The following is a 72089-nucleotide window of genomic DNA, read 5'->3' as shown; positions in this document are numbered from 1 at the left end:
AGTGATGTTGATACTTGCGGTCCATTGATCAGACATATTCTGAGTAGTTCCAGTTCAGGCCAAGATGCTGAACTAGCCTGACTGCTGCATCCTCACCCCCACTGCTCCGTCCCCATCAACCCCACAAAAAGAGAAAAGAGGAGAACAATGTGAGAATCTTCTGAGTTTACTGGGGCTATTTTGGACCGGTGTTTGTGGAGTGGCAGGTTTTGTCCTGCAACCAAGCCCAGCAAGGTTGTGGGATGATGAAATAGAAGAATTGGTGGAATTCTGCTCCTGGTTCTTCCAACCCTCCCCTCAACAGCTTACGGCAAATGGTGCCTGAGCATCTCCTGCTAAGATAGAACTCTGGCACTTATGGCCTCAGAAGCAGCAGAAAAACCAAGGGAAAGCAAATGAGCCTCAGAAGTTATTTCTATATCCCTTCTCCTGCAACCAGCCAGGGCTGGAGAATTAAATCTAGTTTGGTGACGGGTCTCAAACTTGGCTGCACATTGAAATCATCTGAGGAGCTTTAAAAGCACTGCCACTTGGAGTTCACCCTGCGGTTCAGTGGGTTAAGAATCCGACTACAGCAGCTTGGGTCACTGCAGTGGTGAGAGTTTGATCCCCAGACCGATGCAGTGGGTTACAGCTGTGGCTTGGATTCAGTCCCTGGCCCAGGAATTTCCGTGTGCTTCAGTTGAGGCCATAAAGAGAAAATAAAAATAGCAAATAAAAAAATAAATGCACTGGTACTTGGAGTCTACCTCCATGGATTCCAATGAAATTGGTCCAGAGCATGGCCTGGGCAGCAGGACTTTGAAAAACCTCAAGGTACAGCCAAGACCCAGCACCACAGAATTCTGAGTATCTTGTGAATATACTTCTCTAGGGGACAAAAGATGAAGACCTGCCCAAAAGTGTGGTTTTGGGGGTAAGGAGCAATTGGATGTAGTTTTCTGAAGTCAGAGCTCTAGTCCCTGAAGCTCATCTATCCCTAGTCCCCTGAATTCACTGGGGTTGACTGGGTCTGCCTTTCCCCATATGCACTACCTGACTGAGTAGCCAGTGTCCTAGAAAAAAAAACAAGCACACAAAATAAGAAGATATTTGAAGGATCCAGTCCTGTCAAGTGAGAATAATCTCCTAGATTACAGATTCCAACAGAAGCAGATATATTAAAACATATGAGTCAAGCATATTTAATCAGCCTGATATAGCCTATATTGTGTGTCCTGTAAAAGATATGAGAAAGAATAATAATAAGCAAGAACATATAAAAAGAATTAAACAGAAATATTAGTAAGAAAACTATAATAACAGAAATAAAAATAATTGGTGAATTGGGAGACCAGAAAGGAGAAGAAAAGAAAAAAGAAATAGACAATACAAAAGAAAAGCTAAAAGATGAGGAAGATAACCAGAGGTACTAACATGTATATAATATTAAATCCACTGGAAAGGAAAAAATATTTGAAGACATAATGGAGATCACTTTTTCTTCCACATTAAAAATTTTATATATACATATATAAGTACATATATGTGCATGTGTGTGTATTCCAGAAAATGTGTAAAACACACACACGCATAATAAAATTTAAGAATCTTTATAAAGTTATAAAAGTGTATCATTGAAAGAGTAGATCACATACAAAAGAACAAGAATCAAATTGACATCAGCAATATTAAATGCAAAAAAAAAAAGATGGAGTAATGCTTTCACAGAACTGAAGGAAATAGCAGAATCTAATATTTCTATTCAACCAAACCTAATATTTATATTCAAATATTATAGCCAAATTAAAAATATTCCCAAGCAAATGAAATATGCTGCAGAAAAATGTGCATTATAAACAGTTTTGGTTGAAGTACTATGGGAGAGAAAAATCTAGGAGATTCTACAAGATATTTGCAGAACAAGGATGTACAAATAACTGGATAAAATTTCTTATTGCTTAAAAAGGAGAAAGCAAGCTAAGGTCAAAGAAAAAGGGAAATTACTTCTATAACAGTCTAGAATTAAAGCCTAGGTTATATCAACATGACAGGAGAAGGTGGAGGAAAGGAAAAGGAATCCTGACTTTTCGCCTTAGGCAGAATCAGGGAGATACAGATACATCGTTAGAAATCAAAGTAAGGAAGAGAAATAGAAAGTATTATAAAAATGACACAAGCTGAGAAATTAGGATGATAAAAGTAGGTCCACGTGTGTCACTTATTTTAACAAATGTAGATGGACTGAGCTCACCAGTCAAAGATAAGGGCTGACAGATTGGATTTATTTATTTTTTTAAATTCTGATAAGTGCTATTTGCAAGAGACATACTTCAAACATCAGGATATCCAAAGTGAAAGCAAAAGAATGGAAAAAGACACATTAGGCAAATATGAACCAAAAGGAAGCTGACTTAGCTGTATTAATTCCAGAAAAGATAGTCTTTCAGGAAAGAGTGTATTAGGAATAGAGAGAGTTTCCTAGATCGCAGCCATTCCTCTCCCATGTATACATCCAGGAGAAAACTGTAACCAGTGATGCACACAGACTCTAAGGTGGCTCCCATTATCCCAGCTTCCTGGTACTTCTTCCTCTGGGCAACGTCCTCCCCTTGAGTGCGGGCAGGACCCACATGTGCTCTAAACCAAGAGAATACAGCAAAGATGATGGGATGTCATTTCTGTGATTATGTTACTTAGGATTGTAGCATTCGTCACTTTGGCAGACATTCTCCCTTGCTGGCTTTGATGAAGCAACGCTGCTGGGGGGAACTAGGGTGACCTCTGGGTGACAATGAGCAAGACACTGAGGGCCCTCAGTCCGACAACCTTCAAGGATCTGAATCCTGCCAGCAACCCCGTGAGCTTAAAAGTGAAGCCTTCCTGACTCAAGCCCTGAGATTAGTCCTCAGCCCTGACAGCTCTTTGACTGCAGATGGGTGAGAACTGGAAGCAGAAGACCCAGCTAAGCCACACCTGGGCTCTCAACTCACAGAAACTATGAGATAACTGTGTGTTATTTTAAGCCACTCGCTTGCTGGTGATACCGTCACACAGCAATAGATAACTACTACAACAAGAGACATAAACAAGAATGTCAGCAGTAAAGCAAAACAATTTTTAAAAATCTGGATACAGCCAAATCCCCATCTGTAGGAGAAAGGATGAATAAACTGTGTCATATTAACCTGCTAGAATATTACCCTCACAGCCAGATGTCACAATATGGAAAAAGCGTAACAATATGAAACTAAGTGGGAAAAAAAATCCCCCAAAGATTACCTCAGCATGATACCCTTTTATATAATTACGAACAATTAAATTGATTTATTTCGAGTTAATTGTTTAAATCAAAAACATATTTATACAATTAAACATATAACTGATTTTAGAGTTCGTGTAAAGTTATGCATAAACTTACCACACGATCCAACAATACCACTGCTAGGTATTTATTCAAAAGAAATGAAAACATATAACCCACAAAAACCTATATGTGGATGTTTATAGCAATTTTATCCATAATTGTAGAAACAACCCTAATGTCCACTAAAATGGCAGTACACGTACACACTCAGCAGCACATCATGGCACACAACAACGTGGGTGAATCGTGAATGCATTACACTTGGCGAAAGAAGCCAGCGTCAAGAGACGACATACTATCTGTGATTCCACATATACGATTTTCTGGAAGAGGCAGAACTATGGAGATAAGGAATGGATCCCTGGTTGCCAAGGACTGGTGGCAGAGAGAAGGAATTGACCACAAAGAAGCACAGAGAATTTTTGGAGTCAGGGAGTTGTTGTACATGTTGATTTGGGTGGTGGTTATAAAACGGTATTCATTTGTCAGAACTCATAAAATGATACACCAAAAAGGGTGACTGAACCAGGTCCTTCATTCTATGTCCTCCAGCCCTTCCTTCCTACCTCCTATAAGAGCAAAATGAGAAATTGTGTTTTTGGAACTATTACTGTTAAAATTATTATAGAGAATGACTTTGAAAGGGGACAAGGGGAAGAGGAGAGAGCCTCGGCAATCAAAGTGACGTACCTATAAGGAGGCAGGAGAATAAAGGAGTAAACACGGCTTTCTTTGCCTGTGGATAGGGGATGCTTCTGCCTTTTTTTTTTTTTTTTTTTACAACAGTAAACCTTCGTTTGCTCAAGGCAGGGAGTTACTGTGTCTTTGTTCAACTACCAACAATACGGGGGCTGCCTCCCCAAAATGGCAGCCCTATTTGGTCCGTATCCGCTTGGCCTTGGAATGCTCCAATAAATGGCCCATTAGCAGCCCACAAAGAGATTAAGAAACAATTCCATTTACGTGAATACTCATTTAACAAAATGATCCTTGAATGCGAATGTTCTGCTTGTGCTATCTTTTATGAACCAAAGGAGCAGGGGTTTTGAGGTCACAGTCAGCCTGACCATATTTTGTTCTTATCTCTCTATTTTCTACTCTGTAATGAAATTTAAATAGCTCGCTATCACTAAGTAAATAACTGGCGCGGTAACAGCCTTCTGGAAGCTTTTAATTGTGTCAAACCAGCTCTTCAATTCTAAACATTCCTTACGACCAAATGATATTTAGAGCTTTGGGTATCTTCTTAGCAGATGGAGATAGGAACACAAAATGGAATAAGAAAGCTGAAACTCCCCATTAATCAGGGTAGTGCGCCTTTATTCAAAGATCATAAAATGCCTGAAGCAAAGTCTTTTATTTGGTGGGGGGGGAAAGGGGAGGGTCTGACTGAGAAGCAGAAAGTCTGGACTTTGGACCCTTTTGGGCTCCTGGCCAGCTGCATGATGTGGGACAGGCACTCAATAATCTCCGTGGACCTCATTTTCCTCCTGTGTACACCTGAATCTGCAGTCAGGGTGTCCCCTGCCCCACTGTCCCTGGTCTGGTGCTCTGATGGGTAATAGGCTAACCCTAAAGTTCCAGAATGGGAACTCTCCATTCACCGCTACAGCTATATGTCTGGAGGTCCCCTTTGGTCCTCATGGGGTTTTAGGATGCTGTAGAGAAGCGCTCCCACAGGGTGGCCAAGTTATGTGGCATGCAAGACAGACTCCGGACTACTGCTGCCAGCCCACTGTAACCCAAGATAAAGGGTTACCCTAGACAAATATTTCCTTGGGCAGGGACAAATGGAAACACCAGGTGAAACAAATCAAACGGATTTCCTCACTGCAGGACTTTGCAGCACCTTTGTTTGGGCATGGGCTTTGAGACTTTCCTAAAGGGGTTATGGAAGGGTTTGGCCAAAGCATCCCTTTTTCAAACACCACCACTCAGGACCAGAATGCCAGGTCCAAATTTAGGATACTGTCCATTGATTTTGTACCCCTTATCTTCTTCTGCAAAATACTCAACCCTGGATGCAAAATAGTGGTGGTGGTAGGGGAATCATTCTTAGAGACTGACCTTTAATTGATCTGAGGGGCGGGGCCTGAGTAGAGACAAGTGTTAATTTCGGCTCCCCTAGTGATTCTAACTGCTGCTCACTCTGGGAACCCGGGGAAGGTGTCACCTTTCTCATGCCTATCGTGGAGCATTAAAGAGGGAGCCCATCCTCACCTCTAGGTCAGCACTGGAGATCAAAGCCAAAGAAGGGTTCATCTCTCCCCCTAGAATCTAAACCTGCTGGGAGAATCTCCTTGGGAAATTATGAATGAGTAATGCACCCTCTCTTAGCAGTCACTTACTCATTTGGGATTCTAGCCCTAATCATCTCTTTTAAAACCCTGTGGATTTTTCCTTTTAAAATGGAAATAACTTTACTGATTTTTCTGGATATGCTGCATATTGGCCAGAGAAGGGGGGCACATAACAGTGTAAAGCAAAAAATAAACAATTGTTCTTTTTCTTTTTTTATGACTGCACCTGTAGCACATGGAAGTTTCTCGGCTAGGAGTCGAATTGGAGCTGCAGCAGGTGGCCTATACCACAGCTACAAAACACCAGATACAAGCTGCATCTGTGACCTACACTGCGGCTCAGGAGAATGCCAGATCTTTAACTCACTAAGCAAGGCCAGAGATCAAACCCACATTCTCATGGACACTGTCAGGTTTTAACCTGCTGAGCCATAATGGGAACTCCAAAAAATAAAGAATTGTTCTTACACGTCCCCCTAGACTGAGCATTCTAGACGTTTGTAAGTTTTTAACATTGTTTTGTAATCTGATATTTTACTTATCAATATTTCAATATGTCTTTCCATCCCAATATATGGATTGAATATGTATTTATTCACTCTCTCTCTCTCTCCTTTTTTTTTGGCTTTTTTGTCTCTTTAGGACTGAACCCTCGGCATATGGAGGTTCCCAGGCTAGGGATCCAATTAGAACTGTAGCCGCTGGCCACAGCCACAGCAATGGCAGATCCGAGCTGCATCTGCGACCTACACCGCAGCTCATGGCAACACTGGATCCTTAACCCACTGAGTGAGGCCAGGGATCAAGCCCGAATCCTCATGGATGCTGGTTAGGTTCACTAACCCCTGAGCTACCATGGGAACTCCTAGTTCACTCTCTCTTGAGTATCTTTTCCCCCCAATAGAAATAAAACTGCACCATCATTTTTAATGGCCCTATCATATTCTGGGTATACGATAAATTATTTACTCAATCCCTGTATTTATCTACTCCAGTCTTTGCCATAAATGAAGGGATAGATGTCTTTGCATGAGCATCTCACTGGTTCCTGAGAATAAATTCTTCGTAGGGGAATCGCTCCATCCAAATCCCCAGTGAGTGGGAGCCACTCCGCCAGACCTCCAGGTCCATTTACTCATCCGGGAAAGCTGCCCTCCTCTCATTTCCCCATCCCTACCCCCTCCAGCCTTCTCCACTCTCTGGCCTTGTTCAGAAAGTATTTTCTGGCTGCTTTTGGTCCAAGTTGGCAACATCTGGATTTGTTCTGTTTGTCTTTTTAGGCCACATCTGCAGCATAGGGAAGTTCCCAGACTAGGGACTGAATTGGAGCTGTAGCTGCTGGCCTATGCCGCAGCCACAACAATTCGAGATCCGAGCCACATCTGTGACCTACACCACAGCTCAAGGCAGCGTGGGATCCTTAACCCACTGAACAAGGCCAGGGATCTAACCCTCATAGATACTCCTTAAACTAGGAATTTAGGTTAATACAGAGCAAGAGCCTTTAAAGCTCTAAGTAAGTACAAAGTACTTACCTCCTGACAACCTAAGGAGTGCAGGACTCATCCTGCATCAACTGAATGCAAATCAAACACTTTAATTAAGCTAAATCCTCACTAGATTGGTGGGATTGCACACCCACGAAACTTTTAGTTAACAGCTAAACACCCTAATCAACTGGCTTCAATCTAGTCTACTAGTCAGCTTCGTTTCTGCTGAGCCAAGGTGGGAAAGCCAAGCTTTCTTTCTTAAGGCCAATATTTTACTTTAAAAAGCCTTCTCGGTTCTGTGCAAACCTCCCCTGTCCTTGGACCAGCCTGGCTCAGCTCAGGCTGACCGTCTCATCCCCCAGCAGAGGTCACCAAATCCTCTTATAAGGAACCAGCAAGGAGGCAATAAGCAGAGGTGGACCACTCCAGAAAGCCTCCCCCTACACCCCCATCGCCCCGCCTGTACCTGCCTCAGAGCAGCACTTGTCACCCTGTGTTATCCTTGTTTGCACATCAGTATCCGTTCTGAACACTGAACACCAAGTCGCCATCCCCTTCCTTCCTGTGCCTCCTCACTTCAGCACCTCACCTGCCTGGGAAGGCACCGTCACAGCTAACTCAATGACTGCTGTTAAACAGCCACATTTGGGAGTTCCTGTCGTGGCTCAGTGGTTAACGAATTCGACTAGTAACCATGAGGTTTTGCGGGTTCAATCCTTGGCCTCACTCAGTGGGTTAAGGATCCGGCATTGCTGTGAACTGCGGTGTAGGTCACAGACACGGCTTGGATCCCACGTTGCTGTGGCTCTGGAGCTGGCCAGCATTTGTAGCTCTGATTTGACCCCTAGCCTGGGAGCCTCCATATGCTGTGGGTGTGGCCCTAAAAAAGACAAAAGACGGGAAAAAAAAAAAAAAGAGGCCACATTTTTCCAGGATAAACCCAGAGCTATTACTATTAGTAGTAACTCTGACCCACCTCCTACCTTTTGCCAGAAAAGACACAGCCTCAAGCCCATGCCTGGGCTTGACTCACACGACCTCGCCACTAAAATATGGAAAACCACCTGGAATCCAAAGGATTCCAAGCAAAAGCTCAGCTTTTCTTTTTCTTGTTTCTCCACCCCAGCACCCCAACCCAGCCTGGCCCTCTCCATGCCAGCCCAGCTCCTGGCAGTAAGTGGCCCCTTGTGATCTGTTCCCGCCAGCTCTACTTAGTGACTTGCCATGATTCACATGTGCATTTATTCAACGAGTATTTGCAGATGGCAACGCTGGTAAGGTAGATGGACAGAATCCCAGGTTTCAAGAAGGTTACATTTCAGGGACACTCAAAACCAGTAAGCTAACCAATAAAATAATTATGAATTTTGATAGATACTTTGAAGGAAACAAAAGGAGGCTAGAGTGAAGCATTAGATCTGTAGTATGGAGCATCGTCAATGAGGGTGACAGGGAAAGGCTTGCCAGAGGCGGTGAGATTTAACCTGGGGGAGTCCACTCCCCCCAACCCCATCCCCACCCCCCCACGCCTGCAGTGGTCCTGGAGGGGAACATCCCTCCTGGACAAGGAACAGCACCCTTGGGCCACCCTCAGGTGGGAAAGGGCAAAGGGCACAGCATGTTTAAGGCCTGAGCCTGGTGAATGAGGAGGAGAGAGACTGGAGGTGAGCTTAGGGGACAGGCAGGTGTGTAGCGGGGATAATTAGGTGCCTGAATTCTAAACTACCTGTCAACATTCAGAGTCCTGTTGGTTATCATAGTGAAGTTATCTGGATTCAAAATTATTAAACAACTCAGGGTTTTTTTTTTTTTTACATCTCCCGTAAACAACAAAATTATTTTCTTGGACTCTTCAAAGTATCTCAAACTATGATCATGTCAAGAGAACCCACCAGGAGAGAATAAAATTGGGACAATACATTGAAAGAGTCCATGAAAATTCTCTGAAACTCGACTTTTAATGTGCTTTCCATTTCTTTTAATTAAAGAAATAAAGCATATCTACCTGTGTCATCTCAGTATTTTTTTTTCTTTCTAGTTTTCACTTTTTAATTAAAAGACCTTCACAGATTCCTCAGCCTTGGGAGAAAGATGCACAAGGGAGTAAGGCAGGAAAGAGCCGTTTTATACTGTTCTGGAAACAGGACGGTGGATCCTCCTCTCCCTCCCTAAATGGTGTTTAAACCTTCCACCTTCAGTTCCTGCACCTATTTCTGCTCCAGTTGGGGGTGGGGAGAGTTGGCAGGCGGCGTGGTGGGGCGGGGCGGGGGCGGGGCGGGGCGGGGCTTATTTCTGCTCCAATGGGGGGAGGGGCACCCACTTCCGTCCTTGACGTCTGTCCATCAGGATATTTTTGCCTCCATGCTCGCGTTTATTTGTCTGGCCCCAAAGTTAGAACCGACCCACGCAAGTGTTGGTGTGAACAGGGCTTGAGGCCAAGGGAGTGCGTGAATGAGGAGCTGGTTTTTGCCAGAGACAAGGGAGGGTCCCACTGGCTAATCCAAGCACGTCTTATTGGGAAGTATGACAACAGCTTCCCACACAAAGTCTTGCTTATTGGGGCTGTATGTGAATAAAACCCACACTGAATCGTTCTGAGTGCTGCTTTTAATACCCTGCCTCTCAGCAAGCACACCTCCAACTACTGGGCTTCAGAAAGCTGCCTTTGCGGGGTTTCTGAAAGTAACCGAGGAGCGGGAGCGTCTTGGCGGTGGAGAAGGCAACGTTCTACCACGAATTGTTAAGATTAACATCACCCCGCCAGACCTTTTATTCTTACCTTGAAAAATAATTCCACAAACAAGTCTTTTTCAAACAATTCACTTTGCAAACACCTAACAGAGTCTTAGAGGATTTGCATCATTGCCAGGAACCCATGTGAAAACAAAGAAAAGCAAGACATCATAAATGACCTTCAAAAATGTTTACTGATTAAGGGTTTATTGAAAGGTTCTTATCAACGAATGTGGGGGTGAGAGTGGATGAGGGGGATTGTAGTGCGAAGGCTGTCAAGCAGCACCACAAGGTTTTTGGAGGAGAGGTGCAAAATGCCAGGAGTTAAAGGAGGAAAACATTCCACTCTACTGTGAGGATCAGGCATATGGCTTCACAGAGGAATTGTCCCTAAATTCTGTTCAGCTTCTTATGCCTCAGGACTGAGGAAGGTTCTGAGAGAGTCTGGGCTTAGCCAGGGTCATCTTTTCTTACCACTTAAATTACAAGGAAACCTGTTGTGGCTCAGCGGAAACGAATCTGACTAGCATCCATGGACAATGCAGGTTCGATCCCTGGCCTCGCTCAGTGGGTTAAGGATCCAGCGTTGCCTAGAGCTGTGATGTAGGTTGAAGACACGGCTTGAATCTGGTGTTGCTGAGGCTGTGGTGTAGACAGGTAGCTGTGGCTCTGATTCAGCCCCTGGGAACTTCCATATGCCACGAGTGTGGCCCTAAAAAATAAAAAAATAAATAAGACAAAAAAAAAAAAAAAAAAGTACAAGGAGGAGTTCCCATCATGGCAGGAAACTAATCTGACTAGGAACCACGAGGTTGTAGGTTCGATCCCTGGCCTTGCTCAGTGGGTTGAGGATCTGGCATTGCCGTGAGCTGTGGGGTAGTTTGCAGACATGGCTTGGATTCTGTGTTGCTGTGGCTGTGGTGCAGGCCAGCAGCCACAGCTCCAATTGGACCCCTAGACTAGGAACCTCCATATGCCAAGGGTACAGTACTAAAAAGACAAAAAAAAGAAAAAAAAGATATCTCAAGTTAATGACTTTAGTGCTTATCTATGTATGGAAAGATGAAAGAATCTGGGGTCACTGAAATTCTTCCTTAGATATGCATCTTAACTATCCAGGAGCTCATGTATCTAAAATGCAGAATGCTTCATCCCAAATTCTTTCAGGGCACACTCTAGGTCAGCAATGACAGCAGCTAATGACTTGATCCTTGTAAAACTGTAATGGTGGCGACATTTTTTGGCCTGTAGTAAGAAAGCGCATAAAAATAGAAGCACACTACGGCTAATGGGAAAAGATGTTCTTTCCAACAAAACAAAGCCCCTTTTAGGCCAGGAGCATCGCACATGTTGCATACACCTGGATAACTTTCCCAGTCCATACCCCTAGCAGACATCATAAATCAGTCATGACACTCATTCTCACCAAGCCCAAATGTTGCCCCAGAATCCCTCTCAACATAAGATTCCAGGAACTCAAAAAAAAAAAAAAAAAAAAAAAAAAGGGAGTTCCCATGATGGCCAGTGGAAATGAATCCAACCAGGAACCGTGCGATTGCGGGTTCGATCCCTGCCTGGCTCAGTGGGTTAACGATCTGGCCTTGCCGTGAGCTGTGATGTAGTTCGCAGACACAGCTTGGATCCCGAGTTGCTGTGGCTGTGGTGGAGGTGGCAGCTGTAGCTCCCATTAGACCCCTAGCCTGGGAACCTCCATATGCTGCATGTGTGGCCCTAAAAAGCAAAAAAAAAAAAAAAAAAAAAAAAAAAAAGATTCCAGGAACTTGCTACCCATCAATCAGAAGTGACAAAATAGATTTCATCCAAGGGCCATCTCTGTCCTCAGCTTTGCAGCATTTCACTGTAGCGGGGACTGGTCTTCCTACGAAAAGAACAATGGGACAGGTAGCCATTAGAGTATTGAGGTGTTTCCTCGTGGCCTTTGGCATTGAATGGCATCGTCACTGCTGTGGCTCAGGTTCGATCCCTGGCCTGGGAACTTCTACATGCCGTGGGAAGAGGAAAAAAAAAGCGATTAAAATCTTTAGTCCTGCAAATAACCTTACAGAGACTAGGTAGGCAAATCACTAGGATGGCCACATCTTAAACGAAATGAATGTGTTAGCTGCAATTTTCCAGGGCTTGCTGAATAAATAATAATCATAACTTTTTGTTGACTCAAGTTTGAGTTTTAAAGCAGGTACAAATGCAGTTGACCTTGAACAACATGGGGGTTTGAGGTGCCGACTCTCTGCGCGGTCGAAAATTTGAGTATAGCTTATAGTTGGTTCTCCATATAAGTGGTTCCTCCATATTTGAGGTTTCCCATCCAAGGCCACAACAGTGGGTTGTGTAGTACTATCATATTTACTATAGAAAAAATCCACATCTAAGTGGACCAGTGTGGCTCAAATTAGCCTTATGCAAAGGTCAGCCGTATATCAAGATTCCACCTTTCAATGTAGTTAACTTGGAAGGTGTCAAGTCACTTTACAAAAAGATTCGTCAACGTTTCCTTTAAATGCCAAGTTTCTTTCCACCAAATATATTCAAGACTCTTAGCTACCTGAAAGAAAAGGAAAGGAAGAAGATGGTTAGATAACAAAAATCACATCTGCAAGACACCACACAGCATTTGAAAATGAATCCCCAAGCATCATGGAGCGGCTCTCAGAAAATGTGGTTCTGTTTGTACAAATCTTATCTATACATGCTTCTTCAGAAACAACTTGATACTTGGAAACAATCTTACACTGGCTTTGACACACAGAGCCTTGTGGCTGCATACCTGTCAAGTGGGAACTACAGGCCAGGGATGGAATAACCTCATGGAGAGACAGGAAAGGAACTGGTCCGTTATCACTGAACGTGTGCATTAGGACATGTCCAAAAAGCACACGTCAACTGCAGTGAAGTAATTCTGAGGATTTCATCCAGTCTCAGAAGGGTCAGTCTCATTCAGTGGTTACTAAGGTCAGTTGGGGCAGGCCCAGTTTAGTTTAGAGCAGTGGTTGCCAAACTCCCCTCCTTGGAGATGCCCTAGGGCTGCCCATCTGGGAGCGGGAGGTGGAGAAGAGAGGCAGATGGGACTTTAATTCTCCCCCAACAATTACACATGTGCTTCAATCGGAGCAGCTCCCTTTCATCTTTTCTATAGCTTGATGTAACACATGAGATTTCATTTGCAAAGAAGGGGCTTCATTACCAAAAAATTATTTTTTTTCTTGGAGTTCTCGCTGTGGCTGAGCAAAAACGAATCTGACCAGTATCCATGAGGACGCAGGTTCGATCCCTGGCCTCATTCAGTGGGTTACTGTGAGCTATGATGTAGGTCACAGATGTGGCTTGGATCTGGCATTGCTGTGGCATAGGCTGGCAGCTGCAGCTCCGATTCAATCCCTAGCCTAGGAATGTCATATGCCTAGGGTGCAGCCCTAAAAAAGACCCCCCAAATTTTTTTTTCTTAGTTAATGATATTACATATTCTAACAAGTAGTCAGACATCAACTCAGTCCCCGGAAGCAAAACTAACAAACAGAATAATAGGGAGATAAGTATTTCTGCACCAAAGCATGATATGCAAGATTAAATTTTTTTAACCTTTTATTTGGAAATAACTTTGATATATATTTTTTTAGCTATGTCCATGGCATGCAAAAGTTCCCAGGCAAGGGATCAAACCCAAGCCACAGAAGTGACAATGCCATATCCTTAAACCGCTGAGCCACCAGGGAACTCCTGGAAATAACTTTGAATTTAGAGAAAAATTACAAGGATAAAAATAGTAACATAATGCCTGATTGTCTTTTACCTGGATTCACCTATTGCTGATTGGTTTACCCATGTGTTTTATTATTCATTTGATTTATTTCCTCTGTCTCTGTCTCTGTCTCTCATTTTTTAAGAGAAATTACATACATCATGGCCACTTACCCCTAAATACATTCATTGTATTTCCTATCAATAGAGACTTTCTCTTATATAACTATAGTGTGGTTATCAACTTCAGTAAATTTAACATTGGGACAATACCTTTATCTAGTCTACTGTCCATATCCCATTTTTGTCACTTGATCTAATAATGTCCTTACATCGTTTTCCCTCCAGTAAAGAATCCAGCCTAGGGTCAGGGATTGCATTCAGCTCTTGTGTTTCTTTATCCTCCTTGTTTGTTTGTTTGTTTTGTTTTGTTTTTTGCCTTTTCTAGGGCTGCACACACGGCATATGGAGGTTCCCAGGTTAGGGGTCTAATCAGAGCTGTAGCTGCCAATACTACACCAGAGCCACAGCAACATGGGATCCGAGCCGTGTCTGCAACATACACCACAGCTCACGGCAATGCCGGATCCTTAACCTACTGAGCAAGACCAGGGATCGAACCTGCAACCTCATGGTTCCAAGTCCGATTCGTTAATCACTGAGCCATGATGGGAACTCCTCTTTATCCTTCTTTAATCTGGAACACTTCCAGAGTCTTTCTTGGTCATCTATAAAGACTTTTTTTAAGTTAGAGCTCTCCTCTCCCCCACTTTCAATAAAGTATTTCTCATGGAGTTTGTCCTGATTTTTTATTTCCACCTGATTCAGGTTATACAATCTTGGCCCAAATACTCCATAGGTGCTATTGTATGTTTCACAGGGTATCACATCTGGAAGTATGTGATGTCCATCTGCTCTCACGGCTGAGGCAGAATTCAATCAGTCACATCAAATTTCTCCACTGTGCAATAGCTATTGTTTTCCTTTGGAACTAGTAATCAGTCTGTGGGAGATACTTTAAGACTATACAAATATCCTGCTCCTCATCTAAATTTCCCCATATATATAGCATGTATTGTCCATTCTTGTTTGATCTAATCTTTTCCAGAATGGTTGCAAAATGCTAAGTGTCCAACCCCAGTACCTTCTCCACTTTACCGGTTGGCACTCAGCATTTCATCATAAGCAACAGTCCTCCCTCCTCCCCACATATTTATTATTAGTGTATCCATTTGTTATTGATATAGACTCATGAATTCTGATTTTTAATGGTTTATGATTCATTATTTTACTTAATTATTTTGGTATTCAAAGTGTGGCAGATTTAACCAGTAGGAATCCTTTCAGGCTGGACCCAAAAGATGGCATGCTTCCATCTTTTTTTTTTTTTTTTTTAGCACTTTCTTGATTTCTAGCATAACAGAATATTCCAGGCTCATCTCTTACCTATCCTGCCCCAGCCCTGGAATTAGCTGTTTCTCCCAGCCCTAGTTCCTTTCAGTGTGGAATGGTATTAGAGACTAAGAATTGGGCACTAAGTGTGCTCAGTGTAGCTGAAGTGATATTACTTCTTGGCCTTTTTGGTGGACAAAGCCAGTATGTACTTATATAAACACATACTATATATGGTTTAGAAATATGGTACCCATTGAAACCTCCCATTTCAATCCATCCCAAAAGGATTCTTTTTGCCTTTCCCCATTTCGTATTATGTGCCTTCTTCCCTAGCAAGAATTCCAGCTCCCAAGAACAATTTATTTACAGTTGACTCGAACAATACAGGGAGTTAGGGTTGCTTCCCCTACCCCACAGGTGAAAATCCTCATATAACTTTATAGTAAGGCCTCTATACCTGCAGTTCAACATCCACAGATTCAACCAACCTCAGAACCTCAGATTGTGAAGTTGTGTAGTATTTATTTTTAAAAAATCTCTGTATAAGTGGACCCACACTGTTAAAACCCGTGTAGTTTGGGTCACCTGTACTCCTTTGTCTAATCCTATAATACATACAAAATTTTTTCAGAACTGCGTTTCCCTACCCATACAAAAAACAAGTCTACAAAAAAGAGTTCAGGATTTGTGTGTAATTCCCTCCCTTGTTCATGCTCCTACCTGAGATGGAGGTTTTCCTAAGTACATTGAATTAGTCTTTTTTTTTTCTTTTTAAATCTTTTTACCACTTCTTGGGCCGTTCCCACGGCATATGGAGGTTCCCAGGCTAGGGGTGGAATCGGAGCTGTAGCTACCGACCTACGCCAGAGCCACAGCAACGCTGGATCCTTAACCCACTGAGTGAGGCCAGGGATCGAACCTGCAACCTCATGGTTCCTAGTCAGATTCGTTAACCACTGAGCCATGACAGGAACTCCTGAATTAGTCATTTTGTTTTCTCCCTCTCTTTTCAGTATTATGTTATTCATTTGAAATATGATTGGGTGATTGGTTTTAGTTTATTTTCAGTTTTAGAGATTTTTTTCCCCTTCCCATTCTTATTAATTTTATTTTTGAATATGTAGAATATTAACATGCTCCTGAAGGTCAAGACTCTGCAAAAAGATACACTGAGAGAAGTATTACTCCCACCATATCTCTTCTGCCCTATTCCCCCACCTCTTGCAGGCAACCAAATTTAATATTTCTTGATTTACCCTTCCTGCATTTTTTTTTGTAAAGATAAGCAAATTTATATGTCTTCTGTTTTTCCTTCTTACTTACACGAAAGTTAGCATACTATATATGTTTCTTTTGCACTTTTCTCTTCACTTAACAGTATCTCCTAGAAATCACTCCATGTCAGTTTATAGGGCTCCTCCTCATTCTTGTTGACATCCATATGGTACTCCTTTGTGTGTGAGTACCATCATTTTTTCAGTCAATTTCCTCTGTTTGGACATTGAGGTAGCTCAATGTTTTTGTGATTACAAATAATACTGCCTTGGGATATTTGTACTTTGTATAATATTTGTAATATTAAATATAATATTAAATGTAATAACCTTGTTATTTCAGTTTGTCTTCTCTCCCAGACAGTGACCTTGTGTATTTATATTTTCACATTGGTGGATGTATATCAGGATGAATTCCCAGAAGCTGAGCTTGCTGGGTCAGAGGATAAATACACATACAGTTTGGTTAGATATTACAAAAGTTCCTTCCATAAGAGTTGTATCATTTTTCATTCCCATCAACAGTGTATGAGAACACCAGCTTCCCTACAGTCTTACCAACAAGTGCACTGTCAAGCTTTCAAAAAAAATTTTTTTGGTCATGCCCACACCATGTAGACGTTCCTGGGCCAGGGATCGGACCCACACCATAGCAGCAATCCAAGCCACTGCCGTGACCATGCTAGATCCTTAACCTGCTGCCACCACAAGAGAACTCTAAGTTTTCTAATGTTTGCAAATCTGATGAGGTAAAGTTGGACTGGTAAAGAAAGGAACACCGTTCCTTAAACACTTACAGTGGAAAAATAAAATAACACACAGAGGTCACCAAGAGAACGGGGGAGGCAGGAATGACCTAATGCGTTTTGCATTATAAATACATAAACTAGGGATTAAGAAGTACAATGACGTGAAAGAAGAAAGAGACTGACTAATAAAAATCCAAGTACCCTCAATCTCTGAAATTAAAAGGACTGTTAAATGAATACAGTGAAGCAAGCAAGGAGAGTCAGTTTCACTGAGTGATGGATGAGTTCTGGGGTTGCATATTTAGATGGGGATAATGCCAAGATACATTTTCCTCCTGTTAAAATGCCAAGATGCATTTGCTCCTCCCTGTTGAAATGCCACCTCTGTACCCTGTATATATTTATTGAATGGCATTTGTCTCACCGTATTACAACTATTTATTTTCAGTTTGTCTTCTCTCCCAGACGGTGAGCTTACTGAGGACGGAACTACACCTTATTCCTGCCTGCATCTTTAGAACAGGATAATTACTGAGGAGTTCGGTCTCTTGCAGTTAAATCTTAGTTGAAGGAAAGGAAGGTGTGGAATGGGAGATGGACGGCTTCCATTACAACCTAGACTGAGGCTCTATATATCAAAACATCAAGGTTCATTTCGGTGTGAAACTTTTGTCCAAGGAAAGCATTTTACCCACAGCTGACATACTGCAGCTTTTCCACAAGATGTTTTCTAAGTATATATTAAAATATAAATTGCCATCAGAATAAGAGGAAGGTGTCACATCCCAGGGATGATGGCCAATGCCCAGTGAATGGGGCAAAAAGGAGTAGAAACTTCATGAATGTTGTCAAGATTTATCTTTTGGTGCCTAAGTTAATCTCCAAGCTTTTTTTTTTTTTTTTGTCTTTTTGCTATTTCTTGGGTCGCTCCCACGGCATGTGGAGGTTCCCAGGCTAGGGGTAGAATCGGAGCTGTAGCCACCGGCCTACACCAGAGCCACAGCAACGCGGGATCCGAGCCACGTCTGCAACCTACACCACAGCTCATGGCAACGCCGGATCGTTAACCCACTGAGCAAGGGCAGGGACCGAACCCGCAACCTCATGGTTCCTAGTCGGATCCGTTAACCACTGCGCCACGACGGGAACTCCCCAAGCTTTGATCACAGGAGTCAGTGCAGAACTGCACCTTGGCAAGAAATGGAAGTCAGTGAATTCAATGAAGCATGAAATTTAAGCATAGCATCATTTACTAGCAGGCCTTAATGACTAATAAGGCATCGTTATCACTAACGTAATAAATCATCAAACTTGAGAGCTTGCGACATTTTCATATGTCAATGCTTTGGATCCTCACAGTCTCAGGAAATAACTTTTTGTGTGATAATCTTTTTTGCAGAAGGGGAGACCAGATCTTGCTTACTTTATCCAAGATGACCAGGCCCTGATTTTCTGAACTCTTTGGCTCCAAACTGCAGGCCAAAGGAGCTGAATTAAAATCTAACAAGTGGCTAGAATTGACTGGAGAAAGAGGAACACAACTCTAATTCAGGAATTTGCTAATTGCCCTTCTCTCTGCAGACATTACTCCATTCTTGGTCTTTAGCCCTGGCACAGATTTGACCTCAATCACGCTTTCTGAGTAACAGCAGTGGGCAGACAGAGAAGAGTGTGTCCAAGTTACATTTGGCCACAAAACAAATCTCTTTTGTCCTTTCCAAAGCAACATCCCCAAGCCCTTGGAGCACAGGGCTGCCCACTTGCCCAGGAAACCATACTAAGAGCTCCCTGTTTTGAATCATCCAGAGCCTGCCTCCCTGACTCCCATCCAGGCTTTCCTGGGCATGAGCTCCCCAAGGCTCTGGGCCCTACTCTTTCATTCTTGCCTTTTTCTCTTTTGCCCATTTGGACCTAGTAACATTGGCTCTCAGTCTACTTCCAGATCAACAGGGAAATCTCCTGAGATGCAGCCCCCAGAACCACGCTCAGCAGCGCCCCCTGCCAAGGGCTCAATGCCCACTCAAGCCAAGGCTCAAAATTGTCAATGATCAAAACAAGGGACAGGCTATCAGCACTTCCAGTGCATTTCCAAGCCCACCTACAAACATCTGTTTGACAACTTTTCTCTACCATCTGCCACTGAGCAGGAGAGAAGAGAAAAATACTCAAGGGATAGGGAGAATCCTGTGGAGAAAAGACATGGTATGAACATAGGAATCTAGGTGTTCCTGTGTCTCCTCTCTCACAACATAGTGGTTAATGGCACAGGTTCTGGAACTAGCTTACTCGGTTCAAATGCTGGTTATTCTATTGACAGTATTACTTTGAGCAAGCAACTTACCCTTCCCAAGCCCCATTTCTTTCATCTGTGAAGTAGAGATAATAACACTAGGACTTAACTTGGAGGGTTGTTATGAGGAATCAAAGTAAAATTCAGGCAAAAGCACTTAGAAGAGTGACACATGTTAACTATTGTTTCCACCACTTCACTCTACCCAGGCTCCAAATCTTCATTTTCATGCCATTTCTAAATAGCTGTCAAGCCCCGCCTCACATATTCTCCCCTTCCTCTCCATTCTCTTTGCTACTACTTGAATCCAGACTCAGAGGCAGAATCTACCAAGTGCCTGCCCCTTACAAGCCTTTTCCCCTTTCTCCTTCATAAAAGAATCCTCAGTTTCAGCCAGACACATGGCGACTCAGCTAAAAGACTCCATTTCCCAGACACCTCTTCAATTCAGTATAGTCATGTGACAAGTTCTAGCCAATGAGAAGTAAGTAAAAGTGTCCTATGGAACTTCTGGGAAGTATCTCTTTAAAAAACATGCTTTTCTACACCTTTCCTCTGTTTTGCTGCTGGATGGAAATTGATAACAAGGGCAGTTCCCTAGGGATGGCAAAGCAAAGAGCTATGGAAGACAAAATCCCTGATAACTATGGAGCTTACATATCATTTCTTGACAGCTCATTCCCACTTGTTTTACATAAGAGATAAATGAACTTAATTTGTGGAAGTTCCTGATACAGGGAAAGGAAATTAATCCTGAGTCATATAAGACCCTATTACCTCAACTTCTCCTAGATGACAGCAATGGCTTTCTGATCTCTCTCCCCAAACTTGCTGCCAGATTAATCTCCCTAAAGCACAGCTCTACACTCTCACAGAGACTTCAGACCCCCACCCCCACTGCCCAGTCTCCTTAGCTGCCATAATCTGGCCCCTACCTACCTTTCCACCCTTACCCCTATTCCTTCCCTACTTGCCGAACAAACTTGATAACTTCCTGTTTCATACCCACATCCCATTCTTTCCTACCTTTTTTTTTTTTTTGTCTTTTTCAGGCCACACCCATTGCATATGGAAGTTCCCAGGTTAGGGGTTGAATCAGAGCTGTAGCTGTCAACCTATACCACAGCCACAGCAACGTAGGATCCAAGCCGCATCTTTGACCTACACCACAGCTCAAGGCAATGCTGGATCCTTGACCCACTGAGCAAGGCCAGGGATCAAACTCGTGTCCTCATGGATCATAGTCGGGTTCGTTAATGCAAGGCCATATGGGAACGCTTTTCCTATCTTTCTTTTACACAAATTCTCTTCCTTAAACTTTATGTACCTGGATCTAGATTTAAAAAAAAATTTTTAAAGTATAGTTTGTTTACAGTGTTCTATCAATTACTTCCTTGGCATTCACTTCTACTTGTGTCAGGGACTCCTTCCTCTGCGGGAACCATGTCACTTTCCTGCCCACCTGGCTCCAGGACTTTTTTTCTCGCCTTCTCTCTTGGTCCTCTTCTGAACCAGTGGACCCAAACACTTTTCCCTTGCCTGACCCAATCTCCTCAGGCCCTGCCTTCCTTCCTGTACCCAGAGAGAGAGAGGCACTAAGCCCATTCACCAAAGGGCTTTACCTTCAACAGCTTAAATCTCGAGGAGGTCTAACATTGGTGCAAGGGAGGTAACAGACACAATAAATGTGAGCCAAGTCATGGGCTTAAGGAAGCTCACAAGCCTCTTATGACTGTGGTCCCTGCTCACTGGTCCTTATACCTTCTTGAGCTGGAAGCCATACAAAGCACTGGACATCTGCCTTTCATGTTCATTCCTACAGGCAGGAAACCTGCTGTCAACATCTTCAAGGCCCTCTTCCCAGCAACCAGGAAATAATTAGAAACGAAAATCCACAGCATATTTCTCCCTGCTCAAAGGAAACGTGTATCTTGAAGAACCTTCAAACTAGAGAGCATGTTTTCAGAGGTTCTCCACCCATCATGGGAGGGAGTCCTTTTGGGGGTTTCCTCACATTTTCTTTCATTGCATTGTATCACCTTCTACCTTGGGACATCACAGAGCAACTGATTGATTACTTGTGCTCTTCCCCATCCCCAGCCATACTTGACTTCTCTTTTGGTAGACTATGAACTCTTCAGGGAAGGATCTAAATTTGGTTCATCTTTGCAGCCCCACAGAGTATATATAGGCCAGTTATAGGCCAGTACCTTGCATGAGTAGCTACTCATTCCAATATTAGATAAAAAGAGATGACATAATTAATTGATTGATGAAATCACTGAAGACAAGACTTGGTGAAAAGAATCTATGTAGAAGATACAGTCTCAAACCGTCATACAAAGACTGGCTAGGATTTAGACTTGCTAAGGAAAGAAAAAAATGATTGATGTGAGAGGGGGTGGGGGAGAGGAGAGGATTAACTGGAACCCTAGATCAAAACTCTAAAATAAATTTTCCTCTGCCTTTCTCACAAACACATATTGTTCCCCTAGACCTCATTCAGAGGATCCTTCAGCTCTCAGCAGCCTGCTCAGGAACTCAAACATTTCTGAAGTTCTCTTAGGATACTTCCATTTTATGTACATTTGGAATAATTAGCCTTTTGGAAAATCAATGACAGTTTCACAAAGGAAACCTCAGGTACCAAGGTCCCATGGGTTTCACAGTTTTCCCACCACCACAACTCCATCCAGTTTTGGAATTTAAAAATAATAGCAATAACAAAGGCTGTGGGGCAAGGGAGTTGAAGAGGTGGAAGGGAAGGTTGAGACAAAATTTGCTGAGGAAATGTGGTGTGTTCCACATCTTCCAACCTACAAAATTCATCTTAAATAGGAAGAGTAGTAGAATCATATCAGGTTCATCTCTGATGGAGCCTTTTAAGTGAAATTGTTTGGACTTGCAACCAAGGCAAGAAATTCTACTTCTGAAAGGAAAACATTTATTTTGTAAGATGGGCTATCAATCCAAAAATAATTACTAGTGGTTAAGGAAGGATTCAAACCAATTAGGTTTTTTGCTCAAGTTGATTCCATCCCATTTTTCAAAGCCTCTGTGATACACTTATGCAATCCAGGGAGAGTCCCTCCCAACCGCAAGGGGTCACAGATGAGAGAGGCAGCCTGACCCAGGCTTCATGCAGAGCAGATGTCCCTGTTTCATGCCAATTAGGAACCAGGAACTGTGCTCTCTTGCTCTGGCCTCTGATTATCTGTTTACATGTAGTTATATGTAACTGGAACCTCTTTGAAAGCTGAGTCCTGTGGAAGCCATTTAAAATTATTTCACTTCTAATTATAAGCCAGATAGAGCTGTTTTCATGCAAGAGGAGGAACAATTTAGAGACTGTCAGGGTTCAGAACACTCCATGGGTGACAGGTGGTCTTAATATTTGAAGAACTTTCTCTGTCCAAGATAACTTTGACTGGAGGAGTGATTAGGGGGATTTAAAAGGAAATAAAAACTTTGCATACAAAGTTGGAGCCCATGAAACACTTACACAGATCTCATTTCAGAATGCATTGGCCAGGTGGAAGCTTTCCGTTTCCTTGGGAGGCCACAGAGTGTCAAGGATGGACTGTGGTGCTGGACAGAACTAGGCTGAGTAAACTTGGGAAAGTTACCAAATCTCTCAGAGCTTTGGGTTATTTATTCATAAGAGGTGGGAATTGTTATTCTAAAAATTAAATGAAATAATGTATGTGAAACCACTAGCCTTGCATTTGCCACATAGCCATTGCTCCACTACATGACAGCTATTACCTACTTCTTGCTATTATTTTAAGTCAGAAGTATATGTTTGAAACAGTAGGTCAGGACAGGTCTACAATATACAATGGACTTTGCTTACACAAAAAGAGTTTACAACAACCAGGGAAGATTGGACAAGAGAAGTGAAATCTCCAACTTCACTGCTATTACATAAATCCCAGAGCTTTTCACATTTTTCCATCTTCTTCCCAATTCTCAACTCTTTTAATCAGAGTAGCACATTTCAGAGATTCAGTGTAGGGTACAACATTTAGAACCAAGGACTCTAGGGGTGTACAGGAAATCTTTCATCCTCTTAAAGCCAAGCAGTACCCTTCAGGATTCTCTCTGGTATATGAGCACCCAATATACACATCATCCCATGTCCCCCGTCTCTTGAAGTAAATGCTTTTGCTTCAGGCCTCTACCCTGATTCTCAAAAGGTTGGTTCAAGTGTTAATGATTAAGAAAATGTGAACACATAGTAATAAAGAATAGCTGTTGGGCCAGGAAACTGGTAACTGAACAAGAGATCAGCCATATGGCAGAGTAAAAGGAGCTTTATTTAGTTCTTCCCTAAAAGACATAGATAACAATGTCTGATGCACATTCCAAAGTAGCTTTTACAGGAGCTCCCATGATGGTGCAGCGGAAACAAATCCAACTAGGAACCATGAGGTTGCACGTTCAATCCCTGGCCTTGCTCAGTGGGTTAAGGATCTGGCATTGCCATGAGCTGTGGTGTAGGCCACAGATGCAGCTGGGATCTGGCATTGCTGTGGCTCTGGCATAGGCCAGCAGCTACAGTTCCGATTAGACCCCTAACCTGGGAACCTCCATATGCCGCAGGGGCAGCCCTAAAAGGACAAAGGCAAAATAAAATAAAATAAAATAGTAGTTTTTGCAGAAACCAGACTTCCAGCAGATAGAAACTGCTGACCACAAGCATGCAGACCCCAAATCAGTTGGGACCAGAAGGTTGATAATGTTGACTCCCAAAACATCACCCTATTACCTCACAACCAACCAATCAAAAGAATGTCCATGAACTGATCAGGCATCCTGCCACACACACCTCTAATATTGCCTTTAAAAACATTTCCCTAAAGATCATTAGGGAGTTTTGGTCTTTTGAGTACTAGCTGCCCATTCTCCTTTCTTGACACCTTGCAATAAATGCTGTACTTTCCTTCACCACAACCTGGTGTCAACAGTTTGGCTTCGCTGTGCATTGGCCAAAGAGATCCAAATCCAGGTTCAGGAACACTCATATGTGAAATAACATGCCTACACATACCTAGTAAGGTGACCCATCACAGAGTCATGGAAGCCAGAGTATGGTTGGACCATCTGAGCATGTGCCTGACATTGGACCCCAGGAAGGAACCATCACAGGTAAGAGATGTTACTGGTGTATGTAAACAGGTATGGCCAACCCTGGTATGGAAGTCTGCCCACTGGAAGTCTAATGAGCTATAAATAAAACAATTATTTCAACAGTACCCAGTTGTCTCATCTGTTGAATTAGGTAGCTCCTTGTAAATCCATTGCACTTCATCAGTTACCCATAAATTTAGATGTGTCAGCTGGCACTTATTTTCAAGGCTGGGCAAGATATCTTGGCTTACAGCTTGGTTATCCAACTGACATGTGGGGGAAAAAAAGGTAGAGAGATAAGTCAGAGCCAATATTCAAACTATTTTGACAGCAGGTATGTCACATGTACAAACCAAGCAGGCATGAGCCCTGCATCAGAAAGGACACCATAATCTTCCACAGACTTTGGTCCAACAGAACCAGTACATGTTAGCTAAGCACCCTGAATGGAATTAATTTTTCTTCACACTGGTGGTCAGAATGCTCACTAACCAGCTATCACCAGCGTTTTACAAAACAAAACAAAACAACCCTGAATGCCAAGTTTAATCCTGTGTGATTGAAAAAACCTGAGCTCCACATCCCCCAAACTGGGCTTAAATGCAAAACTCAACAGGCTTGTAATTACATGCAATACCATGAAGGAACATTACTATAATACAATTTTACTACACAAAGGAGAACTATTGAGTTCTATTCACAAGAGAAAGATTCCTCTCTCCATGGCATAAAAAGAGATACCTCACAGCATATATTTTCCTAGTAATTTATTTTCATGAAACCAAGCATAAAGGATAATGCACCTGATTTCTGTATTTTTTTTTAATGTGCCCTGGGGTAGTTTGAACCAGGAGAAGCAGGAACAATGATGGGACCCATCACAATTTCATAAGATGAGTAAGCAGATAATCCCCTTGTGAGAAGTGAACCTGTTTGGAATCCTTGACTGCCCTTCCTTCCTCATCCGCCTTCACGTATCCCCTGAGCCCCATTCTCCACCAGGCAGGACCACACAAAATCCACACCAAACAGAGGAGATTCCCCTATGTCAAAGGTCCCAAGGAAAGTCCACTTGGTCTTTATCTCAATGACTAATTCCCCTCATTGTCAGCGTACTTTGCCTCACAATGAAGCCTTAGGTAAGGGAGAGGACCAGCCTTTCAGACCCACCCATATTTCCCCTGGGGGCTCTTGGATGCTTCATTCTCTCTCCAGAGTATGGGCACTTGATCCATACTCCCTGACTAGTTAATGGGTATCACAAGCCTGCAGGGACACACAGCCCAAGCAGGCAGGAGAGAGAAGCCAAGAACGTGGTGCCAGGCGGCATGATGCCCATCATCACAGCACTCCCTCTGCTCCCATCCTCATCTCCTTCCTCAGCTGAAAGCCAGGAACCAGGCGGGCTCAGCTCTCATCCCCACCCCCATGGGCCCAGAGACACAGGTACCTTCTCTTCACCAAGCTTCCTCCCAGGACACTCTTCATTTCTCCTCCCAGACACTGGTCCCAAAAGTCTAGTCACACCCTCTTTTCTTGAAAATGGAATTATCACCTTTCTTGTTAAGTCTACAGACGTCTCAACGCTCTTCATGAAGATGATATAGGAGGTACTTTCAGGAATTCAAAGATGTATTCTTCTCAAGACAAATGAGGTAGCTTTCTCACCCTCTCTTGCTAGAAAAGAGGGTGTTTAATCTCCAAGAGAGCATACAGTTGAATATACAGGGTGCATTTTAAAAAATTCTCTGTATAGAAGTTCCTCCTGTGGCACAATAGGATTGGCAACGTCTCTGGAGCACTGGGACACAGGTTCGATCCCTGGCCTGGTACAGTGGGTTAAGGATCCAGTGTTACTGAACCTGTGGCATAGGTCACAACTGCAGCTTGGATCTGATCCCTGGCCTGGGAATTCCATGTGCTGTGGCATGGCCAAAAAAGAGAAAATTTTAAAAATTAAAAAAAATTAAATTCTCTTTATAGTGGATGTAGAGTAAAATTAATGAATCTTTTCCATGCAGTCCTTAAAAATTATTGTAGAAAATATGCATTATTCTTTTTTTCTCAGACAAAAAAAAAATGAGGAATTATTTTCAGTGCAGAGAATATCCAATCTGGCACAAAACCCTAAAACTTAGATATTACTTTTGATTCCCCAAGTCACTCCATCTCCCTTTTCTCCCTACTAAAAACTTCTTTGACAGGCTGTGGACATTAAGATTGAGACTTCAAATGGGAAATGTGATATCCAAGAGGCAGTTATAAACATGTAACAATATGCTAGTTCACTGACCAGAATCTCTCTTTCTAACCTGTAATTAGTCCTTTGCACTTGACCTTGGACTCCTCCTGTCTGCTTGGAAGCTGAACCCTGGGCACTGTTGAGTCCCTCCTGCTAGATGCAAGCACAGAGACAGACATGCAGCTTAGAGAAAGAAAACTGTGGGTTTAAACTGTATTAGGCTCCCCAGTGGAGCATCTCAGACCTACTGATTCAGAATTTCTAGGAACAAAAGCCCCCAAATCCACATTTCATGATGTCTCAAGCTAAAGTATGAGCATCCTGAGGGATAAGACAAGAGATCGTGATGCCATGGTTGAAGGTCTCCTGCAAATGTCGATGCAGGAGGTCACTGGGCAGTTGTGTTCTGATTAGATTGCCTTGTCTGACCACAGTGTGAGACCACACTGCTGTGAGTGGCAGTGTGGGGTCTACTTTAAAGGACAGACCTTCACAAAGCCAATGACAATGCTGTGAGTGGTGATAGCCACCCTCACAATCTCTGCATTACAGACGTTCACAAAGCCAATAATCCTAGAACAGGACACTCAACCTCAGTAGTGTTGACTAAAAAAAAATACCACCTGAAAGTTGAGAGTTAAGTATTACTTGGGGTGAAATTAGGACTTAAGCCTGAGAGACAGCATCTCAGGTAGCCCTGAGAAACCGCTCCAAGGAGGTGAGGGGGGGAAGCTAGATTATACAAGTTTTTGCAACAAAGGGAAAGTAGTAGCAACACAAGATTTACAGAAAACCAGATTTACAAAAGATTTACACAACACCTTTTCTATGGGAAGATGTAAAGGTCTGGGCTTATTGGAATCACTCCTTTGATCTGCTTTCCCGAGTTCCTCAGGGCTCATTGGCCCACCCTTGGGCAGGGCTCTTCTCACAGGTGACCATGACATCTTTCATTTTGCCCACTAAGTACAGCCCAGGAGGCAGGATTTCGGAATGAAAAGGGAGAATATCAAGATCTAAGTCCTAAAGGTGAAGGGGGAGGGGCATGCAGCCATGCGTATATTTCACAGAGGTTTGCTTCTGGTCTTGTGAAGGTCACTACTGGCCACAGACATCAGTCATCATTGATGGATTTTAGTATTTTTCTAGATATGAGATGCAAGAATTGGGCTCATAAAATCTCCTGAAATATCTAACTATCCGAAGGCCCATTCTTCCAGTTTTCCCAGAGCACAGAGTGCCTCCCTCCTGGTCTCCACCCTGAGCTCCACTCAGGGGCTGCTGCGGGTCAGCAGCTGCAGTGGCTCATGTTCTACTCCCTGTAGAGGCTGATGGCAAATGCCAAACTTCAGTTCACAGTAGGTAGGCTTGAGATAAGAGGCAGGGACATCCTTCCTCGGGGTGGACGTGGCTCTCTTAGGCTGGACTCTTGGTAATGCAGAGATTGTGAGGGTGCCCATGGGTTGGGAGATGGGTCTTGAACTAAAGCCACCAGTTGGGGGCTGCAAAGGAAGGAAGTCACTGGGGATAGAGCTGCTCCAGCTGCAACCACAGCTGGCAGCCCTTAATAAATAGTTCTCTGCCTGGAACCTCCTGCATTGTCCCCAACAAACCTGCAGTAATGTCTGAATTATACACCATGCTTTAGGGGGAAAGCTGTGTCTTCTCTTGGTCACAGAACCCAGGGGCTAGTGGGTGATGAGAGCAGTAAACAGCCCACCAAGAGGAAGACAAAACTCTAGAGACAAGGGTTGGGACTGGGAGGTCCTGGAGTTCTTCCCTCCATAAAGAATTCCTTCTTCTGATAAACTTGGGGTGTGAATGTATCAAACGAAAAAGAGAAAGACCTAGAAAAAAAACTGAGCAGGGAAAGAACCATGAAATAGAAGATGTGTGTGGCCATCTAAAACACACCTTCTTCAGAGTTCCCATTGCGGCTCAGAGGGTTAAGGACCTGATGTAGTCTCTGTGAAGATGCGCGTTTGATCCCAGGCCTTACTTAGTGGGTTAAGGATCTGGTGTTGCAGAAAGCTGCAGCATAGGTCACAGATTTGGCTCTGATCCAGTGTTGCTGTGGCTGTAGCGTAGGCCTCAGCTGCAACTCCAATTCAACCTGTGGCCCAGGAACTTCCATATGCCACAGGTGCAGCCCTAGAAAGAAAAGTAATAAAAATAAAAAACACGCCCTCCTCAAGAAGGGATCATCTGAAACTGCTGAGAATGAGTGAGATCTCACCTTCCACAGAGAACTCCCAGAAGGAAAGGGAGGAGAAAGGTTGAGAAAAAGTTAGACAGCAGCACAAAGGGAATATAATCATAGTGAAAATGAAGATCCATCCATGAAACAGTAACTTCCTGCCAAGAGGTGCCACGAACAGACATCAACATGGACTGAATCTGGGAGCTTCACGCACACTCGCTGCGCCCACAGCAGGAGCTGGAGGGCTGATTCTCCTCCCCAAATACTGAGAGTCTAAATAACCACAGCTAAGCAGAGTTGATCTTAAATAAAATGGTTATACCAGGTCATTTAGCTGGTACCAGGGAAAGGGACTAAGAAGCTAGTTATCAGGGTCCAGTCCTAGGAGGGGCTACCCAGAAAGGACTCCTAAGCACAGCATCCTGGGCAGAAGGGCATAAGGACAAGGCCCTGATAAGGTAGCTGGAAGGGACAGACGAGAAGGTGATACAGGTGTTTCGTTCCAACCATCCTCTTAACCAAATAATTGTGGTATCTTCCTAGTCTCTCTGCTCACTTCTCTCTGCAGCCTCCTTTGCCAAGCAGTACATCCTGCCCGCCAGAGCTGTTATCCACAAACCCAGCCATACCGCTCTCTATGCTAAAAACTCTTTGGTGGCTGCCCACCGCCTTGGGGATGACTTCTGAGCTCCCTGGCAGAGCTCTCAAGGCCTTCTGCGGCCTTGTTCCAATACCACAGCCCTCTCTCCATTCTTCTTGTACCAGCCGAACAATGCATGTCTTTCTCACAATTAACATGGCACCTAGGATGGCAGGAAGGTGCAGAGGGTGGGGGCAATGCTGGACCAATAGCCCCAGGAGGCCCTATACAATTAAAGACCGCATGGGCAACATGGCCTAGCACAGGGGTCTGCAGGAGAACATCCCTAAGACAGGAAGCACCCGCTGATCCACAGAAGGCTTAGCTCTTGCCACTGGCTCTGTCGCAGCTACAGGAAGGCACTTGACAGGCCTCCAACTCCCGGACACAGTTAATCAATTGCACCAGGGTCTGCACCTAGAAAGCTAGTGCCACCTGCATACCAAGGCCACACGGCCCACCAGTGCCCCCAGCCAATGGTTGAGCACAGCAGGCCTGTAACTAGGCTGGTGGCTGGCTTGGCTCTAAGATTCCCTGGAAAGCTTGGTAAACCTTCCTTTGCTTGCATGGAGGTCTAGGACGTTGCCACCAACTTTCCCTCCACCTTCGCTCAGCTCAGACTTCCATCACAGTCTGACAGCTCTCACATTCTCTCTTGCAGAGGCGTTTCCCCTAATAAAATCCTTGCAGGTTGAATCCTGTCTCAACTCACGTTTGCTCTCCCGCTGAACATGGTTTAACACAGTTCTCAGGCAAAGAGAGACAACAGTTGCTTATTTGGAGCCTGGGACCCTTGACCCCCCTCCCCATTCTTTCCCCCCTCAAACATCCACAGAGAGCTTGCTGTGCGCCGGGCATGTTAGGTGTGGGGGCAGAGGGGCTGCGCTCCCAGGAGGGGGCCCGTGGGGGAAAGGAAATAAGTAACAACAGAATCTGCCAATCTAACCGTTGCCCTGGGCACTCAAGAACCCAGCCTCGCTCCACCTTATACTCTAAGGAGAGGGGGAGATGGCAGACAGAAAACCATTCCCGATAGCGCCCCCTCTGGGGATTATTCTGCACCTTTATTTATTTATTTATTTATTTTTGTCTTTTTGCCTTTTCTAGGGCCGCTCCCTCGGCATATGGAGTTCCCAAGCCAGGGGTCTAATCGGAGCCATAGCCACAGGCCTACGCCAAAGACACAGCAATGTGGGATCCGAGCCGAATCTGCAACTTACACCACAGCTCACAGCAACGCTGGATCGTTAACCCACTTAGCAAGGCCAGGGATCAAACCTGCAACCTCATGATTCCTAGTCAGATTCGTTAACCACTGAGCCACGAAGGGAACTCCTTTATTTTATTTTTTTTTATGGTGCTTTAATTTTGACCTGTTTGTCCTTTCTTTCTTTCCTTCCTTCTTTTTTTTTTGCTATTTCTTTGGGCCACTCCCGCGGCATATGGAGGTTCCCAGGCTAGGGGTCAAATCGGAGCTGTAGCCACCAGCCTACGCCAGAGCCACAGCAACGCTGGATCCGAGCCGCGTCTGCGACCTACACCACAGCTCACGGCAACGCCGGATCGTTAACCCACTGAGCAAGGGCAGGGACCGAACCCGCAACCTCATGGTTCCTAGTCGGATTCGTTAACCACTGCACCACCACGGGAACTCCTCTTTTTTTTTTTTTTTAGGGCCACACCCTTGGTATATGGAGGTTCCCAGGCTAGGGGTAGAATCAGAGCTACAGCTGCCGGCCTACACCACAGCCACAGCAATGCCAGATCCAAGCTGTGTCTGCGACCTATACTATAGTTCACAGCAATGGCAGATCCTTAACCCACTGAGTGATGCCAGGGATTGAACCCTCAACCTCATGGTTCCTAGTCGGATTTGTTTCCACTGTGCCTCGATGGGAACTCCATATTCTGCACCTTTAGTAGAATGGCATGTATGTGAAGAATACTTCCCAGTCTGATGGGCGGGACCCAAGTACAATTAAGGCGGAAGAGGAGACTGAAGTGTTAGGAACCATATAGGAAATAAATCCCAGCATGAACCCTGATGTAAAATCAAGCTGAACTTACTGATAACAGGCCTCCATCATGAAAACCCATTGTCACTGTCCATCAGGTGTTCTTGTTGGAAAAAAAAAATGTTTTTAACTAATTTAGAGTTTTAATGAAAATGGATCCGGTGGGAATGAGAAAATGTTAACCATCCATGTCACCTAATCGTGGCTAAGAGGGATTCTCATGCTTATACTTGACTGAGGATTAAGACGCTGACAGCAAGTTTATTCAATGAAGTCATTGTAATAACACACCCAGCTCACCCCGCAAGTCTCTACCCTGTGGTTCCTGGTGAGTATCATTTAACTAAGAGCATGGAGCTGATGAGTCTTGATAATCAGGCTAATCTGCTTTTTCGTTATGATCTGGGTGATGTGACAAATAGGAATTTCAACATGATCTGAAGCCAAGTTGGATCAGATGAGTGACAGCAGATGAGTCTCTTTAGCCCACCAAGAAAACCAGGGGGCCTAAAACTGGTTAAACCTCCATGTCTGTCACTAGGGGCTTAAATGCTCCTCAAAGAGTTTTTACAAAGACAGACCAGAAAGAGACCTAACAAGAAAATGTGGGTCTTCGGCCGACCTCATCAAGCAGACTTTGTGCTATAGCGCGGTTGCCTTAACCAGATGTTGGAAGTCAAATGCATTTTGAAAGATCTCCTAGTTGCAGGATGGCTGCTCACAGAGCCAGCTCCAGGCAAACCGTGAACAAGGCGACCTGCTCTCTGCACCTCCCTCCCTGCCCTTGTCCTCCTGAATTGCCCTTCCCCATCTCTGTTCTCATGGTCCCTCCAAGACCTAAAAACAGGAGGGGAAGAAAGGGTCATTGTTAAATATTCCGTTTGGTCATCGTCCCCTTCCCCCCATTACCCAACCCACCACAGTGGGGGCTCAATGACAAATGTCTAAGAACTTTGACATTAGAATTGAACCTGTCTCTGTCTGGCACTATTACCACCCTCAAATATCTCAAAATGTTTATGGAAAATCTTAAAAAGGGGGGGGTTCTTGTCATGGCTCAGCAGTAATGAACCCAACTAGTATCCATGAGGATGTGGGTTTGATCCCTGGCCTCGCTCAGTGGGTTAAGGATCTGGCCTTGCTGTGAGCTGTGGTGTAGGTCACAGATGAAGCTCAGATCCCAAGTTGCTGTGGCTGTGGTGTAGGCCGGCAGCTGCAGCTCCGATTTGCCCCCTACCTGGGAACTGCCATTTGCCACAGGTGCAGCCCTAAAAAGAAAGAAGGAAAATCTTCTCCACCTGGGCTTTGCCCTGGGTGCCCTGGAGGAAGGAAGGAAGAAAGAGGGTGTTTTCCAGCAGAGGGTGAAGCTGGGAAGTCAGAGGCGGTGGCAGTCCCAGGAGACAGTGCAAAGCTGGAGAGAGAAGGGTGAAGACAAAGAGGGGGTCACAGGTCAGCGTAGGCACAGGCAGAAATAATGCATGAGGAGTTCCCGTCGTGGCGCAGCAGAAACAAATCCGACTAGGAACCAGGAGGTTGAGGGTTCGATCCCTGGCCTTGCTCAGTGGGTTAAGGACCCCTCGTTGCTGTGGCTGTAATGTAGGCCAGCAGCTACAGCTCCAATTAGACCCCTAGCCTGGGAACCTCCATATGCCGTGGGTGCGGCCCTGAAAAAAACAAAAAAGAAAAGAAAAGAAAAAGAGAAGAAATAACGCATGAGAGGAAGGCAACCTCTAATATCCACCCAGTGTATGCAAGAGCAGAAGCAGACACTTGAGTCACATGTATACACTCGTTTATATGTGTAACTTTATAATATTTTTTTTCCTTTTTATGGCCACACCCACAGGATGTGGAAGTTCCTGGGCTCGGGGTGGAATAGGAGCTGCAGCTGCAGCCTACGCCAGAGCTATAGCAACACCAGATCCAAGCTGCAGCTGGCAGCAACACCGGATTCTTAACCTGCTGAGCAAGGCTAGGGATCGAATCCACATCATCACAGAAACAACATCAAGTCCTTAATCCACTAAGCCACAGTGGGAGCACCTGTTTTTTTACTTTAATGCTATGGCACACAAAATCAAAATGAGGACTGGTGTGTGATAAAGTAGGCTTATCTGGAGTTCCCGGCGTGGCGCAGCGGTTAACGAATCCGACTGGGAACCATGAGGTTGCAGGTTCGATCCCTGCCCCTGCTCAGTGGGTTGACGATCCGGCGTTGCCGTGAGCTGTGGTGTAGGTTGCAGACTCGGCTCGGATCCTGCATTGCTGTGGCTCTGGCGTAGGCCGGTGGCTCCAGCTCCGATTCGACCCCTAGCCTGGGAACCTCCATATGCCGTGGGAATGGCCCAAAAAATGGCAAAAAGACCAAAAAAAAAAAAAAAAGTAGGCTTATCTGAAGGATGGTACTTTCTTCACATTTCCTTACAAAAATAGTTGGCCCTCCAAGATATCCCCAATATAGTTTCTAACTCATGTTTGCTAAAAATCCAAAGTATAAAAATTAAGACAACCTGATATAAAGGCAAAGTCTTCAAAGGATCTTAATCCTAAACGTAGAAAGCTTTACCATGCAGGAAAAAAAAAAAAAAGGGTAAAGGGCTGAAAGCCAACACAGCCTCAAACAAGGGACCAAGGCTCCGAGGGATTAAGAATCTCATCAAAGGTCACAGAGTGGAGAAGAGGTTCCAGGAGTCACGTCTCCCTCCACCAAGGGTTGGATTCTTTCCACTCTCATCTGGCCTACGGATGTGTCCTTGTCCATCCTCTGAAAAAAAAAAAAAAAAAAAGAAATTTCACTTTTCAAGTTCTAAATATTTTGAGGCTAGAACTTCTGTTAGGTAGTAAAGCCTGGTTTAATTTCTTTCTTTTTTTTTTTTTTTCGGAGGAACTGTTTTCTCCCAGGAGTCTGTTCGGGTTCTCTCCCCCGCCCCTCCCGCCTCCATACTTGATGGCAACCTCTGGATTTATGTAGTCGTGGTGGGAGTAAAGAGAGGGAGGAGGAGATGGTGCAAGAGCATCTCTAATAAGCATAAGCTGGCTGGCTGCTAAATCCTTTTCAAGAATTGAAGCTTTTGCTGTCTCACGGCTTTTCAGTCACATTACAGGGAGTGATGTTTTGGATGATTAGGTCTGTGATGAAACTGGTTATAGAAGCTATTTCAGAACCCACAGTGGTTCCCCCCCTTAAACTCAGAACACGGAGATCTGCCAAGGATACTCTGAAACTATTGCAACTCGTTACGGTCTTCTGCACCTGTCAATAGTCTCCCCTCTGCAAAGGGAATCAATAACTAAAGAGAAAAGAGAAAATGTGGGTGAAAAAATATATGCGGCTCCCTTTGCTGTATAAAATACCACTTCCATTCTGCCACTTTTCTGTTGTATTTGTTGCTCCTAATGAGTGGGGCTTTGTTCTATGATAAATTGTCCTCTGAACTCTTTATGTTCTCTGTGTTTACTTTTGAAATTGAATTTTTTCATTCCCAAGCGTGCCCAGGATGCTCTTGTAGACAACCCAAGCTCCCGCAGCAGAAAGTAGAGTTAAGATTTGATAACAATCTGATTTTGTTTGATCATCAGAGAACATCGCATCAGTTCTTTTGGTCCCAAATGCCCATTTTCAGGTTGGAGAGATCCTGAGTAGCTCTGAAAATCAATCATGTTAACTGGGTACCAGCCAAACTCCCAACACCCTGGGTGCTGCAGAGACCTCATCAAATTGTTGTTAGCAGGCATGGACTATGACAAATGAGTCGCCACCTGCTTTTGAATTAATTTGTACCTTACTCCATGCAGAATTTTCCAGAGCAAACTTTACATGCTATGATGTTGATCGCAACAACAAAAAAAATAATTGAGTTGGATGGTATGTTCCTGCATCCTGATGAAAACCTAAATAGGCATAGCTTTTTTTTTTTTTTTTTTGCTTTTAAGGACCACATTTTTGACATATGGAGGGTCCCAGGCTAGGGGTCTAATCAGAGCTACAGCTGCCGGTCTAAGCCACAGCCATATAGCAATGCCAGATCCGAGCTGCATCTGGGACCTACACCATAGCTCACTGCAACACTGGATCCTTAACCCACTGAGCCAGGCCAGGGATCAACCCCGCATCCTCGTGGATGCTAGTCGGACTCATTACCACTGAGCCACACAGTATAGTCAGCCACACAGCTGACTATTCTCTAAATACTTCCCAGGCACAGTATTTAGAGAATAGTCAGCAACATAGTCCATAGTCCTCGAGGCAGCTGTCTGTTCCTCTCTCCTTCCCTGAGCATCCAAGATACTCTTCTCCACCTGATACCCCAAGAGAGAACTGGATTCAAAGACAACTACATCACACACTAGGGGTCGAATGGGAGCTACAGCTGCCGGCCTACGCCACAGCCACAGCAACTCTGGGTCCGAGCCATGGCAGTGGGATTACTCTTTCCACTAGAACCATTGATATCCCCTTAGGGTTTTGTTTCCTGCCCTGAATTCACTGCAGATTTGGTATAACAGTGTAGGAAATAGCAAGTAAACGCCTTTCATACCATGTCCGAGAGGCAAAACATCTTAGAGAGGAATGAGCTAGCTAGTGTGTAAAGCTGTGATAAATATCCTCCCCCCACCCCAGCTGCCCAAGAATTGCTAGAAACAGCAAACTCCTGGCTGTCTGATGAATATTTGTTTCATCAAACTGCATGTAATATTGTAACAGGAAGCCTTAGAAGTAAATACAGGAGCTTTTAGAATTTTTTAGAAACAGGAATCTTGAGAAGGATGAAATAAACTAATAAATGTAGATGTGCTTTGGAAATGATAAAACATGTAAGTACTTACTGTCATTGTTACTTTGACACATGTCAATGCAAAATAATTTTTATGATTTTTATTTTTTTCCATTATAGTTGGTTTACAGTGTTCTGTCGATTTTCTACTGTATAGCAAGGTGACCCAGTCACACACACACACACACACACACACACACACACACACACGCATTCTTTTTCTCACATTATCCCAAACATTTTTTTTTGTCTTTTTTGCAATTTCATGGGCGGCTTCCGAGGCATATGGAGGTTCCCAGGCTAGGGGTCCAATTGGAGCTGTAGCCGCTGGCCTACACCAGAGTCACAGCAACGCGGGATCCAAGCCAAGTCTGCAACCTACACCACAGCTCACGGCAACGCTGGATCCTTAACCCACTGAGCGAGGCCAAGGATGGAACCCACAACCTCATGGTTCCTAGTCGGATTCGTTAACCACTGAGCCGTGACGGGAACTCCTATCCCAAACATTTTTAAGTGCTCCTTTATGATGAACCAGACATTCACTTACAGGAGACCAAGAACTGCTAATTCTGTCTTCCACCTGCTTATGCTGCAGTTCTCCTTAGGAAAGTCTTCAGATTGCAAGGACGTCATTTTTTGGTATTTGGACTTCCTCAGCAGGCTGAATTTGATGATTTTCAAGGCTCTCTGTGATAGAGGGAGCCAAGGCTAAGAAGAACAGTGGTGTCCTCAAGTGTACAGACCAAAGAGGAAACCCCCCCAACTTCTTATATGTGACCAGTAAGAGAACAGTAGGAATAAGCCAATGGGGTGATGCTAAATACTGAACAACTTCTCTCTGGGGGAAAAAAAATGCATATATGGCTCTATTATATATATAAATTTAATATAAATTTTACTGATATAAACGATGTATGGCATTCAATTGTCAATAACAATAAATTATACAGTACTCTTTATTGTAAATCCCAAGTGGCTAGTAGACTCACACACGGTTTTCTTGATTTTTGCCAAATTCCTATATCCCTAGTCAACCTATGGTTGCAAATGACAAACGAATGTAGTTGCAACATGAATGCTGGTTGACTGTTTCCTTTATGTTAACAAGAAAAAAGAAAGGGAAACGATGAAGACTTATGTCAGAGCTCATTTGCACATAAACAACCTATGGGACCTCCTTGCTGAGTCACATAATAGTTTCAAAGCCTAGGAGACCTTCTTCCGTGTTTTGGATTATTCTCAAGGTAGCAAGTAGAGACATGACACACTTTTTAAGTTTAATATGCATTATTCACATTTTCTCCATTACGTTCTTAAGACTAGGAAGCCAACAAAACAAAAAGGCAAGCCCTAATTTGTGGTATTTGCGGAATTCAGAGTGTAAAAACTCCCACCATGGCTGATCCCAAGCTATCAACATGGTGCCATGAATGCTGTTGCGAAGAAATACAGAGAAGCACCCTGTGATATAGTGAGTCCATCACACTGATAAAATAGGTATAAATAACTTCAAAAGACAAGGTAATAGTAAAATGTAAAATAAGCGGGAATGATGAGTTTTGAGTATTTATTCCTTCTTAATCTAATTGTTTATATGATTTGATTTTCAATCACGGACATGTTTAACAACTGGCTTACAAAATTCCTGACCTGAAAAACAATTTTGCCATAGGTGCATTATCTATTTTTAAATTTATTTATTTATTTATTTATTTGTCCTTTTGCCATTTCTTAGGCCACTCCCGAGGCATATGGAGATTCCCAAGCTAGGGGTCGAATCAGAGCTGTAGCTCCCGGCCTACACCAGAGCCACAGCAACGCAGGATCCAAGCCACGTCTGCAACCTACACCACAGCTCACAGCAACACTCGATCCTTAACCCACTGAGCAAGGCCAGGGATCGAACCCGCAACTTCATGGTTCCCAGTCGGATTCCTTAACCACTGAGCCACGACGGGAACTCCTATTTTTAAATTTTTTACTGAAGTAGGGTTGATTTATAATATCATGTTAGTTTCAGGTGTACAGCTCAGTGACTGAGCTACACCTGTATATACATGTGTACGTATGTGTTCTTCTTCAGATTCTCTTCCCTTATAGGTTATTACAAAATATCCCGTATAGTTCCCTGGGCTATACAGTAGAATTCCTGAAAATCTGATGATAGGTTGGATGACAAACAAGCTGGTATGAGCCAGGACCACCACACCTCTAGCATGTGCCCAAAAACAGGCCTGGGGAGGGGCTGGACTTTTTTGAGAGGCTAAGCATTTGACAGAGTCATGTACATGGGTTTTACGTCTTAAGAGAAGTTGCTTACTGTGAAAGAATGAAGTATTTGCATAGGTCTCTGTCCCCAGTGCCTGGCCATGAGCTTCTAAACCCTCAGAATTTCCAGGGTGATAGCAATGTCTTTTATTCTAATAAGGCAACTCCTGAATTGCTCTAGGATGGGGGCTGGTCACCAGAAAGACCAAACCATGATTAGAACACTGGAACATTCAGCCCCACCCCCATCCCTAGGAAGGGGAGAGAGGCTGGAGACTGAGTTAATGATTGATCACTCCTATGTGAATGAGGCCTCTATAAAAATCCCAATAGTTTGGGTTTGGAGAGCTTCCAGGCTGAGGAACTCATTCACATGTCAGGATGGCACACAGCTTAGCTCCACAAGGACAGAAACGCCTATACTTGGGACACTTTTGGACTTCACTCTGTGTACCTCTCCATCTGACTGTTCATCTGTACCCTCTATTAGAGCCTTTATTATATAATAAACTGGTAAACAGAAGTGTTTTCCTAAGTTCTGTGAAGCTGTTCTAGCAAATGATCAAACCCAAGAAAGGGGGTCATGGGAACCCCCAATTTGTAACCAACTGGGACAGAAAGCATGGGTAACCGGGAGACGTACTATTTGCCATTGGCACCTGAAGCTGGAGGCAGTCTTGTGGGACTGAGCCCTTAACCCCTGGGCTCCACAGTAACTCCAGCTGGTGTCAGGACCAATTTGAATCTCAGGACACCCAGCTAGTGCTGCAGAAATGCTCAGTGTGTGGAAAACCCACGCGTCTGGTGTCAGAAGTATTGTGAGCTTGGTAGTACTGTGTGAGTCACAGAGAAACAGTGTGGCTTTCCCTTTGTACCTACTTTTGGCCCAGTTACTTGAAATGGTGGTTAAGGTACAGAGAAACCCCTCTGAGCTCCTGGACAAGCTCCTGGACATCTTTGAAGTTTCCTTCTAAGCATCTGTGTAAATCTTCATGAATGATCTTTTGTAGTCCAACCACTAGATCAAAACAATTATTTTTTGTGGTCCTGAATCCCGCTCCCCCATTTGAGGGGTGTGGTTCCTGAGCCTGGCCCTTCCTTCTTCAACACACACCCCAAGCCCATGGTCTGATTGGCTTGACTCCACCAGGAAGCAATGATCCATCACAGGAAGCAGCTGCTTAATCATAGGAAGACGGCAGCAGGGGAAGGCAAGAGGCTGCCCAAATAATTCCGTGATATGGTTCCTGTCTCCTCTTCCTGCATACTTGATCTCAGAAGAGGAGGCAAGAAAATAAAGATTCCTGGAGTTCCCGTCATGGCTCAGTGGTTAACGAATCCAACTAGGAACAATGAGATTGCGGGTTCCATCCCTGGCCTTGCTCAGTGGGTTAAGGATCCGGAGTTGCTGTGAGCTGTGGTGTAGGTCGCAGATGCGGCTCGGATCCTGTGTTGCTGTGGCTCTGGTGTAGGTCGGCGGCTACAGCTCCAATTAAACCCCTAGCCCGGGAACCTCCATATGCCACGGGAGCGGCCCTAGAAAAGGCAAAAAGACCAAAAAAAAAAAAAAAAAAGAAAGAAAGAAAAAAGAAAAGAAAAGAAAGATTCTTGGACACATTGGAATGTGTAGGTTGGACTCACTGCAATCCTCTGCCTGCTTGGGCACTATTCAATCACACAGGGTGGTGCCCAGACCCTTCATTTAGGGTTTCAAAGAATCTCGCTACCACCCTTTTGCCTCCCTGGCTTAGCCGAAACGCAAACCTCAAAATTACTCTAACTCGGGAGTTCCCTGATGGCTGGTGTTAACTGTGAGTAATGCTTTTCAATGTCCCCTTAACACTGTGATCGGGAGTTCACTTCATGGCTGAGTGGTTAACAAACTCAACTGGGATCCATGAGGATGCTGGTTTGATCCCTGGCTTCACTCAAACGGTTAAGGATCCAGCATTGCCATGAGCTGTGGTGTAGGTTGCAGACATGGCTCGGATCCTGCGTTGCTGTGGCTGTGGTGTAGGCCAGCCTCTGTAGCTCCAATTCGACCCCTAGCCTGGGAACCTCCATATGCTGCAGGTGCAGCCCTAAAAAGCAAAACAACAAAAAACAAACAAAAACCTCCTACTGTGATCAGTTTCTGTATACAATTTTTAAGTTAAATTTAAAGGAAGTGACTTAAAACTGTTGAGCCATCATCTGCCCGGAGGGGAAGCTCCAGGAGACAGGAAGATGTGCAGTCTTCCCGCACGTACCCTCCAGAGTCTGAAGGAGAAACCCCGCCTGGCCAAATCATTTCCATTATCTTGCACAACCCTGTATCAAAGTTAGGATTCGTGGATTTACCCAAAGTTATCTACATTATCATTTCAATTAAACCTATGGCTGAGGGATCTAATGAAGAAGGCTTAAGTGATGGCTGTGAAATCAATAGTCTTTCTGGACTTATCGATTTAGCATTCTCCATGCAGTAGAATTGATTTATGTCCTCAGATTTATTTTGATAACTCAATGATAACTCCACTATTCCTAAATTAATGTCATCTTTTCTTCAGGCCAAAATTTCTTGTAGGCAGGGGGGAAGAAAATCTTACATCAAGCCAAACTGATTTTGTTAAGTAATTCCGTGGCTAACAGGATGCCATAAATCAAAGAGAACCATGTAGACTACAATTGTAAATCATCCTTGGCATGGAAAAGTACCACAGCATTTATTTGTCAGAATTGTCATTGCATCATACAGAGCCTCTTCTCTGGCAAAATTAGTATCTTCCAATATAAACCCTATTGTCCAAAGTGCAATTTCTTAAGTGCAGTACAGTACTTAATACTGCATCAGTTTCTCTCTCCCACATCTCAAGTTTCTAGAAAGTGGGAGATGGGCAGCTCCCAACTCCTAATTAGCATGATTTTATTGAATGAGATAAAGCATTGTCATTGTGCAAATATTCATTCATATCAGGACACACACAAACAAGATAATTAATCAATGCCATGTAAATGGGCACATCTACAAATGCTTTGGGGGGAAAAAAAAACAATGTTTTCCAACCAGATCTATAAACCTAAAAGAAAAACAGAGGAATTTTTCAATAAAGGGACCGCAGAATGGGATTGTCCAATCAATCACCAAGTCCCCCCAGGCTCATGTCCTGCATATCTCTGATACCCTCCCAGTTCTTGCTGTCAGCACAGCCTCCACACAGTCCAGGAAAGTGTTCCTACTCACTGGCCTATTGCAGCAACTCCTGGCTTCTCTCCCCACCATCACATGGGATTGCCCCATTTTCTGTGTTGCTGCTAGAGGGTTTGGTGTTTTTTTGTTTTTTTCTTATTATTTTTTGGTCTTTTTAGGGCTGCACCCTTGGCACATGGAAATTCCCAGGCTAGGGGTCCAGTCGGAGCTGCAGCTGGCAGCCTACACCACAACCACAGCAGTGCAGGATCCGAGCTGCATCTGTGACCTACACCACAGCTCAAGGGCAATGCCGGATTCTTACCCACTGAGCAAGGCCAGGGATCGAACAAAAATCCTCATGGATACTAGTCAGGTTCATTACCACTGAGCCAAGAGGGGAACTCCTGTTTGTTTGTTTTTATTTATTTTCAAAAATGCAAGCTAATCATGGCAGTGCTGCTTACTGCCTTCCATAGCTCTCAGAAGGAAAAAAAAAATAAACTATCCAAGTGTTCTGCCTGCCTCTCCCACCTCCTTTGCCCCCTGCCCCAGCTCTCTGCCCCAGCCAGGCTGGGCTTCTCGCTACACCTCCGACGCACCCCTCAAGTCCCAGGTACACACACTGATGCCTCTGCCTCCCTCTCTTTTTTCAGCTAACTATCCCCCACTCATCCTGTAGCTCTGGGCTCACTTCCCCAGGAAGCCCCCGGAGCCACCACACAGGTTAGACCCTACGACACGCTTCCTTTAGCCCTTCTCCTCAAAGCCCTTTGCACTACTCTGTTTAGTTTGTCTTCTGTTGGACTGTAGTTCCTCGAAGATGGGACAATGCCTCTACCCCCCTGTCCCCAGCACACACTGGTGCTCAGCCCATGTTTGTTGACTTTTTTTTTTTTTTTTTTTTTTTTTTTTGGCCTCCCCATGACATATGGAGCTCCCAGTCCGGGGATCAGATCCAAGCCACAATTGCAACCTAAGCTGCAGCTGTCGCAATGCCCAGATCCTAACCCACTGTGCAGGGTGGGGGATCAAACCTGTGTCCCAGGGCTCCAGAGATGCTGCCAATCCCATTGTACCACAGCAGGAACTCCTGTTTGAGAACTCTTGACTGAGATGGAGCAGACCCCTGGGGACAGAGTGCGGAAGTGTAGGAACAGGCACTGGGGCGGGGAGGGGGGGTTGGGGTTGGGGGAGGCACGCCCTGAGGGTAATGATTCAATCCCAGAGCACAGCAAGGAGCACTGCGAAGAAGGCAGGGCCTGGCCAGCCAGCTCTAAATGTCTCAGGTGCTGTCATCACCATAGACACACCATCCTAATTAATTAAACCATCCATTTACAAAGAACCCCAGCCCAAGACAAAAGCTGCAAAAACATTACAACTGAACTCCCATACATGCTTCACCCAGAGTCACCCTACATCACCCTTCAGTTACCCAATTCATTGTTAACGTTTTGCCACATCTGCTTTATTTTTCTACATATATGAGTGTGCTTATGAATGCACGATTATAGACATTATACATGTATATACCAATGCGTTTTGAACTATTTGAAATAAAGTGCCAGCATCAGGACCCTTCACTGAGGGATGCACATCCCTCAGTGTGCATCTCCCAAGTAGTACAAGGACAGTCTCTTCCGTAATCACAGAGGCCATTACCCCATTCAGGAAATTTAGCATTGATACAATATTGTTATCGGATTACAATTCATATTCAAAATTTACTAACATAATTGGTGTATTTAAACATCTTAAACAATTACCAATTGGAAGCTGCTAAAAAAAACTTAGTCAACTGGGCAGAACCCTATCTCAGAAGTCCTCGGGAGTGACAAATTATAAAAAGCCAATCAACCTCCAAAACTGGGACAGTTTCAAGGAAAGTAAAATCCCTGGGTTTTCTCTGAACAGAAGCAAACCAACTCCAAGCACAATGCCAGGGTCGTTTGGCCTCTTGAAAATCCTCCAGAGACAACTTCCTGGGGCTGAAAAGACCTTCAATCCAAACTGACCTGCTACTTAATAGTAGCAGAAGTACAGAAGATGCCTTGCTATGTGGGCCAATAGCAGAGCACCTGTTCATTGTCAACTCTAAGATCCACCTCTGCCGACTGAACCAAAGGAAGACGTGGAAAGAAAGGGCAGGGGCAGCAGCTGTGGACACGTACAGCCAAGGGACACCTGGTAAATCTAATGGCCCCTGGGCGGCAGTTCATGCTCAAAAGGGCAGTTTAAACGCTTTATGATCACTGATGGGCCCTGAATTAGTGATCACCTCCTAAGGAAAAGATCTTGAAATTAGCACAGAGAAAGTACAGAAGATGCCTGCTCTGAGCTCTCCGAAGGTCGCAAAGGAGAATGAGCTCTTAATCAGTATTAAGGAGGAGTGACCACCACGGTAATGGTGCTGGTATGTTGTACAGCTGCAGGCGCCTTGACCTTGACTGCCATGTGCTCCTGGGCACCTCGTCTCAGAAGGAAATAGAAAAGACCACAGGAGGGCCATGGCATGATTAAAGGGCTCTAAATGAGGAAACGCTTAATTATATAATCAGCTAGTTAGGAAGAAGAAAGGAGAAAATGGGCAGAGGTGTGAACAGAGAAAAAGGATGCAGAAGTGACTGCGTGAGAGCCCAAAAGTTCTAAATTAGCCTATTATGACACAATTATGAGGCTGCTTCTCAAAGAGAATTTTCCATGGATCAATGAATTCTTTTGAGGAAATAAAAGGCTTGGCCAAGCCTTTCCAGACCCCTAAATAAATATGTGTCTGTTTCGAGTTCTCGTTGTGGCTCAGTGACAACAAACCCCACTTGTATCCCTGAGGATGAGGGTTTGATCCCTGCCCCCCGGCTCAATGAGTTAAGGATCCGGTGTTGCCCAAAGCTGTGGTGTAGGTCACGGATTCTGCTTGGATCTGGTGTTGCTGTGACTGTGACATAGGCTGGCAGCTGTAGTTCTGATTTGACCCCTAGCCTGCGAAGTTCCATGTGTTGTAGGTATGGCCCTAAAAAAAAAAAAAAAAAAAAAAAAAAAAAAAAAAAAAGGAAAAGAAAGAAAGAAAAGAAAAGAAAGAGTCTGTTTAACCAAAAATTTAACCACTTCTGAACTGTGTTTTATCTAGAAAACCAGACAGAATAAAGTCCTGAATCCAGTTGCTCATGGTTGTCAGGAAAAGTGCCATCAGCTAGAAAAGAGGTGACAGAATATGCACACTGACGTAGCCAGGGACAGCAAGCCAAGGCCTATGGGCTCATTCCAGCCTGTGGCCTGTTTTTATTATAACATTGACAAGTTAAGAATGAGTTGCACATTTTTAAATAGTTGGGAAAAAATCAAAAGGGGGATACTATTTCATGATCTGTGAAAATTTGATGAAATTCATATTTGTGTGTTCTGGAAGTTTTACTGGAACACAGCCACAGCCATTCATGTCTGTACTGCCTATGGCTGCTGTAGCACAATGACCGCACAGCAGACCTGAACACTCGTGACAGAGACGGGATGGCCCACACGTCTAATGTACTTACTTTCTGGCCCTTTACAGGAAGTCTGCTTACCCCTGCTCTGGTGCGTTGCGAGTGTCAAATATTTTCAGTGTGGCCAAGCCCCTGAACAGCCATCGGGCCACGGCAATGCCTGGTCTTCAGCTGGAGTCCTGAGCCTGGGCCCCTGGGCAAGGGGTGGAGGTAGCCAGTGGAGATGCTCAAAGGAATCCAGAAAAAAATGACTGAAGGAAGCTTGGGCAGCAGCTAAGAAGACCACACTCCACAGCAAAACCCTATCAGGACAGCAGTAGAGGCCTCATAACAAGCTGGAGTCAGATGCCCAGAGTCCTGGAATTCACAGTAGCCTTTGTCGAGCACACGAAGGCTGTCTGTGCACCAGAACCAGTAGAAGACCTGATCTGTCAGTGTGGGGCAAGCCCAGGAATATAAGACACATCTCAACTTTACAGAAAGTTTTTTTTTTTTCTTTATGGCCACACGCAAGGTATATGCACGTTCCTTGGCCAGGAACCCAGTCACAGCTGCCACCCCTACCATCCCTGTGTCTACATCTGGATTAGTGGATCACTTCCTAAGGAAATACGACCTACATCCATCATCCTTAAATAGAAGACTAAAATCACGGAGCGCAAAAGAAATATCTTCGTATCTATGAAACAGGTTGATGCATAAATACACTTAAATCTATAACATAAGGGGAATTATCCAAATTCTGTATTCATCTACGTGATCGTGTTTTTTAATTTTTGATAAGAAGAGAATATAAAGCCCTTTCACCTTTGCTGAGATGTGTGTTGCCATGCTCTGCCACTAGGGGGTAGCATGACCCATTATTTTATCTCTTTTTCAGCCTTCCAAATATTCCTAAAACCAATGCGTTAGACTCACAGGGAAATTGTACATGTAATGTTATATATTGTATGTATTATATATAACATATAAAATGTTATAGAAAATAGAATCAAATGATATCTTGTATATATAGTATATAATTTAGGAGAAAGTGAAGAAGGTATCCTTAGGAGTTCCCCCTGTGGCAGAGTGGGCTAAAGATCCAGCTCATCTCTGTTGGAGACATGGGTTCTGGCATTATTAAGGATCTGGCATTGTTGCAGTTGTGGCATAGGTCACAACTCTGGCTCAGATTTGAGTCCTGGCCTGGGAACTCCCATATGCCATGTGCACAGCCATTAAAATAAATAAATAAATAAAAGTACCCTATGCACAGGTAAATAAAGTAAGCCTCACTGGAGCATAAAGAATTCAGCGAATTCAGTAGGAACTCACAAGTTCAAAATAAAAGAAGTTCAAAATGGTGCAGCGGAAACGAATCCAACTAGGAACCATAAGGTTGTGGGTTCGATCCCTGGCCTCGCTCAGTGGGTTAAGGATCTGGCATTGCCATGAGCTGTGGTGTAGGTCGCAGACACGGCTCAGATTTGGCATTGCTGTGGTTGTGGCGTAGGCCGGCAGCTGTAGCCCCAGTTGGACCCTAGCCTGGGAACCTCCACATGCTGCAGGTGTGGCCCTAAAATGCAAAAAAAAAAAAAAAAAAAAAAAAAATTAATTTTAAAAATTAAAAATAAAAGAAGGAGAGCAGTACAGCTTAATGTCAAGGGGGGGATAACTATATGAGAGGCTTCCCACCAGAAAGTTCCAGAAGCTTAGACCACCTGAGAGGCTGAGTAGCAACTAACAGGCTTGTGGAAGGAGAGGCAGGATGAGAGTCACAGGATGTAAGGTCAGTAGTCAAGGAAACTGAGAGACATCCAATATAAATCAGAAACCAAGAGACATAACACATAAAATCAGATGCCAGAGAGCCGAGAGGAGCCCGGGGTCTCGGGTGAGTCTGCGCTGCGGGTGAAGCCAGGTCAGGAGCCCAGGTTATAAGCAGCAGCAAATGGACACTCCAAATAGCTTGGGGGGTTCACACATTAGGAATCTCAAAAATGTGACTTTAAGTCTATTTCCAAAATGAGACTAGGAGTGGCAGAAAGGAGATTAAAATTCCAGCCCGTTCAGACTTTCTGAAACATAAAACCCTGAATGTTTGGGGGCAATTCATCCAGAAAACATCTCCGTCTACCTCCGGGTCCGAGATGGGAAATACTCGAAACAAAGAGCTTCGCCGATTCTTGAAGTTGGACTTGAAGGACAGTTCCCAGCGTGCAGGTGAACATCCCTTTGCGGCAGCCAGGACTAAAGCCACCTTCTGAACAATGAATACAAGATGCCTGCCTTATGCTTTTCCCATGAATCGATTCATCAAACCCCATCGAGGACCAATGGTAGTGTTCATATCATACCCACTGCCCCGCTGAAGAGACAGGCTCAGAGAGCTTAAGTCACTTGCCCAAGGTCACAATAGGGAATGACGGTGCCAGCACTTAGACTTTTTCTTTCTGCCACATTTTGCTGCCTCCAAGGAGAAGTATTTCTCAAAGAGCCAGGAGGTGAATTAGAAGGCAAACTACTACAAGAGTAAGAGATGTGTAGATGCTGAAAAGAAAACAATCACCAACAACGGAATTCTTCCCAAGGCCAATGGGGAGTCAGGGAGAGAAAAAGCACAGGAATAAGGGGAAAGGAAGGCGTGGATTCAAAGGCAGGAAGAAGGAGGAAGATGGGCACTAAAGGCAAACACTCCAAAGCAGGAGCGGAGGGGACCTCCTGCATTTAGTGGCCAAAAGCAGTGGGGGAGTCTTTGCTCAGCCAAGGCAGGGAACCAAGAAGACTGTCTGGGATATAATGAGAGCTCAGTAAATAGCTGTGGAATGAAAGCAGGAAGAAGATGGGTTTCTTTTGTTTGTTTGTTTTGTCTTTTTGCCATTTCTTGGGCCGATCCCACAGCATATGGAGGTTCCCAGGCGAGGGGTCGAATTGGAACCGTAGCCACCGGCCTACGCCACAGCCACAGCAACATGGGATCCAAGCCGCGTCTGCAACCTACACCCCAGCTCATGGCAATGCCGGATCCTTAACCCACTGAGCCAGGCCAGGGATCGAACCCGCAACCTCATGGTTCCTAGTCGGATTCGTTAACCACTGAGCCATGACGGGAACTCCGAAGATGGGTTTCTTGACCAGTTTAATGGCAAAGGACTATGGGGTGGGGGTAGTGTTTCAGAAAACTGAACAGAAACAAAGAAATGGAGAGCATCCAAATTCATCCAGGATTCTCTCCTGCACCGCACAAAGCTCCATTCTTTGCCTAATCACTTAAGCCGGAGAGCCCCTGCCCTGAAAGGTTTCCAGCTGGTCAGAGAGCAGTGGTTTTGTTTCTGCTGTTGTTGCCTCCATCCAGGGAGGGGCTCCAGCAATTCTTGTGGCGGGGGTGGGAGATGGGGGGAGATTCCTCAAGGCTCCCCAGAGCTGAGTCACCTGCAGAGGCCTCTGTCCAGCACAGAAAGGGAGCAGGGTGGTGTAGGATGCCAGGTGCCCTGCTTCCCAAGCCACGTTTGGTTCTGTTTCAGTCCAGAGGTAATGGAATCAGCCTGGAATTTGCTGCTTCTCCATCCCTCCCATGCCTTTCTTGCTTCTATGTGAGAGAGAATGAGGGAGAGAGACGTGTGTCCTTAACAGTGTGAGAAAGTAGTCTCGCATCCAACTGGAGGGCTGGCAAAGGAGGGGAAAATGTGATATGTGTGGAAGAGACATCGGGAGAGGCTGGCCTCAGGAGAAACCATGTAGCATCTGCACAGCGGGGCAAGTCCTGCCTTCCTGGGTTCATATTCTTCAAATTTCAGTCAAGGAGGAGCAGTGGATGCCTCAGAATAGGAGACCCTGAGACAAGGGCTCTCCAAGCTAATTGTATCTGAACAAATGTCTCATGGAGGACTACGGTCACCGTGGATTTTGCCTGCCTACTGTCTACTGGTCCCTTGGGGAACTCATGCCTCACTCCCTGAGGTCCCCTTGTGGCTTCACAGGTGGGGCCGCTGCTCAGGCTGATCCCTCCTTTCAGATTCCTTGTCTGCGCTGCATCCATCGGAAATGACCCAAGCAAGGCCAAGAGTGGTCTTGCCAAGGCCTGATATGTGAACAGTAAGCAGCCAAACGTCTCTTTCTCCGGAGGTTTCTAAGCTGGGCTGGTGTGCATCTGTTCCGCGGGTCACCTTGTCCACGACACCCATACTGCTCTCCAAGAACAAAACCAGAGAGAGACGCGTTAGGGTTGCCAAGGGAGGAACGCACGAGGCCAAGTTGGTAAAGCAAGAGAGATTTCTGGAGGCATTTGAGGGACACAGACTGAGCTCAGGATGGCACCAGCTCTGACTGTGAGGAGGGGCTAAGCTTACAAAAGATCTGTGGCCGGAATCTGGCTGGAGTTGCTGGCGGAAATGGGTAGCAGGAATGACGAAGGAGGAGAAGGGGAAGGCCAAGGGAGGAGGAAGTGGTTGAGTCCCGTGATAGAGGGCAGTTAACCCTTGTAGGTGGTTAATCTATGCTCCACATTCCATCTTGGGCTGGGCCCTACCCATGTCCACAGCACATCTCCAAGGTGAACAGCCACATTTGGGGGGGTGGGGTGGGGTCCATCTCTATCCTCCTGGGAACCTATCGAGAAGGAGCTAAGAAGACAGCAGATTGACAGAGCACTGTAAACCAGCTATGATGGGAAAAAAAAAATCATTAAAAAAAAAAGATGGGTACACAATTCTTCTGAGGCTAAAGCACAATGGAACAAAAATCAGAAACAAAAAAAAAATAAGTAAAAAAATAAAAAATAATAAAAGACAACAGAGGAGTTCCCGTCGTGGCGCAGTGGTTAGCGAATCCGACTAGGACCCATGAGGTTGTGGGTTCGATCTCTGGCCTCGCTCAGTGGGTTAAGGATCTGGTGTTGCCGTGAGCTGTGGTGTAGGTCTCAGACGTGGCTCGGATCCCGCGTTGCTGTGGCTCTGGTGTAGGCCGGTGGCTACAGCTCCGATTCGACCACTAGCCTGGGAACTTCATATGCCGCGAGAGCGGCCCAAGAAATGGCACAAAGACAAAAAAAAAAAAAAAAAAAAAAAAAAAGACAGCAGAGACAAACACCTGCTCACATAATTTATGTTCCTGGATCCAGGCAGACCTGAAGCAAGGCAACTCTTGGGCTTTCCATCACACGAGTCAACAATCCTCCCTTGTTATTCAATCTAGTTTGGGTTTGGTTTCCGACACTTGCAGAAACAGCACTAATTCACCAATTTTCCCAGCTTCTGCCTCTGCTCACGTTAAAGCTTTCCCCTGCCATCTCTACACATGAAACCCTGAAGGCTTTTAGGTCTCAGCTCAAATGCCACCTCCTCCATGAAGCCTTTTCTGACCTCCTCCTGAGCCAGCTCACCTCTCCCACCTTGACAGGCCCCGACACTTCATCTGTACTGTTCTGTGTCCATCAGCTGCAAGAAGTAGAAAGCTGACTTACTGCAGCTTAGGGATTTATTTTTCTCACATAGCAAGAAGTCTCAAGGAAGGTAGCTGCCAGCTTTGAAAGGACTCACAATACCCAGGACAGCAGCCATTGTCTCATGTTCATTGCCTCATGGTTGCAAGATGGCTGCTGCACATCCAGGCATCAGATGTGCTTTCCAGACAAATCATATTTGCTTTGCAGCTTCTTCTTCTCCTTTTTCAGGAAAACAGAAGTTTTCCTGCAACCCACCGGCAGGCTTCTACATAACGACTTATGCCCCCAAACACATGACCAACCACTTCTAGTTGGAGAAGAAGGTAGGAAATGACATTGTCATTGTAATGACAGTCTCTAGACATTGTCATTGTAATGACAGTCTCTAGAGCAGATGAGAAAAGAGAGAGAGGAGTTAATAATGACTGTTAGGCCAGCCAGGGAAGGACATCTGTCCTGTGCTCTTAAGGCCTTGGTCCTAGTGATGGGTATGGAGCAGGATAATTATACAGGTAGTTGTAGGGGCCGTAAGATAGAGAGAGAAACCTAGGGAACTTTGGGAGATCACTGTAAGTTAATAATTGCTCAAGAGGGTCATTGGAACGGGCAAGCTTACTTAATTAGTGGAAGCACGAGATATGCTTCAGGTCTTTGGGTGGCGGGTGGGGTGACGCCTGCATTCAGGTTCAGACCAAGGGCAGGAGTTTAAGGACCACCCTTCTGCGGATTTGAATAAGCATCATGACAGTCCTAGTTTGACCTTAGATTGTCAAATATTCTCTTACTGATGCCAAGGAGGAGCTACTACTCGAAGAAAGAGAAGAGGAGGTTTTTTTCCCACCCCTACTCCCCTTGGATGATAAAACTGTAAACTGGGGACAGAGCCTCCTTGCCTGCCCACTTGCATCTCTCACAACATTCTATCTCAATAAATCTATTTCTTGCCAATCACTTTGTCTCTTGCTGAATTCTGTGCAGAGGCACAAAAAACCTGAACTTCTGGGTGAGTGATTCTCATTTAAAAACTGTGGGGAGTTCCTGTTGTAGCTTAGTGGTTAACGAATCTGACTAGGAACCATGAGGTTGTGGGTTCCATCCCTGGCCTTGCTCAGTGGGTTAAGGATCTGGCGTTGCCGTGAGCTGTGGTGTAGGTTGCAGACACAGCTCGGATCCCGTGTTGCTGTGGCTCTGGCATAGGCCGGTGGCTATGGCTCTGATTCGACCCCTAGCTCGGGAACCTCCATATGCCACGGGAGCGGCCCTAGAAATGGCAAACAGACAAATAATAATAATAATAACAATAATAAATAGTAATAATAAAAAAATAAAAACTGTGGGTTCAAGTCCCAATCTAGGTAGAGGCTGGATTCGAGTCCCAGTCTGGGTTCTGGCTAGGTTCAAGTCATAAGTGCTGTCAGATTCGATGGCTATATTTTTTTATCACACTTTTTCATGTGCTCAACCCTGAACCCCTTCTGGGAAGGGGGTTCTCAATCCTTGAACCATTCCCAGGGCCCAGCACATAACACTTTGATAAATATGTGCTCAGCAAACGTGTGTATGCAGCTACTTGCTCTGGGGCCTCCGGCAGGCTGAGCAGATGTGTGGCTGCAGTGGGGTAATCAAATGTACATCCTTCTTTGATCTCTGAGCTCTCCTGTTTGAAATTCATCATCTGGTTGGCGTGGAAAGATACCAGGTATGTGTGTTTCTGTGCCTTGTCTCATCACCAGAAAGGGTTAAAACATTGCTATTTCAGGTCTCCTGTGATCAGGGGAGGTTGCCTGGCAGGAGTGTCAATTTGGTGCCTTAAAGGCAAGCAACTTGGGAGTTAAGACTCTCTGAGTATCCCCTTGATGTAGTTAGAATAAAAGCAGCAGTGACATTGCCAATGACCCAGATGTTGGAGAAACCTTGGATTAAGCCGCAGAGGCCCTTGCCTCCAAATCCTATAATATTGCATTAACAGGGGCTCACCCTGCAGAATTGGATTTAAATCCAGCCCTTGAATCCTCCTCCCACCTCGCCCCTGCCTCACACCTAATCTCATTTTGTCCTCAGAGCTTGGAAATAATGGTAATGCAGCTGCCATGGAAAGTGACTGTGTGAGCATTTTTTTACGTTTGAAAGGCTCTTAATAAAGTCAAAGTGCTTTGAGTGCAGAAGTCCTTGCTTTACATTCCTCTGCCTGGATAATAAATGACAGGTGGCAGCTCCAAACCTCTGTGGCCGGCTGTGACAGAGGAGCAAAGGCAGCCACGCCGCCTGCCCCCGAGAAGAGCACAGCACAGGGTCTATGCGTGCTCTGGGTTGTTGGATTCAGGTTGATGCAAAACCACAGCACAGGAGGGAGTCAAGGCAGGGATGTCTTTATGGCCCAAACCCTCTCCACCTTCACTCATACCGATCAGCAAAATAACAACGACAACAATAATAATAACGGCAGTGACCATTTATTGAGCATTTAAGAGGTGCTGAGAATATTCCATGTGTGGTATCATTCAACCCTCTTGACTTCCCTAGAGGCAGGGTACCACCAAGTGCCCCATTGTACAGATGAGGAAGTCGAGGCTCAATGAGGTTAAGTCATTTCCCCAGGGTCACATAGGTAGCAGGTGGGGAATCCAGCACTCGGACCCACAAAAGCCCCCACAGTGCCTGGACCCCGGCCACATGAGGACTGGGCAGTGGTCCTCAGCCAGGGTTGGCAGGAACTTAGGGGACTCCGTCCCACACTGCTTAGAGCTGAATGGGGAATGGGGGCTGAGCATCAGGGGGGTTAGCTCCCAGCTGCACTCAAGGTGAAATGAAAAATGCACCTTTCTTGGAGTCATATCTCTAGAGACACCACACCTAACCAGCTGTTTGAGCTTATGATGTGGTCAGTCTGCCCAACACACAGACCTGGGCTCAGAGCTGGCTGCTCTGAGAAGTGCCCTCGAGATGTGGCTAGTTCCTGGCCCCACTGATGTGTCTGTCCATCCGATAAACATTCATTAAGCATTTATTAAGTGCAAGGCTGTCAGCTGGAGAGGGAGAAAGAAGATAAAAACTTGCTTCCAGAGTTCCTGCTGTGGCGCAATGGGATCGGCCTTGTCTCTGCAATGCCAGGGTGCAGGTTCCATCACTGGCCTGTGCAGTGGGTTAAAGGATCTGGGGTAGCTGCAACTGCAGCTGGGATCTGACCCCTGGTTTGGGAACTCCATATGCCATGGGGCACCCAAAATAGAAAAAAAAAAAAAACCTTCCACCCAGAGGAATTATCTTGCAGTTTTCTGCCCTCAGTCCACTTATAATCTAACCAAAGAGAATGGCTGGAATAAGAAAAATCACCAGAGCCACAGGTCCATTAAGTGCCAGTTGAGTGGCCCAGACCAGGAGGACTTCAAAAGATCTAACAGGGCCACGATCCCCAAGCTCCAGGGGCTTCAGGTAAGGAGGAACTTGGGCTTTGCCAGGTCTGTGCAGCCTTCCCAATGGGCACTGGAACCCAATATATTGTACCAGCAGGTCTAGGAGAATCCACCTCATCCCAGGTTGTTCCAGCCTGAGCAGGGCTAGGAGCTGGAGCCTGTGACCCAGCACCCACAAGGGACACAAGGACACGGACGGTAGAGAGGCAAAAACCATCAGAAAGGCCAACGGTCCTTGGCAGGTGGGTGACAGTAGCGCAGAACCATGTCCCGCTCCATCAGAACGCTGTCAGCAGATGTAAAGACCTGGTTTTCTCACCCAATAAAGCAGGACCACAGTACCTTTCTCCCAGAGCCACTGGGAAGCTCAACTGTTGCTAAGACCACCAGCTCCACCAGCACTCATGGAGCTCCCTCCTCGGAACAGGTGCAGTGTTCACCACTTTGCCCAATTTGGGCTTTTTATTAAAATATTGTTGATGTACAATATTCTGTAAGTGACAGGAGTACAATACAATGAATCAAAATTTTTAAAGGTTATCCTCCATTCACAGTTATTATAAAAGACTGGCTATATTCCCTGTGTTGTACAATATATGCTTATAGGTTACGTTACACCTAACAGTTTATATTTCTTAATCCCTATCCCTATCTTCTCCCTCCCCCTTCCCTCTCCTCACTGGTAACCACCAGTTTGTCCTCTCTCTCTCTCTCTCGCCCTCACCCACAGCCTGCAGAAGTTCCCGAGCCAGGGATCAAACCCACGCCACAGCAGTGACAACGTGAGGTTTTTAACCTGCTAGGCCACCAAGGAACTCCACTAGTTGTTTCTCTGTATCTGTGAGTTTATTTCTTTTTTGTTATACTCACTAGTTTGTTATATTTTTTAGATTCCATGTATAAGTAACATATATTTGTCTTTCTCTGTCCTGACTTATTTCCCTTAGCATAATACCCCCCAAGTCCACTCATGGTACCACAAATGGCAAAATTTCATTCATTTTTATGGCTGAGTAGTATTCCATTGTGTATATATGCCACATATTCTTTATTCATCTGTTGATGGACACTTAGGCTGTTTCTTGGCAATTGTAAATAATGCTGCTTGTATCTTTTCAAATGAGTGTTTTTGGATACATACCCAAGAGTAGAATTGCTGGGTCACATGGTAGTTCTATTTTTAGTTTTTTGAGAAACTACCATACTGTTCTCCGCAATGGCTGCCCCATTACATTCCCACCAACAGTGTATGAGCCACTTCGCCCACCTTTTGATCTCCATGAATCCACCCCACAATGGTGAGAAAATTGCCGTTCTCATATCCCATTTCCCAGAGAAGGCAGCTGATCCTCTAGGAGGCTGGGAAGTTTTCTCAAAGTCACATACCTAGCACAGCAGAAGCAAGCCCAGCCCTATCTGATTCCAAAGCCCCTACTCTGACACAGGACAAGACACACAACAGGGATCTGTAACCTGGGATCTGAGACTGGAAAGGGGGCCTGTGGGGTAGAATTCAGGAGTCTGTGAACTTGAACAGGAAAAAAACTATATGCTTACTCAGTGGCACACTGGAGGGCAGTGGCACTTTGGCCACTGCAGGAATGTTTTATCACCGATATTATTTAAAACTGATGGTGCATAGTGATAATAAAATCAAAACTGACTTCAATTTTGCTATTTTTTAAAAAGTTGCTGGGGACCATGTACCCTTTTTGTCTGCATTAACCTCCTAATTAAAATGTAACTTCTCCCAAAGGGAAGCCGCCTACACTGTTGGTGGGAATGTAAGTGGGCTCGATCACTATGAAGAATAGTATGGAGATTCCTTACAAAAGTAATTGTAGAATTATAGTATGATCCAGTCGTCCCACTCCTGGACACATATCCTGGGGAAACCATAATTCAAAAAGATACATGCGCCCCAATGTTCATTGAAGCACAATTTATCATAGCCAAGACATGGAAACATCCTAAATGTCCATCAGCAGAGGATTGGATAAAGAAGATGTGGTACATATATACAATGGAATATTACTGGCCATAAAAAAAGAACAAAATAATGCCATTTCTAGCCACATAGAAGGACCTAGAGATTATCATACTAAGTAAAGAAAGTCAGACCGAGAAAGACAAATATCATATGATATCACTTATATGTGGAATTTTTTAAAAAAGGATACCAAAGAATTTATTCACAAAACAGAAATAGACTCAAAGATTTCAAAACCAAACTTACAGTTACCAAAGGGGAAACACGGGGCAGAGGGCAGGGGGATAAAGCGGGAGGTTGGGATTGGCATATACACACTGCTATACACAAAATCTATGAGTAACAAGAACCTACGTATGGTACAGGGAAATCTACTCTGTACTCTGTAATAGCCTATATGGGAAAAGAATCTGAAAAAGAATGGAGATTATATATATATATATTGATACACTTTGCTGTACACCTAAAACTGACACTACAGTGTAAGTCAGTTATATGCCAATAAAAGAAGGAAGAAAAAAATTTAGCATCTCCCTCAACTATAAATGTGGCACAAACCCCTTCACCTTGGCTATATTAACAGTACCTGAGATTTTTGTCATCAGTAGAAAGCACAGCTATTTTGTACCACATTACAGTTGTGCTACAGTATCTCCCACGTTCCAGTATATAGTTTGTATGCATTGCTACTTCAAAATTACAGTGGTTATAAGGTTGTTGCTAAATCTTATCAATGATACAGAAGATTAGCGGATACTACATTCAGATTGTTTTGGTTTACATTTAGGTTTTTCGCATTTGCAGAGCTGTATTTTAAGATATTTGATTTCCTTTATAATTTTGTAAATTATAAAGGGGCCCCTCAGTTTCATCGGACTCAAAAAAGGTGAAGAAAGTACTTGCTACCCACTCCCATGGTTAAACATGCTATTTAAATGCAGCAAATATCATCTTTGGGCTATTTTACTTTTCATATGTGTCTTATTTCCCCCCCCAAAATTTCCAGCTCTTGAGAATGTGGATAAAGTCATATAGTTCTTTATTTCTTCCTCAGGCACTTAAAAATGAGCAGGCACTCTGCCACTGTTTGTTGATTGACTAATAGAACTCCTTCACGCTTCAATGCTCTAAACCTTGTTTCTTATTCAGTGACCAAGAGATGAATAATATGACAGAAGAAAGAAAGGTACTAACATCACATCTTCCATACAAATTGGCAAACCCTGGCAATAGGGTGCTGGAGCTTGCTTCTTAGAAACTAAATATAGCTATAGAAGAAAAAGGCCCATTGGAATTTTCCATCAAGTCTGATAGAAAAGGGTAGAGTGCCCAAATGTCAAAGCAGACTGCAAGCTGGGGAAATACTCCTGGACGAGATGCACCATTTATTTTTACATTCTGGAAGGTTTATAAAATAACACCAGCAGCCTGGGATCCTAATATTGCAAAGAATCCCCCTCTGCATAGAACACACATCAGCACCAGAGCTGAAGAAAGTCCCAGGGCCCTTAGCTGCAGTAGATACCAAGACACTCTGACTGTTCCAGTTGTCTTTGTTTTATAATAAACAGCCAGGACTGAATGGCATTAAAACAACCACCATTTTCTTTGGCTCACAGATTCTGTGGGTCAGCAATTCAGGCACAGTAGGCTTGGCTCTTTTCTTCTTCCTGATTATCTAGGGCATCCAAGTTGGCTTTGGCAGCGCACGTCTAGCACCTGGGCTGGGATGGCTAGTGGACCGGTGAGAACACTTACCTACATGTGGCCTCTCCACTTGGCAACCCAAGTTTCTCATAACATGGCAGGAGGGGGCTTCCCAAGGAGTGGGGGGGCAGTCCTCTGGAGAAGCAGCATTGAAAGAGGACAAGGTGGAAGCCTCCTGGCCTTTCCTAGCCCTTCCATCATATTCTTTTGGCTAAAGTGGTCACAATCTGCCCAGAACCAACAGGAAGAGACATGGACCCCACTCTTTGCTAGGAAGAGTGCCAAGGAAGTTTGGAGCCACGTTTTATTTTATTTTGTTTTATTTTATTTTATTTTATTTTATTTTATTTTATTTTATTTTATTTTATTTTATTTTTTAGGGCTGCACCTTTGGCATATGGAAGTTCCCAGGCTAAAGGTCGAATTGGAGAGCTGCAGCTGCCAGTCTACGCCACAGCTACAGCAACCCAGATCCGAGCCACATCTGCAACTTATGCCACAACTTTCAGCAATGCCGGATCCTTAACCCACGGAGCGAGGCCAGGGATTGAACCCATATCCTCATGGATATTAGTCCGGTTCTTAACCCACTGAGACACAATGGAGCCACATTTTACAACCCCCACACTGACCACGTGAACATGACCGCTCTTAATCTTAGAGAGACTATCCAGAGCCACAGGTGGGCCAGACATGGAACTGTCTCCCACCTGGTGGGAGAAGAGAGTGGAGTGGCCCCCACAAACCCCTCAGGGTTGTCTCTCCAGAATGAGTCCACGCTGTCCCAAGACAGGCACACCAGAGGAGCCTCAGCTGCCAACAATACTTCACGAATGAAAAGATCCCTCCTGTCATCCTAACCTACCACCCCACCCCGATTGCCATTCCTCCTTCCATCCTTAAACTTCCAATTTACCCTCGGGCCAAAAACCTGCTCCCACAAAGTGAGTTCTGCATGCTGGTGTGTCTCATTGCTCTTCTATTAAGACACATCATTCACAAACACTGCACTTCTTAAAAGGTTCCCTCAGCTGTCACTTACATAACAGAACTTGGCAAAACAGACGGAGAGCGCCAGTGGTGTCTTTGCCAGGGGCCATATATGCTAATATCTTGGCACAGACACCTTGAACTACTTCAATTCCCAGCTAAGTTCTTTCTATCAGCTGGAAAGTCTGAAGGGGTGAGAGAGACCTTAGAAAAGTGAATGGAGGAAGATATTCTTTGTCCCCAAGAAAATAAAATCACCTTGTCATCAGTCAAATGATTGGAGAAATCTAGAGAACTATTCCCCAAAATCAGCAGGAAGGGAGGAAGCTTGATGCAATCTGATGAGAGGTATTACACATAGAGAGAAGGGACGTGGTACCCGGGATGAGGAGAAAGGGGATTTCAGAGAGAGGGAACAGCAGGCACCAACATGCCAGGCTCTTTCCAAGAGCATCAAGATGGCTGGCTTACCTGGAGTGGAGACTTTGGGTTTGGGTTTGGGAGCTGGAGAGGATATTTATTATTTTGTCTGCCCAAACCTGAACCCCCACCTTCTTTGGGGAACAGCTCCTTCCCTATTTGGTTCTCTATAGCCCTAGGATGAACATGGGACTCAGGCTCGGGTAATCCCAGTAACTGGTCCTTTTGACTTCAGTGATTGGCTCAGGGATAAGCAAATGACCAATCAGAGCACACGCTCGAGAATGTTTCAACTGGAGGTCATGGGAAGAGCTCACTTTTCTCTTGGCTCTTGAGAGGAGAGAGGGGAGAGTGTATACAAATGACTCCAAGTCTTGTTCGGGTTCTTCACCAGGCCTCCATTTCCTCAGCTGTAAATGAGGATAGCCACACCCACCTTACCTGGTTGTGCTGAGGATTAAAAGAGAATGTATGTCACGTGCTTAGAATAGTGCCTGGACTCCGGAAGAGCGCCGCTGATGGTTGTTATTACTTTAAAGACATCTCCGGAGCTGCCTACACCACGGGCACCAGATTTAGGGGTCCGTCAGTCCTCAAAGGAGGAGGAAATGAGCAACCCAGCCTCCTTGCAGCTGGGTTATAGGAATCAAGAAATTCCGTTTTTGTGGAGTTCCCCTCATGGCACAGTGGAAACGAATCTGACTAGCATCCATGAGGTTGGGAGTTCAATCCCTGGCCTTGCTCAGTGCCTTAAGGATCTGTCGTTGCCATGAGCTGTGGTGCAGGTCACAGACAGGGCTAGGTTCTGCTGTTGCTGTGGCCAGCCTGGGAATCTCCATATGCCGTAGGGGCAGTCCTCAAAAGAAAGAAATTCTCTTTTTGTATGACTGGGTCACTTGGCTGTATAGCAGAAGAAACTGGCACAACATGGCAATCAACTATATTTTTTTAAATAGTACATTTAAAAAATGTTTTAAAGAAATTCTCTTTTTTTAATTTAATCTGATTGGATTTCAATTTCTGTCACTAATGCTCAAAAAGTAGTTGAATGGTTAAAAAATACTTAGAAATATATCCATAATATGCCTAATTACTCAATTCATTGAAATAATGCTAGTTTTGTAACTACTCCCTTTTTTGTGGTTCCTTTCCCTTAAGATGACTTGCTACACTTCTGAAAAAACAAATCAAGCTGGAGGAACTTCCAAAAAGAAGTTGAGAAGGGGGCAGGAATGCATGTTGGAGATGTGAAGAAGATTAAGTGGTCTATCAGCCTTGTGGATTCCAAGCCCTGAGAACATCCTGGCCCCTAACGCCTTTAAATGCCAACCAGTGAGAGCCAGAGCACGTGGTCAGAACTCAGGCTTGGTATCCCAGATCATAACGGAACCAGAGAGGCAGAATCCTCCAGAGAAACCAAACGGAAAGACCAAGCAGAAGAATGCCTACTCTTGCCGCTGTAATTTAACATTACTGTGAAAGGATGCCAGACACAGGAGTTCCTGTTGGTTTGTAGCTAGCTTTAACTCTATGTCTGGAAAACCAAAAAGAATCAAGTAAAAAAAAAAAAAAAAAAAAAAAAAAAACTTAAAATCAATGGGAAAATTCAATAAGATGCCTAGCTATAAAAATTTATATGTGAAAAATCACTATCTTGCTACATACACATAACTAATTTGAAAATATAATGAAAGAAAAAAATCCCATTTAAAAAGGAGCAATTCAGGAGTTCCCTTCAATGGCTCAGCAGTTAATAAACCCAACGAGGATCCATGAGGATGAGGGTTCGATCCCTGGACTTGCTCAGTGGGTTAAGGATCCCGCACTGCCATGAGCTGTGGTGTAGGTCACAGATGTGGCTCAGATCCTTTGTTGCTGTGGCTGTGGTATAGGCGGACGGCCACAGCTGCGATTCGACCCCTAGCCTGGAAACTGCCATACGCCGTGGGTGTGGCCCTAAAAAGCAAAAAGAAAGAAAAAAAGAAAGAAAGAAGAAGCAACCCAAAAAAGTCAAAAAGTCTAGACAAATTGAAGAATAAACCTAATAAGGAATGTGCAGAACCTATATGAAGAAGACCTTTAAAATGCTAATGAGGGCCTTCCATCAATTTTTAAAAGCTGGGCAGGTGATTGGGCAGAATGGAAGAATACACAGATGGCACCGGAGAATAGAGATCAGAGAAACCAGATAAAAGAGAAAACAGAAACAGAGATGGGAAGGCAGAACACGGAATTCTTCCTAGGCCAATGAGAGTGTGGTTGTAGGTGCTCTCCTGGGGGGCCCAAGACTCCAGGCATCTACTCCAGGAGCTGAGCTACCTGCCCACCATCCAGCTCTGCGTCACCACTTCCTCCCTGAGGACAAGTTGCACTTCAGGCCCCCAAGATTGACCTGGGAGCTGAACAAGAAAAGGAGACATTGGGCAGCAAAGGCATTGCTGTTAACAGAAGCAGCATCCCATCCCAGCTGAAGGAAACTCAGATCTTTGCTTTTCAGTGTAGGTTTGAGTATTATTTAGATATGGTACAGCCAACAGAACAGGCGATGACTGCCACTGAAAAAACTAGTTTGTATCTTTTCAACAAATGGTGCTGAAACAACTGGACATTCACGTTAAAAAAACAAATAAAAAACACCGTAGGCACAGACCTTACACCCTTCATAAAAATTAAGTCAAAATGGATCACAGCTCTAAACGTAAAACACAAAACTATAAAACTCCTAGAAGTTAACATAGGAGAAAACCCAGATGACCTTGGGTATGGTGGTAACTTTCTGGATAAAACACCCAAAGCATGATCCATGAAAGGAATAACTGACAATCTGTACTTCATTAGAATTTAAAACTTTTGCTCTTCGAAAGATAATGTCAAGAAAATGAGAAGACAAGCCACAGACTGGGAGAAATTACTTGCAAAGGATACTTCTGATAAAGGACTGCTGTCCAAAATCTACAAAGAACTCAAAATTCAACAATAAGAAAACAAGCAACCTAACTTGTAAATGGGCAACGATCTCAATAGACAGCTTACCAAAGAAGATATACAGATGGTAAATAAGGATATGAAAATATGCTCCACACCATATACTATCAGGGAAATGCGGGGAAAAAAAAAAAAAAAGATACTGCTGGAGTTCCCATCGTGATTCAGGGAGTTAAGAGCTCCACTAGTGTCCACAAGGATGTGGGTTTGATCCCTGGCCTCAATCAGTGGGTTAAAGGATCTGGCATTGCCACAAGCGGAGGCATAGTTTGCAGACGCAGCTTAGATCTGGCATTGCTGTGGCTGTGGTGTAAGCCAATTCCACTCCTAGCCTGGGAACTTCCATATGCCTCAGGTGCAGCCCTAAAAACCAAACCAAAAACAAAACAAACAAACCTCCCCCCAAAATAAAAATACTAAAAAACAAGATACTACCAGGCACCTATTAAAATGGCCAAAATCCAGAACACTGACAACGCCAAACATTGGATGTGAAACAACTGGAACTCTCACTGGGCATGCAAAGTGGTACAGCCACTGCAGAAAACTCTTTAGGGGTTTCTCATAAAACTAAACATTACTCTTACTGTATGATTCACCAACCGCAATCCTAGGTTTTCAACCTCCCTCCGAGGAGTTGAAAACGTATGTCCACACAAAAAATCTGCACATGAATTTTTACATCGGCTTTCCTCATAATTACCAAAATTTGGAAGCAAGCAAAATGCCCTTCAGTGGGTGAATAGATAAATAAACTGTGGTACATCTAGACAGTGGGATATTATTCAACACTAAAAAAGAAAGATGCTATCAAGCCATGAAAAGACAAAAAGGAACCCGAAGTGAATATTACGAAGTGAAAGAAGCCCATGTGAAGAGGCTCCACCCTGTATGATTCCAACCATATGACCTTCTGAAGAAGGCAAAACTGGAGACAATTAAAAGATCAGTGGCTACAAAGAGCTGGTGGTGGATGACTAGATTAAGCAACAGAAAACTCTTTTTTTTTTTTAAGGCCGCACCCCTAGCACATGGAGGTTTCCCAGGCTAGGGGTCGAATCTGAGCCATGCCACAGCCACAGCAGCTCAGGATCCAAGCCAAGTCTTTGACCTACACCACAGCTCACTGCAACACCGGGTCCTTAACAAAATGAGCGAGGCCGGGGATCAAACCCACATCCTCATGGATCCTAGTTGGGTTTGTTAACCACTGAGCCACGAAGGGAACCCCATCAATAGAAATTTAGGGCCATGAAAATACGGTGTGATATCATACTGGTGGATACATGTCATTATACATGTGTCCAAACCCATAGAATGCACAACACCCAGAGTGAACGGGAAGGGAAACCATGGACTTTGGGTGATTACAATGTGTCAGCTGGAGGTTCATCAACTGTAACAGATATAACACTGTGGAGGTGGGGGGTGTTGATAGTGAAAGGGGCTGTAAAAGCGTGGTGGCTGAGGGTATGTGGGAAATTGCTGTACCTTCCCCTTATGTTACTGTGGGGGTTTTTTTGTGTTTTTTTGTTTGTTTGCTTGCTTGCTTTTTAGGGCCACACTCGAGGCAGGGGTTGAATGGGAGTTGCAGCTGCCAGCCTACACTACACCCATGCCAGATCCAAGCTGCGTCTGTGACCTACACCATAGCTCATAGCAACGCTGGATCCTTAACCCACTGAGTGAGGCCAGGGATTGAACCCTAATCCTCAGGGATCCTAATCAGGTTCGTTACTGCTGAGCCATGACAGGAACGCCTGGATTTTTAATTGTTCTTTAAAGTCTTAAGTTTAACATAACAATCAATTGATTGATTTTTAAACAATAGTTTGTTACACTCATAGGTCCCAAAAGAAGGAGGCCCTATCATGACACCGAGGGACACACAGGGATGCACCAGGGCCAGTCAGGAAGCAGAAACAGCAAGGGGGAAGTGGGGCAAGAGCCTTTCTCGTGGTTTCCATGTGAAGAAACAGGTGAGGGGAGTTCCCATCGTGGCGCAGTGGTTAACGAATCCGACTAGGAACCATGAGGTTGCAGGTTCGGTCCCTGCCCTTGCTCAGTGGGTTAAGGATCCGGCGTTGCCGTGAGCTGTGGTGTAGGTTGCAACGCGGCTCGGATCCCGAGTTGCTGTGGCTCTGGTGTAGGCCGGTGGCTACAGCTCCGATTCAACCCCTAGCCTGGGAACCTCCATATGCTGCGGGAGCGGCCCAAGAAATAGCAACAACAACAACAACAAAAAGACAAAAAGACAAAAAAAAAAAAAAGAAACAGGTGAGGCAGGGTAAGCAGGCTTAGCACTGATTTGAATGAGTCACATGGGAGCTGCAGCCGCTGGCGCTGGGGCAGATAGGCTGTCCCTCATTGTCTGGTACCTGGGCCTCAGGTGATTAGGGCAGGAGATTCGTGGCCCAGAGTATGAGCATTTGATACAGGAGGTGGTTGGGGGTCTGGGCTCTGGACTGGGGGGCTGATGGTGAATCATCTGCTATCTCTAGGAAAAAGCTATCCCTGGGAGGGAAGTCTCTCCAGAGTCAGCAAGGCCACAGGATGGCAAAGCCTCAACAGTACAAAATAAAGGAGTTCCCACTGTGGTGCCATGGGTTAAGATCTGGCATTGTCTCTGGCGGCATGGGTTTGATCCTCGGCCCGGCGCAGTGAGTTAAGGATCCAGCATTGTCACAGTGGGGGCGTAGGTCGCAATGGGTTAGATTCAATCCCTGACACAGAAACTTTCATATGCACAGGTGTGGCCAAACACGTACATACATGCATACACACATATATACACACACACAAAATGTACATCTATATATCTATATATCTATCTATAGATAGATATACACAAAATAAAAAGACGATTCGCCCTCCCACCACATCTCCCAGTTCACAGAGCATTTTCACTTTCATGCGACTGTATCATCTTCACTACTTTCCCGAGAGAGAAGAAACCTGAGGTGAAAAATCCACATGCTCAGTTTCCAGAAGCTCTTTTTTTTTTTTTTTTTTTTTTTTTCATTTTTAGGGTCGCACCTATGGCATATGGAGGTTCCCAGGCTAGGGGGGTCACATGGGAGCTGCAGCCGCTGGCCTATGCCACAGGCACAGCCACTAGGGATCCGTGTCTCGTCTGTGACCTACACTACAGCTCAGGGAAACCCTGGACCCTTAAGCCACTGAGCAAGGCCAGGGATCGAACCTGCGTCCTCATGGATGCTAGTCAGATTCGTTTCCACTGAGCCATGACGGGAACTCACCATGTTGTTTTTTTTTTAATTTTTGCTGCTGCCCTGTGGCATAAGGAAGTTCCCAGGCTAGGGGTCCAATCGGAGCTGCACTTGCCAGCCTACACCACAGCCACAGCCACACCAGATCCCACCTCTGTCGCAGCTTGCAGCAACACTGGATCCTTAAACCACTGAGCAAGGCCAGGAATCAAACTCACCTCCTCACGGACACTATGTCAGGTTCTTAACCCTCTGAGCCACAACAGGAACTCCCCAGAAGTTCATCTGGGATAAAGCAGCTACCCAGGATCACGTATGGCTCTTTGGTGGCAGATTCAAGACCAGAATGTGCATCTTCCAACCACCAGACCAACATAGCTTTTCCTCTGCAGCACTCAGTAGACACCTTCACATGTACACATCTACCTGTCGCTATAAAGACGGGCAAAGGGTGCCTGAAAAATCCCTGTCTTAGCAATGAGCTAAGGGTTAAAGATATTGAAGATCTTTTTTAAAACAGGAGTTCCTGGAATTCCCATTGTGGGTCAGCAGGTTAAGAACCCGACTAGTATCCATGAGGATGTGGGTTCGACACCTGGCCTCACTCAGTAGGTAAAGATCCAACATTGCTGTGAGCAGGGGTGTAGGTCACAGACACATCGGATCTGGCATTGCTGTGGCTGTGGTGTAGGCTGGCAGCTGCAGCTCCAGTTCGACCCTTAGCCTGGGAACCTCCATGTACCATTTGTGCAGTTCCTAAAAAGACTAAATAAATAAATAACATTTTTGAAAAATAAAAATAAAATAGGAATTTCCGTTGTGGCTCAGCAAAAACGAATCTGACTAGGAACCATGAGGATTCAGGTTCGATCCCTGGCCTTGCTCAGTGGATTAAGGATCCGGCATTGCCATGGACTGTGATGTAGGTTGCAGACGAGGCTCGGATCTGGTGTTGCTGTGGCTGTGGCATAGGCCAGCAGCTACAGCTGCAATGAGACCCCTAGCCTGGGAACCTCCATGGGCCGTGGGTGCGGCCCTAAAAAGACCAAAAAAAAAAAAAAAAAAAAAAAAGTCATCTCAAAAAACAGACACATAAACCACCATCTTTGGCTAATCTCAGAGCCGGAGAAGTTAATCACTAACTTTCCTCCATGCTACTCAGAGAACGCAAACCTGGGGCGAGTCTGAACAAGACACGGAGTAGGCTGGGGATGGGGTCTGGCAGGACACCTGTGTTCTGGCTTCAGTGTTTTCACCTGTAAAAGGAGGGCTGGATGGGATCATCTCTGAAACGCTAAGGTCAAGCCTCTCTCCCGTCCATCAGAGGATAATCTCTACCTTGTACGTGGCTTGGGAATCCTGGCACCAAAGTGTCCCACCCCAGATCCTTCTCCATTTGACATTTTAATCCGTATCTCTGTTCTGTTAGGCAGCTGTTGAGAGCTTTTTATTCATTTAACAGGTAGATCTTCTTGAAGTCCTCATTTATAATAATTTGATATTCAAGCAGTATGTGTGTGGCTGAAAGTCTTAAAATTATTCATTTGAAAGACTTCTCCTTTTCTCTCGGATACCAATTGAAGTGTGTAGCAGTTCCCTGGAGCAAAGCTCACTGCCTAGAAAGTCTTCCTTCAGCCATGCTTTGCCACCATCACTAAATTGAGTTATTCCGACAGCCTTTGATGCTCTGGGTGTTGTTTTTTTTTTCCTAAGTGTGCATATGAAAGCAGAACAGCAACATAATTTAATTCTTCAAGATTTACTTTTTAATCACCAGGGTGGTTCTTCTGGGGGTACAGAGAGTTGACCCCATTTTCTCAAGCTGAAATTGATTTAGGTCAAATAATTCTTGGAATTTGAATTAGGTATTTTTCTCCTTATCGGCATGAACGTCAGGCTTCATTTTCCAGCAGCTGGGAACATCTGCGCTACCCATGAATCACGGATGATTTGAGGAAACCAAATGTGGACAAAGAAGGTATTCACAGACCACTGAATTCTATCAGCGAAAGTCTTCCCACCGACCTAATTGATGTCAAGGCACAATTGTGTTAGGTGTCAGCATTCTTCTTACAAAAAGGAAATGAGACAATTACCGAGGAGTGAGAATGTAATCAAAATAACACAACCATTTTGCAGTTGAATAAGAAGTCTTTCTGTAAACTCGACGGCAAATTATTCTGGAATAAAAAAAAATATTTACCACAAAGGGAGTCTATTGAAAACTGTGTAATAAAAAGTTAAGGGCCATCTTTCTCTCAACGCTGCAGCCCCAGCTTTAAAGTCTGAGGGGTTTTTTGTTGTTGTTGTTTTCTTGTTTTGTTTTGTCTTTTGGCTGAACCTGTGGCATAAAGAAGTTCCCAGGGAGTTCTCGTCGTGGCTCAGCAGTTAACGAAACTGACTAGCATCCATTAAGATGCAGGTTTGATCGCTGGCCTCACTCAGTGGGTTAAGGATCTGGCGTTGCCATGAGCTGTGGTGTAGGTTGCAGATGCAGCTCGGATCCCGCGTTGCTGTGGCTCTGGTGTAGGCCGGTGGCTACAGCTCCAATTCGACCCCTAGCCTGGGAACCTCCATGTGCCATGGGAGTGGCCCAAGAAATGGCAAAAAGACAAAAAGAAAAAAAAAGAAAGAAAGAAAGGAGAATTCCCAGACCAGGGTTTGAACCCATGCCACAGCAGTGACTATGCTGAATCTAACCTACTGAGCCACCAGGGAACTCCCTAAAGTCTGATTATTTATTCAACAAACAAGGGACAAATCTATAATAAAGCCCCCTGCTTACCTCAGCAAGGTGTTTCACCACACAGGGATTGAGTTTAAGTATATAAATAACTTCCTATGTTTTGTCAATTACCTTTCGTAATTTTAAAATGCTAATAACTTGACAGAACATAAATCAACTATAATAAAAAAATTTTTTAATGCTAATAACTTGGGTTCCCCCAGTGGGAAAAGATTCTCTGAAAACTAATTAAAAATGAAAGCAGAGGGTGAGTTAACTTCAAGTTCAAGGACCTGAAACAGAGTCTCTCTTGTAACCCTGCAACTCTACCCCTCAGCGGCCAGTAGATTCATACCGTCATTTGTTTGACCATCTGGGCACCCAGTGAATTAAGTTCCATGGATGTCCAGCTGTGCTCTCACACTCCTAGAATAGGACTTTTAGGAGGACAAGGAAGGGTAGATCCCCAGACCTAGTCCTGAAGTAGACATCAGAGTCAGGGAAGTCCTAAGGATTCAGGCTGGACCAGGGTATCAGAGGGCATTTTTCTTCCCACCAAGGCAACAAAAACATCCCCAGCAAAAAGAATGAAGACTGAAACACCTTTATATTCATTCAATAAGTACCTCCCTAGCATCAATTATGTGCCTGGCACTGTAATCAAAGATTCAGAGACAATCTACAGAATGGGAGAAAAATATTTACCAGTGATGTGATGGACAAGGGATTAATCTCCGAAATATACACACAGCTCATGCAGCTCAATATCAAAAAAAAAAAAAAAAGAAAGAAAGAAAAGAAAAACCCCAATTAAAAAAAAATGGGAGAAGACCTAAATAGACTTTCTCCAGAGAGGACATACGGACAGGCACACAAAAAGATGCTCAGGGTGTTCCCGTCATGGCTCAGTGGTAACAAACCCAACTAGTATCCATGAGGATGCAGGATCAATTCCTGGCCTCGTTCCATGGGTTAAGGATCTGGCATTGTGTTGCCATGAGCTGTGGTGTAGGTCGCAGACTTGGCTTGGATCTCACGTGCTGTGGCGGTGGTTTAGGCCAGCAACTACAGCTCCGATTCAACCCCTAGCCTGGGAACCTCCATATGCCACGGGAACAGCCCAAGAAATGTCAAAAAAGACAAAAAAAAAGGATCTGGCATTGCCATGAGCTGTGTTGTAGGTCGCAGACAAGGCTCAGATGCCACATTGCTGTGGCTGTGGTATAGGCCAGCAGTTATAGCTCCAATTCTACCCCTAGCCTGGGAATTTCCATATGCCTTGGTGCAGCCCTAAAAAGAAAAAAAAAGGTAAGAAAGGAAGGAAGGAGAGATGCTCAGTACCATTAATTACTAGAGAAATACAAATCAAAACTACAATGAAGTATCAACTTGTGCCAGTCAGAATGGCCATCATCAAAAAGTCTGCACAAAAGAGTTCTCAGGTGGCTCACTAGTTTAAAGGTATGGCATTGTCACAGCTGTGGCTTGGGTCGCTGCTGTGGTGGGGGTTCAATCCCTGGCCCAAGAACCTCTACATACCTTGGGGTGTGGCCAAAAATTTAAAGAAAAAAAAAAAGCCTGTGAATAATGAATGCTGGAGAGAGTGTCAAGAAAAGGGAACCCTCCCACACTGTTGGTGGGAATGTAAATTGGTACAGCCACTATGGAGAACAGTATGGAATTTCCTTAAAGATAGAACTACTGTATGATCCATCAATCCCACTCCTGGGCATATATCTGGAGAAAACCATAATTCAAAAAATTCATGCACCCCAAGGTTCATCACAGCACTATTTACAGTAGCCAAGACATGGAAACAACCTAAATGTCCATCAACAGAGGACTGAATAAAGAAGATGTGGTGTATACGTACAATGGAATATTACTCAGCCATAAAAAAGAATGAAACAATGCCATTTGCAGCAACATGGATGCACCTAGAGATTATCATACTAAATGAAGTAAGTTAGAGAAAAACGAATATCATATGATATCACTTATATGTGGACTCTCAAAAAAAATGAAGCAGGAGTTCCCGTCGTGGCGCAGTGGTTAACAAATCCGACTAGGAACCATGAGTTTGCGGGTTCGGTCCCTGCGCTTGCTCAGTGGGTTAAGGATCCGGCGTTGCCGTGAGCTGTGGTGTAGGTCGCAGACGCGGCTCGGATCCTGCGTTGCTGTGGCTCTGGCGTAGGCTGGCAGCTATAGCTCCGATTTGACCCCTAGCCTGGAAACCTCCATATGCCGCGAGAACGGCCCACGAAATAGCAAAAAGACCAAAAAAAAAAAAAAAAAAAAAAGAAGCAAATGAACCTTCTTATAAAATCATAGAGAAAACAAACTTATGGTTACCAAAAGGGAATGGTGGGATGGGAGGAATAAATTAGGAATTTGGGATTAACAGATACACACTACTATACATAAAATAGATAAAAAACAAGGACCTACTGTATAGCCCAGGGAACTATTTCAATAACTTGTAACAATCTATAATTGGAAAAAAAACCTGAAATAGAATAGATAGACGTGTATGTGTGTGTATGACTGAATCACTTTGCTGTACACCTGTAAAAATCAACTATGCTTCAATTTAAAAAATTAATAAATGTTTACAAAAAGGATTCAGGCATAAGATGACGCAAGTTATGCACCAGCACGCATTAAGCCCTTGGTGTTTATTGAATGAAGAATCAGCTGGGGAAGATGGTAGTATGAACAGGAAGAAATTACAGAAAGATATTGAGGGAGTTCCCATCATCGCTCAGTGGAAACGAATCCGACCAACATCCATGAGGACGCAGGTTCGATCCCTGCCCTTGCTCAGTGGGTTAAGGATCTGGCATTGCCGTGAGCTGTGGTGTAGGTCGCAGATATGGCTTGGATTCAGCGTTACTGTGGCTGTGGTGTAGGCTCTGATTCGACCCCTAGTCTGGGAATCTCCTTATGCCACAGGTGCGGCCCTAAAAAGACAAAAATAAATTAATTAATTTGTTTAAAAAAGAAAGATATTGAGCCCATAATAATCACACAAAAATATTTAAGGAGTCAATAACTGGCTGGACGGAAAAGTAAAAGGGAAGGGAAGGGAATTTGAACCCTGGCCCAAAGGTTTTAAACCTCGGGGTCTGTATAACAGGAATACGCTGGATGCAGGTGTGGGGTTTGGAGGGGAAGAGAAAGGATACTTAGTTTACAGTAACAGCGGGACAGTCTAGTGGAGACACATAGCCTGCCTCTCCTTGCATAAGACCCATCCAGAGCTGGCACAAAAGACCTAGGATGGAGCCCTAAGGGGATGACGCTGGCCTGTGGCCAGGGAGGTCCAAGGTATCATTTTAGAATCAGAAATTCTTGGAGTTCCCATTGTGGCTCAGCGGTTAATGAAATTGACTAGTATCCATGAGGATGTGGGTTCGATCCCTGGCCTCGCTCAGGGGGCTAAGGATCCAGCTTTGCCGTGAGCTGTGGTGTAGGTCACAGACACAGGTCGGATCCCACGTTGCTGTGGCTGTAGCGTAAGCCAGCAGTGCTAGCTCCGATTGAACCCTAGCCTGGGAACCTGTGTATGCCACGGGTATGGCCCTAAAAAGACAAAAAAAAAAAAAAAAAAAAAAAAAAAAAAGAAAGAAAGAAAGAAAGGAAAAGAAAAGAAAGAAAGAGAAAATCTTACATTGGGGGTTTCATTAAAGTCCTATATTTCTGAGTTCCCCTTGTGGCTCAGTAGGTTAAGAACCCAAAACAATATCCATGAGGATGTGGGTTCGATCCCTGGCCTTGCTCAGTGGGTTAAGGATCCAGTGTTGCCCAAGTTGCAGCATAGGTGGAGGGTACAGCTTGGATCTGGCGTTGCTGTGGCTGTGGTGTAGGCCGGCAGCTGCAGCTCCAATTAGATCCCTAGGCTGGGAACTTCCATGTGCTACAGGTGCAGCCCTAAAAATACACAT

This window comes from Sus scrofa, chromosome 15 (assembly GCF_000003025.6).
Source record: "Sus scrofa isolate TJ Tabasco breed Duroc chromosome 15, Sscrofa11.1, whole genome shotgun sequence".
NCBI classification, from domain to species: domain Eukaryota; kingdom Metazoa; phylum Chordata; class Mammalia; order Artiodactyla; family Suidae; genus Sus; species Sus scrofa.
The sequence above is the reverse complement of the archived record's forward strand: the minus strand, read 5'-3'. Positions refer to the sequence as shown.